Raw genomic sequence first — 72,089 nt, forward strand, 5'->3', positions numbered from 1 at the left:
AGAGTTTCAAGGGAAGCTCTATGAATAGTGCAGTCATGCCATGATGTTTTTTCTCTATCTGATTAAAATAAAAATATATATATATCCCACTAGGATCAAATGAATTATGCAAGTGTGAAGCCCCAGTGTGGGCAAAAAAGAAACAAGGAAAATATAGTACATTGTAGGTTTTCTATTAAAAAATAAATTATATCACATACTTGTTCTCATATCTAAAATAAATCACTATTCTATTCTTAATGAAAAAATAAATAGGTAAGTGAAATAAAATAAAAATAAATAAAGTACTAGGAGATAGTGTGACTTATTCCTAGAGAATCTGGACAGTGCACTTGGGAGTAGTATGAACTCAGAGTAGCTTGAGGTAGTATGTAATATGAAGCAGAAGGCCATTAGGGATTACCTGTGAAACAAGACCATCCTTAGCCTTAAACTCCCAATTCTAGAAACTAACATTTTTTAATCTTTTTTTTTAATTTATTGGATAGACACAGTTAGAAATTGAGAGGGAAGGTGGTTATAGAGAGGGAGAGAGACAGAGAAACACCTGCAGCACTGCTTCACCACTTGTGAGGCTTTCCCCCTGCAGGTGGGGATCGGGTACTCGAACCTGGCTCCTTGCACACTTAACATGTGCATTCAACCAGATGTGCCACCACCCAACCCCAGAACCTAACATTTTTAACTACCTTTAACAAGTTACATAAATTTTCTGTGTCTCAGTTCTTTCACACTAAACTGAGGATGCTAAAATACCTCATAGGGTTGTAGTAAATATTAAAGTGTGTATTACATGAGATAATATGTCAAAAGAACTTTAGAATATTATCTGGCACATTGCCAATGCTCTATAATTGCTGTCCTTTAATGTTAGATGAATAATTATTCACATATAGTTCTGGAAACTGAAAGTTCAAAATCATTATCAGTGGGCCAAAAGCATAGTGTTTAGCAGGCCATGATACCTAAAGAGAGTCTAAAAGAAAATTACTACTTGCCTTTTCTAGTTTCTAATAACTGCAGATATTTCTAGGATTGTGGAGGCATCATTTCAATCTCTGCTTTACATGAATAACTCTTCTGCTCTCTGTAACAAATATTTCTCTTCCAACTTTTTTCTGGCACTAAGGATATCCATGAGGCCCAGAATAATCTTGCCAACTCAATATAATGATTTTAATCATATCTTTAAAGATTATCTTCTAAATAAAGTAATATTTACAAAGGGCTAGAGATAAGAACCTCGTATCTTTAGAAGTAAATTATTTAGCCTCTTACACTAGTTAATACATAATACTATAAGATGTGGTTGAAGATATCATAAAATATCTAAATATAGCACCCTGGGAACCATAAACATTTAAAAAGGAAACAAAGAAAGAAGAGCCACTAGAGGGTAATGAGGAGAGAGAAACCGAAGAGATAATTAGGGTGGAGTAATATGTATGCTTCAGATTCCAATGACGTAGTAAGTTACACAAAGGACAGCATGTCAGAAACACTTTAGAGTGCCAACAGAAGAGATCATTCCATGTGGCAAATAGAAATAACATCCATACATTTAGCCAAAGTGGACTTATTGGCATGACTACTGGAGAGAATTCCAAGTCTTGATAGATTAAGGAAGGAGTCACATACATAACTGTGATATACTTTGTAAGCTGGCATAAAAGGAGAGGAAAACAGTGCCAATGCACATCTCAACAAGTCACACTTCTACTTCACTGTAAGTTGCATTTGCATTGAATTATTTATGGCTAAAGTTCATAAAAATCACTTTGCTTTGCAAGATGAATAAGGGCCATGATTAGAAGGAAAAATTATTGTCCTCTTCCCATATCAATATATTTACTCTCTAGTTTAAAAATGCTGAAGACAAAGATTTACTCATTCTTAAAATTTTTCAACCTTTTTCTACTTAAAGATGTTAATGTGTAGTTCAGTAGTGATGTTTTTAGTCATAATACTCTTTTGAAATAGCTTCCGAAGGAATATTTATTTTTAGTGTTAGAAGATATATTTTATTTATATCATATGAAGTAGAGAGTCTCACGTAAGATAAGGAGATGGAGAGAAAAGCCAGATCACCACTCTGGTATGTGATACATGCAGAATTTGGGTGAACTGGGAGCTTCAGGTATACAAATACCATTTTCTACCAATTGAGATATTCTCTGACTGGAAAAATGAACATTAAATAGTAAAATAAAATGTTTATTTTTTTCTATTATTAAATACTGTCTACTCATCTAATATTCATTGCAGATACAAATAATATACTAAGAATTATAGTACTATTCTGGTGAGACCTTTCTTAGCTCACAGGACTCCTCAATTCCATTTTGGGTGGTGCACTTCCTAACAAAGCCATAGAAGCTAGATATAGCCCAGGACCCATGAGACAGAGCACATAAGAGCATGTATTCATAAGTTAGGGGAAAAATTTATACCTTAATGTAAAAGTGCACAATAGTTTGCAGTGACTCAATAAGTGCAGCAAACAAGAAGACCTAAAAAGACACTTTTTAAAATTAAATATCAAGCACACAATCAAATAGTTTCTACTTAGTCATAGATACCTTCCTCACCTACTTCGTATTTCGCTTCCTTCAATCACTCCAAATCTAACCTTGTCAGACAAAGCAAAGACTACAAAAGCTGGATAACAGCAAGAGGCTGGCATACTTTAATGATGGTTCTTTTGTTCACTACCAAGCTACCCCATCACCTGCGGCCCTAATTGAGGAATCCTGGAATTCCCACAAAAACATGATGAGGCTTAGACCTCTAACAGATCCCTCTGGCCACTGTCACTGGTCGTCTCCATCAGGAAGAACATAATAGACCCCTTTGTGGGCCCCTAGGGGACCTTGCCCTCAATGTGGATCAACAATGGTAGGGATTGCTCCATTCTCCAAAGGGAGGTTAAGTCAACATACTTGGCCACTCGAGGAAGACAGGTCCTGCAATGAGTGCAGCCTAGAATGTTCCTGGCTCTATGATCACAGAATGCAGGCTCAGACATAGAGGGATGTAGAGGTTAAACAGGCTTCAGTGCTGAATACGGGCCCCAGATCAAATCGATGGGGTTTACAGTTAACAATATTTATATACTTTCCCTATATTTGGGAGCTATTCTCTTCCCTGATCCAGCTTTCTAGTCTTATTTCCAACTATGACACCATTTCCCCAGACAATATCTTTAGCCCACCGCATGTTAGCTATTGGACTTGGGCAAAGATTAATAAAGTCATGAGCCGCCCTTGGAATATACCTAAAATGGACCTACTAGCTTCTTCCAAAATGGAGACTCCAAATCTCAGCTGCTATATTCTGACCTTTAGAACATGGGCATTGGGGGCAGATGGTGGTGGCACACCTAGTTGAGCGCACGTTACAGTGCGCAAGGACCCAAGTTCGATCCCCTTCTTCCCACCTGCAAGGGGAAAGCTTCACAAGTGATGAAGCAGAGCTGCAGGTGTCTCTCTGTCTCTCTCCCTCCCTATCATCCCCTTCCCTCTTGATTTCTACCTGTCTCTATCCAAAAAATAAATAAAGATAACTAAAAGAAAATAAAAAAACATGGGTATTGGCAGGTCGATCCATACTCAGATTTGTTCTTACCACTATAGCATTTAAAAAAAAATGTACCAAATAATCAGACTTTTTAGTAGATGATCTAGTAAGGTCAAAGAACCTACATCTATGGCCTGTCTATCTGGACAGTAGTGGAACTGAATTGAAACATGGCCTCACTCAATCTGGTGTGATAGTCAGGTCCCAGTTGTTTCACCACCACAGTCTTTCTTTTCTTTCTTTCTTTCTTCCTTTCTTTCTTTCTTTCTTTCTTTTCTTTCTTTCTTTCTTTCTTTCTTTCTTTCTTTCTTTCTTTCTTTCTTCCTCCCTTTCTATCCTTCCTTCAATTCTTTCTTTCTTTTTATTTTCCAGCAAGGCCAGTTGATTGAAGAGTCCCCTGTCATCATTATACAGCAGGTAAGCCTTCCCCAACTTGCTACCACATCTCTTCTATACTGTCTATGGGGTCTCAAATGTCAGAATTAGAGACACATTCCTTTGAGTTTAGAAAACACTTCAGTCTTCAAGAGTTAAATTGTTAAATACAAATGTTCTTATGAATAATTTCAACATAAATATCAAGTATCCCAGGCCCTGGCCCTGGTCCAGTTTTTGGATACTTGATATTTATGTTGAAATTATTCATAGGAACATTTGTATTTAACAATAGGCCTACTAACTATCCAAAATGGAAACCCTCAAAGCTTCATCACTATTCCAGCCTGTAGGTTCATGATTAGTCAACAATTTGTTTGGCTTTATATATTAACTCTTTTTTTAGCCACCAGGTTCCAGATGCTAATGTGATGCCAACCAGATTTCCCTGGGCAGATGACCCCACCAATGTGTTCTGGATCCCTGATTCCCCAGAGCCCCACTCCACTAGGGAAAAAGAGAGACAGGCTGGGAGTATGGATCAACCTGTCAATGCTCATGTTCAGCAGGGAAGCAATTACAGAAGCCAGACCTTCCACCTTTTGTACCCCGTAATGATCCTGGGTCCATACTCCCAGAGGGATAAAGAATAAGAAAACTATCAAAGAAGTGATGGGATATGGAGTCCTGGTGGTGGGAACTGTGTGGAATTGTACTCCTGTTATCCTATATATATTTTTTACTAGTGTTTCCTTTATATAAATAATAAAAAAAAATCAAGTGTCTCTAAGTGCCAAGGCTTAGGAGATGTAGATGAAGATGATGATGACCTACTGCTGTACATATGCTATGTGACAGACCATAATTGTGCACTAGAATATTTGTTATCTCCAATTCTTTAAATAGGAGAAAAAACTGATGTTAAAGGGGTTAGAGTACAAAAAAGAGTTAAGTGAAAAATGGGGAGCAAGAGCTTTAAAATTTCAGGCATTTCACAATCCTGCCTTAGGCCAGCCCTGATCTTTATGGTTTTCCTCAACACCAGTAAAATGCTGATGACTACTTCTCCGAATCACATAGAGTAGGGTATAATGCACTCTCCATTATGAACAGTGTAAAAAATAACCCCCGGCAATGAAAGTATGTTCACCCAGGATAAGAAATGGAATTGGGATTAAAAGCCATATGACACCTGGATTTCAACAAAAGTAAATTACCAAGGGGGAAAAGAACAACAGAACTAGACAGTTAAACATTAGCTTTCAATGGTTTTGAAGTGTTTAAGTTTTGCAATTGGTCTGGTTTGGAAGCTCTCCAGAAAAAAAAAAAATTATTTTCTCTTAAGAAGAGAGCTCTGCAATATTTTCTTTGATGAAATAATGTGATCTTCAATGGCGTCTTATGTGACCCAAACTTTCAATGGACCCATTATTTTTAGATGACCTCATCCTTGCTAGGTTTTTACAGGTCAGCAAGGAGCTATCAATAGCTTCCTGATAGTTAATCCTACATATTTAAATAACTGTTAGTCTGTTAGTCTTATCTATGCTAAGAGGAAGCTTTTATATGTATCAGACTTCCTTAGTGCATAATAAAAGCTAGATTGAAATTCTGGGAAAGGTTCAGCAGCCTGAGCTTTAAGAATGAAGAATCAAATTGAAAATAATGATACCACACTGTCTTCAGTTTTTCGCTTGCTGAAATTCCATGATTCATCTGGCCTAAGAATGACTTGCAGTAGAAACAGTAGCACAACTAATCAAGTCAGGAGAGGGTTGCTGGGTGATTTTATCAAGCAGGTCAGGAGAACAGTGAGGATACTTGGGTCTTCTGACTTTAGAAGCAATGAGAAGGTAGCTAAGTAGCAACTCAACTAATTTCCACTAGAAGCTAATATTCTATGATTAGAGACTCTTTCTTTTTCTCTTGAAAAGCTTTAAGAGTTTTGTATTAGAGTCCTGAGTAGTAGTGGACTCAGAAGAATGCACACATTAGACTGAATAAGGACCCTGCTTCAAGTGTCCAGTTCTCAGTTTCAGGGAGGACATCTCATGAGCCATGAAGCAGGGCTGCAGATATTACTCTTTCTCTCTGCCTGTCTATAGGCCTCACCCCCATCCCTTTCAATTTCTTTCTTTGGAAAGAAACAAGAAACAAAGAGGGAAGGAGGAAGAAAGGTGGAAAAACAGAGCAGAATTCAGGAAAACAGCAAGGCCTGCAGGCAGGAGACTGGAATTCAGAAAAGCAGCAAAGCAGGCAGGCAGGCAGGCAGAAAGGAAGGAACAAAGGAAAGAAAGAAGGCAAGAAGGAATATTGACTGTAGGGAGCAGCAGATTCATAGTGCAGACACCAAGGTCCAGCGATAACCCTGGTGAAACAAAAAGCTTTGCCATTATAATATAATTATGATTGTTAGTTGCCCACCTACTCCAAAGCAAGACAAGTTTCTGATCAGAGGAAGAGAGAGGGGCATGTTTTGCAGCATATGCATAGGATCCTAAGAAGATGATGAAACAGTGAATTTACTTTCTCCACATGGCACGAGAAGTAGAGAGTTACTGCTGGTCTTATTTCACAATTTGTAAATGGGATGTTTGCACATATATGGGTCTTAACATGTTCATAGATTATAGGTGTATGTATATATGTGTAAAATAAAAATACTTCTTATTAGGTCAGCCTCCCATCAGTATAAAGTGAAGTTCCTCAGGTAAACGCATGATTTATTGATATAATTAAAGGATTTTCAGCATCTGCTAATTGTCTGTGACATGTATCCTTTATCTACAAGGAAAATTTATGAATTTCAGTGATGATTATAAATCTTATACTCAGCAAGTTAGAGACTTACCTAAAATAAAAGCTTAAGTTCAAATTCAAGTAAATACGGCTAAAGTTAATAGATCAATTTCTCTAATTTTCATGTACTTAATTAATTAAATAAGACATAAATATAAATATATTTATATTTAATTAAATAAGACATAAATATAAATATATTTGCCCAAGACACTGTGTCATTCACTGTGGTGATGATGCAAGTTTTTGAATAGTTAGTTATATGGTGGTGACTTTATACATTAAAGTGAATGAAGATCAGATTGAACTGTGAAGAAATTTAACAAAGGCTATCCCAGAAAACCAAATCATATTCTCTCAAATGGAATGAAGACTGAATAGATAAAACATTAATATTTCTTCCCCTGTATGCAACATTTCTGTAAATAACCTGAACTTGTTTGTGAACTCAGCTAGAGATCTATCAGTGACCCAGAAAAGTAATACCCAGCCAAACAGTGATAGATTGACTTACTGGTGACCTTAAGGCTATATAAAAGTTCTTTTTTAATATAGCATTCAAAAATAAATGGCTGATTATTTTCCTTTATTTTCTATGTAATTTTAAAATAATATTATATTTTACCATGTATACACTATTGTAAGCAATTTAAAAATAGGCAGGGTTCCAGGAAGTGTCACACCTGGTTAAGCATACACAGTACTATGTGCAAGGACCTAGGTTTAAGCCCCAGCTCCCCACTTGCAAGGGGGAAGCCTTATGAGCAGTAAAACACGTAATGTAGGTGTCTATCTTCCCCTTTCCTTTCAACTTCTCTCTGTCTTATCAAATAAAATAGAAAAGGAAAAAGGGTCACTGCGAGTGGTGGATTCATAGCATTAGCATCAAGCCTTAGAAATAAAAGGAAAAAAAAATACACAAGGTATAAACATAGGAAAATAATAAAGTGAAGTAAAATGTGTCAGAACTTTGTCTTTCTATGTGTCATTTATGAAGTGATCCCATCTTTATATTGATGTTTTCCTTCTCTGCCTCCACTATTACCACTATTACAAAATGACTACTTTGACCTTTATCCAGAACGATACATTCTCTATACTATATAATCTAGTACTTACATGTATGTATGTCTATGAATAAAAATGAAAGAAGTGTATAGGTGTTCATGTACTGTAGGTACTGCAGCCCCATCCTTCTGGTCTCTCATAATTCCTCAACAAATATTTGAGTAACTACTTTACTCCATAGCCCAAGCACCTATTCAGTTTGCCTTCACCCTGTCTTAACCTTGAACAGTTTACAACCGTTATTTCAAATGAAGAGTAGATTGCTTTTTAAAGTCATCACAGGTTCTCATAGAAAAAAATTGTAGCAAGGTCTAGAAAAATATGGGTTCCTGTATATGATCCCAGACCTCATTATTTATTATTTTTGTTATTAATATTGGGTTATAAGAGTGTATAGTCCCACATTCTACCCACTACCGAGGTCCTTATAAGAGTGTATAGTCCCACATTCTACCCACTACCGAGGTCCTGTATCCCCACTCCCTTACCTCCCATGATAACAGAATCTTATCATTAAATTACTTAATTTTAGAAGAATTAATTTAGTTACTCCTATGTCACTTACTGACTTTTCTCAAACCATGAATGTAAGGAATATTTGGCATTAACCAAGGTGGCCTTGTCATAATGTTAAAGGAACATGGGCAGCTGGTGTCTAGCACCTTGGAACCTTTAGAACAAACCTAATTTCTTCCTAGGCCTAGTTATTTTGTATTAAAATTTACCATCACAGGTTGAAACTTACAGTGTATAAAAGCTGGATATTACAGGTCTAGGGTTTGAGCTACTAGCTAAATCTTGATTGAACATTATGTGGGTTAGGGAGGTAGAATAAATGCCACGTGTTTGTAAGATCCCCAGTTTGATCATCAGCACTGCATATCATGGAGCAATGCTCTGTTCTTGCTCTTGTTCTCATGTAAAGAAGGGAGGAAAAAAAGAAAAAAAGGAAGGAGTTAATCAAGTTCAGAGAGAGTAACTATCTTCTTTTCTTTCTATAAGTAGTATTTGATTTTAATACATATATTTATTAACATATACATTAAATACAACAGATATGAAATATGGGAGGAACACTGGTAATTTTAATAACCACTACAGAGTTATATAAAGAGAATAAGAATGAAACATTAACAAAAATAGACTGTTCTATGTTTTCAGATAATATAACACAGATGCCAACTCACCTTAAGCTACAATGCTATCATACTTGATATCTTCTTAATTTGAATCAAAGTTAGGTTTCTAAGTGCAATTAAATATAGTAAAATATAGTTAAATTATATATTATTGGCTAAAATTTATTTTAAAGGTAAGCTAAAATAACACTGGCCCCAAATGAAAGTAAATTGAAGGATCTCAATGGATAGATATCAAGGGAAGGGATTAGATATGGAGCTCTGGGGATGGGAACTGTGTGGAAATGTACCCCTCTTATCTTATAGTCTTGTCAATATTTCCATTTTATAAATAAAATTAAAAAAAATAATGCTCCTAGGTATGATCACAGAGTTCAAGCTCAGACCTACAGGGACACAGATGTTACACAAGCTCATGCACAGATTACAGGCCCCAGATCAAATCAATGAAGTTTACAGTTAACGATATTGATGTACTTTTCCCATATTTGGGAGCTACTCTCTTCCCTGATACAGCTTTCTAATTCTATTTCCAAATCTGACACCATCTCCTCAGACAATACCTTTGGTCCACCTGCTATTGGGAGCAGGCAAAAATTAGTAAAATCAGAGGCCCCTTGGAATATACCTAAAATAGACTTACTAGCTTTTTCCAAAACAGAGACTCCAAATAAATCTCATCAGTTATATTCTTGCCATTAGGTTTCTGATAACCAAACAATTTGTTCTTCTTTACATCTAAACGCATTTTCAGAAACCAAGTTGCAGATGCTACCATGATGCTAACCTGAATTCCTCAACCTCAAAAACATACTCTGTAGCCCCACCTCTCCCGAGCCTTGCCCCACAAGGGAAACATAGAAACAGGTTGGGAGTATGGATCAACCTGCCAACACCCATGTTCAGCATAAAAGCAATTACAGAAGCCAGTGCTTTCACCTTCTACACCAGATAGTGATTCTGGGTCCATGCTCCCACAGAAACAAAGAATAGGAAAGCTTTCAAGAAAGGGGATGTGGTACGGAACTCTAGCAGTGGGAATAGTGTAGAATATGTACCCCTCTTATCCTATGGTCTTGTCGATATTTTTTTTATTTTATAAGTAAATTTTTAAAAATGATACAAAAACAGGAAGTTTAACCAGAAATCTGTTTAATACAATGTAAGTAAAACATCTATATAATAAGATTGTTTTTAGCTTTTTAGTCAAAATGGTTGCTCTCTTTAGACATAAACTGGATTGAGAATTAGTCATGCTAACTAAAATTGGTTTGATTTCAGAAGAAAGTATAACTCAAAATAATGATCTGTTTCAGGTGTGGGGTGTTGGTGCACCCGGGGAAGCATACATATTACCATGTGCAAGAACCCAGGTTGGAGCCCCGTCTCCCCACCTGCAGCAAAGGGGTGCTTTATCAACAGAAAAGTAGGTATCTATCTTTCTCTCTTCCTCTCTGTCACCCCTTCCTTCTCAATTTCTCTCTGTCTTGTCAAATAAAATAGAAAGAATAAAAAATGGTCACTAGGAGTAGTGCTGGCATCAAGCCACAGCGATAACCCTGGTGACAATAATAAATAAATACCTATTTAATATGTAAAGGGTAATTACTTTTTTTTTTCTTTTTTAAATTTTTATTTATAAAATGGAAATATTGACAAGGCCATAGGATAAAAGGGGTACAACTACACGCAATTCCCACCACCAGAACTCCGTATTCCATCCACTACAGATGAAGATTTAGGGTCTCTGTTTTGGAAAAAGCTAGTAGGTCTATTTTAGGTATCTTCCAAGGAACCTGTGACTTTACTTATTTTTGCCTGAGCCTGACATCTAATATGCAGGTGGACCCAGGTTATTTTCTGGGGAAATAGTGTCATTGTTGTAAAAAGGACTAGAAACCTAGATCAGGGAAGAGAGTAGCTCCCAAATAATGGGAAAATTACAAAAATATTGTTAACTGTAAACCCCATAAATTTGACCTGGGCCCTATATTCAGCGCAAGAGTCTATGTAACTTCTGCATCCCTGTAGATCTTAGCTCACATTCCAAAGTCATAGGTAGGAACATTCTAGGAACATTTTAAGACCCATCTTCTCAGGTAGTAGGTAGAGTGTTGTTAATCCAACCTCCCTTCGGAGAATGGAACAGTCCCGAACATTGTTGATCCAAATTGAGAGCAAGGTCCTATAAGGACCCACAAAGGGGTCCATTATGTTGTTCCTGATGAAAATGACCAGTGACAGTAGCTAGGGGTATCGGTTAGGGGTCTAGGCCCATCATGTCTATGTGAGAATCTCTGGATACCTTGACTAGGGCCCCAGGCAACAGGGTGGCCTGGTAGTGACTAAAGACTCATCATTAGTATATGCCAGTCTCTTGCACTTATTCAGCTTTTTTACCCCTTACTTTGTCTGACAAGATTAGCCTTGGAGTGATGGAGGGAAATGTAATAGGAGGTAGGTGAGGAGGGTATCTAGGTTTAAGTAGACACTATTTGATTAGGTAATTACTTTCATGTCAGAAATATTTTAGTCATCTCTGAATTTGGCCTAAAGTTGTAACATAAAGCATAATACATTGTTTATATTACATAAATATAATGCTATGCTGTAATAAAATTTAAAGTAAATTAATAACAATTCTTAGTGCCCTCTTATAAGTATTAATTAACATTATGGTCTGATGACTCTGAGCTTGGAATGGACTCACCTTCCATGCGTTTTCAGGGTTCACATGAGTATAAGATGTCCAAGTTATATCTGGATATGCTGACCTCCCCAATAGGTCCTAGAACTCAGAGAACATCAAAAATGTTCTAAGATATGTCGGGAATACAAGAGCAGAAGACACTAAACAAGGCAAAGCATTCATATTTATTTTATTTTATTTATTTATTTTTTAATTTTTTATTTAAGAAAGGATTAATGAACAAAAACATAAGGTAGGAGGGGTACAACTCCACACAATTCCCACCACCCAATCTCCATAACCCACCCCCTCCCCTGATAGCTTTCCCATTCTCTATCCCTCTGGGAGCATGGACCCAGGGTCGTTGAGAGTTGCAGAAGGTAGAAGGTCTGGCTTCTGTAATTGCTTCCCTGCTGAACATGGGCGTTGACTGGTCGGTCCATACTCCCAGTCTGCCTCTCTCTTTCCCTAGTAGGGTGTGTCTCTGGGGAAGCAGAGCTCCAAAAAGCCTAGACCAAGTAGATTAGAAGCATCCAATAGCACAGCTATATACAAGATACTGGATACTGTACAGCAAACCATAACAAAAGGACTTTTCAAAGTTAACCCAATTAACAAATAATGTGATAACATTAACTATCATATTTATTTTTAAAGATTTCATTTATTCATTTCTTGAGAAAGTGAGAAGGGAGAGAAAGAAAGAGGTAGGGGAGAGAGAGAAAAGAAGAGGAGGGGGGGAGGAGAAGGAAGAGGAGGAGGAGAAGGAGGAAGAGGGAAGAGAGAAGAGAGGAGAGAGGAATGGGTAGAGACCATAGATTGCTCAGCTATGGCATATGATGGTGCTAAAGACTGAATTTCAGACCTCTGAGGACTCAGATATGAGAGCCTTGTGTACTATATCCATATTGTCTTTATAACACAGGAAGCCTTTCTTTCTTTCTTTCTTTCTTTCTTTCTTTCTTTTTTTTTCTTTCTTTTTCTTTCTTTCTGCTTTAATAGGTTACAAGATTGTAAAAGTGTATCCACACCATCACCAAAGTTTTATATCCCCATTGTTCCATCTCTCTAATATAACCATTATAATCCTAAGTTTTAGAAACAGTTTGCTTGCTTCTGTTTTTTTTGTTTTAAGATAGATGTGTATCATATTCATAACCCAGATATGAACGAAACCATCTTGTAGCTGTCTTTCATCTCTTCACTTATTTATCTAAATGCAATCACTTCTAGTTCCATGCATTTTGTCCCAAAGGACAATATTATCTTTTTTGATTGCAGAGTAGTATTCCATGAAATATATATACCATTATGTCTTTAGCAAGTAATCAGTTGATGGGCATTTATGGTGCTTACACTCAGGCTATTGTGAATAATAATGCTGCTTGGATCACAAGATAATTCTATTTTTAATTTGTTTAAGGACTCTCCACAGTCTTCAGCAGGGCTGCAGCAGTTTGCATTCCCACTAGTGGTGTAGCAGAGTAATGTTCTAGTTTCACTTTTCTACATGTGGCTATCCAGTTTTCCCAGCACCAAGATTCTGTCCACTTTGTCATATATTAGGTGATTATTTCTGGGGTTTTTATTAGCTTTTTTTTTTTTGATAGAGACAGCCAGAAGTTTAGAGGGAAGGGGGAGATAGAGAGGGAGAGAGACAGAGAGACACCTGCAGCCCTACTTCACCATTCATGAAGCTTCCTCCCTGGAGCTGGGGAGCAGGGGGCTCAAACCTGGGTCCTTGTGCACTGTAATATGTGCACTCAACCAGGTGCACCACCACTTGTCCCCATTTCTGGGTTCTTAATTCTGCTCTATTAATTCAAGAGTCCATTTTTATTCCACTACCATGCTGTTTTAATTACTGTTGCTTTGTAGTATAAACTGAAATTGGGAAGTGTGATACCTCCATATATTTTCTTTTATTTTTATCAGAAATTCTTTGGCAAATCATAGCTTTTAGTTCCACACAAGTCTTTGGACAAGTTCTTCAATTTGCTTGACAATTGCCATTAATAGGGACTGCATTGAAGTTATAGATTGCTTTCAGTAGAATGGTCATTTTAATGATGTTTATTTTTCCAATCCAGGAAAAAGTTCTGTTCTTCCACTTTTGCATGTGCTTTTCTGTTTCTTTTAAGAATGTCCTGTTGTTTCCATTGTAAAGATCCTTTACCTCCTTTGTGAGGTTCACCCCAAGGTATTTTAGCTTTTAGGGTTCTATTGAAATGGGATTGAATATTTTATTTCCCTTTTCTCTGACTCCTTGTTTGTATACAGAAATGCCACCAATTAATGTATATTTATTTTGTATCTTGCAACTTTACTGAATTTATTAATCATTTCCAGTCATTTTTGGTGGAGTCATTTGGGTTTTCTAGGTATATTATCATATTATCAGAAAGTAGTGATAGTTTGATTTCTTCCTTTCCAATCTGTATATCTTTGATAGCTCTCTTTTGTCTGATTTCAATGGTAAGGATATTGAAGATTATATTCAAAATAGTAAAATTATTGGACATTCTTGACTAGTTTATGATTTTAGGGGGAAAACTTTCAGCATTTCCCATTGAAAATTATGTTAGTTGTGTGTTTGTCATAAGTAGTCTTCATTATGTTGATGAATTGTCCTTCTATTCTCTAATTTCTGGAGTGTCTTTATCATAAATGGGAATAGGATCTTGTCAAATGCCTTTTCAGCATCACATGATATGATCATATTTTTATCTTTCATATTCTTGATATGATGGATGACACTGACTGGCTTGTGGATGTTAAACCATCCCTGTTTTTCAGAGATGCCTAGAATTCTAGAAACTTTAAGAAAACTTTAAAATGTATATGTTGTTGCAGGTTCTTGGACCTTCTAATTTGCTTTTGGCATCCAACTATATTATATACTTGCTCCTAATATAAAAACAGCAATAATGTATTATTTTTCTTTCTCTTTATCTGGTAACATAATTTTGAGGTAAGATAATTTAATAGAATTTTTTTGTCATACTAGAGTTGCCCAAATCTAGGTGATATTTTTTTTGAAAATCAGATACAAGAGAGAAAGAGAGAGACATAGCGACTGAGACAGAGATTGAGGGAAAGAAGGAAAGATATCACAGCAAAAATGCCCCCCCCCAAGTGTGGTGGGAGATGGTCTCAAAATTGGATTATACTCACAACAAACTAGATACACAATTCAGGAGAGCTCTATTGCTGACCCAGGAGACTTAAAATAATTGTAGGAATAATATTTTAAAACAATTCTCTTAAATGAGGTATGAGTATTATTGAATGGATGTATAACTAATGCATGTGAGTATATTTGACCTTAACATAAATGTACATGCTTTTACATGGCATCTAAGCAATTTCTGAATTTAGTATATGAAAACAGTACTATGTACATTGGTCTATGCCATTTTAAAACATTCCTTTAAAATGTTGCAAGTGTAAATAAAACAAATCAAAAATGATCATTAAAGGTACAAGGTAATAATCAATTGGTCAGAAAGAACTAGACATACACATTTTTTCTTTAAATAAGGTATATACATATTTTGACCAAATTCCTTTTTAAAAGTGAACTAATTTATCATATTCATTCCTGTGCCTTCCTCAGAGTTTTAAAAGCACCTCAAGTAAACAAAATATTTTCTTAAGAGAAGATAAACATTCTCCCAGTACAAAATTTCAAAAGGAAAAAAAAATAATGCAACTATTACTTTAGGGCAACATAGTTTACTTATTCATATTGGATAGTTTTAAATAAATATATGTTCTTTCCAGCTCTACATTTTGCCAAATTAATGTAGCTTTTGAGTATTTCTTTTATTTGGAGTATAGAAAACAATCTAGTCCATGGAACTTGCAACATTGATTGAAATGGCAGATATTTCAAAAGAGATGTCAAAACAGGAAGAATGTCTGGCATAATCTGCACTGATAGTATCCTGAGAAAATACTGGCTAGTCTTTCTGACAAAAAGTTCAATTAAAGGGCAATCAATGAAACATTTTATTTATTTTTTTTATTATTGCCACTAGGGTTATTTATTTTATTATTGCCACTAGTGCTCAGTGCCTGCTCGAGGAATTCTCTACTCCTGTGACCTTTCTTCTTCGTTTTTTTTTCTTTTTCTTTTTATAAAACAGAGAAATTGAATGGGGAAGGGAAGAAAAGGAGAGAAAAAGAGAGATATCTGTAGTCTGGCTGTACTGCCAAGTGAAACTTCCCTTCTACAAGTGATGACCAATAGCTTGAACCCAGGTCCTTGCACATAGTAATGTGTGTACTCAACCTGGTGCTCCACCGTCTGACCCTGAAACATTGCATCTAAGAATGATGACGCAGTTAGGTCTATCTTATTTATTTTTTACTTTATACTACTAAGGAAAATTCTATATCCTTTGACTTTAAGAGGGATGACTTAGGTAACATTTACCTTACTTGCATAAACACTAAATTTCTGAAGTTACTGATCTGTGACTGTGAATAGAATCATTTTTATGATGTTCATATTATTCAAATGAAAACTCTCTCAAAGAGTACCATATGGAACTGCATTTATAATATGCCTAACAGTAAAGTAACGCTTCTATAAAATTTTACAGGTGAAGATATAATCCACACAAGTGAGTCTCTGTGTAGCAAGAAGATCTCTGCAAATGTATCCATGTGTTAATCTACCTTTATTTTTTCTAGGCTGGGCTTGGTAGAATACATATCACGAGGACCCACCCAGGTTGGAACCTCTGAACCACACAGGGTCATCATCATGGATAGCACGAAGAGGAAGTTCTCTGTGTTGTGGTAACTTTCCTTCTCTCTATATATATAGTTCTCCCTGTTTATCTGAAAAAAAAAGAGAGAGAGAAGAAAAAACTTAACTGAAAGCTGTAGAATCATGCAGATGAGGAACTTGGCACCAGAGTAAATAAAGGGCCAAGCCAGAGAAACAGTTCAGTAGGAGACATTAGAATATGAGGAAAGATTGGCCAGAGTGCTGTGAGAAAGAAGAGTAGGCAACTTTCTGGGTTCTTCTCCCTCATCTTTTAATAAGAATTAGGTGAATTAATGTCATAACTGTTTGTTCTTTGCACACTATTTGCTTCCTATCATCTAAAATCATTTTAGAAAAGATCTAAAATAGATGAAGGAAAAAAGAAGAATAACACCACTGCTTAGTAAACTTGGAGCAATCTCCAAACTTCATACTGTTTGCATACATGCTGAAAAGCTCAGATCCACACAGTTAGGCCATCATACATGCTACAGACTCCACAGGTGTTTCAGAATGTAACATCTTGGTTCTCAATGGTGTTGAGGATATGAATGTCCAGATTTTGCAAAGAAAGAAGCAGACTACAGTCCCGGTTCAGCTTTAAGTCTACAATAAAAATGAAGACAGGGAGAAAGCAGATTCACAAAACATAATGAGGAGTCGTATGCATGTGTCTGAATCAAGACTCAGGAAAAAATAAATCAACTCAAAGAACTACTAACATGCAGTCTAAGACAAAATACCCTAGACGTCCTAGTGCAGGAAGTGGTAGTGTCAGCTTAGGAAGAATTAGAATTGTGTATGTGGGCGTGGTGGCGGGGCAATAGTTTGGTTGGGAGGTGAAATATACTTTATGAAAAGGGCAAGAAAGGGTCAGTCACAAAGTGCTGGCAGCTCCAACAAGGGAACTTGCACTATTGCTGCCCAGTCTCATCTCCCTAGCACAGGGGTTGTTGAATGACTAGCAAGCCCTCTGAGTCTAGCTTCTGCTCTACTTTCATCTCTTGGAAAAGTAAATGGTAGTAGGTGGGCAGAACAGAGTAGCTCTTGCTTGATTGAAGGTTTCTAACTAAAGCACCAGGTATTAATGACTGTTGTCAGTACAGTGTTGAGTAGGATCGATTCCTTGGTTAAGCCTCATACATGAAACTTTCTAAAATGCAAATTCTTTTAGACCCATACAAAAAGGCTTGCATGGGGGAGGCAGGTGGTGCTACAGCCAGTTCAATGCACATCTTGCCATGTGCAAGGACCCAGGTTCGAGCCTTTGTTCCCTACCTGCAGGCGGGGACACCTCAAGGGTACTGAAGATCTTCAGGTGTCTAATTTTCTCTCTCCCCCTCTATTCGCCCCTCTCAATTTCTCTCTTTCCTGACAAATAAAATAGAAATGAAAAAAGGGAAGGGGAGATGGCTGCCAGGAACAGTAGATTCAAAGTGCTGGCACCTTGCCTCAGCAATAGCCCTGGAGGCAACAAAAATCAATTAATTGGTTAATTAATTAATTTGAAAAGGACTACACAGGTGCTCACTAGCCTGGTTACTATTTATTTCTCCACTTTTTCGGAGGAAGGATTAAAATAAAGTATAAAATAAGGTTAGAAGACTGTTCACTTTGCCAAGTCTTAATATTTGGGATCAAGCCCTGGCATAGCATGGACAGCATGAGGGGAAGAAGTTCTACAAAACGTAATGAGGTACTGTGGTTTCTCTTTTTGTTCTCTCTGATTTTTTAAAAAGTTTTTTTAAAAAATATTTATTTATTTTCCCTTTTGTTGTCCTTATTTTATTGTTGTAGTTTATTATTGTTGTTATTATTGATGTCGTCGTTGTTGGATAGTACAGAGAGAGATGGAAAGAGGAAGGGAAGACAGAGGGGGAGAGAAAGATAGACACCTGCAGACCTGCTTCACCACTTGTGAAGCGACTCCCCTGCAAGTGGGGAGCCAGGGGCTCCAACAGGAATCCTTACACCTGTCCTTGCTCCTAGCGCCACCTGCGCTTAACCTGCTGCGCTACCGCCCGACTCCTTGATTTTTTTTTTTTAATGTAGTTCTCTGGAAATAGTGAAATCACATATATGCAAGGCGCTGCACATTTTAATTTTAAAAGGCCCCTTAAAAATACTTTGCAGTGCAAAGCGCAAGGGCCGGTGTAAGGATCCCGGTTTGAGCCCCCAGCTCCCTACTTGCAAGGGAGTCGCTTCACAGGCGGTGAAGCAGGTCTGCAGGTGTCTATCTTTCTCTCCCCCTCTCTGTCTTCCCCATCTCTCTCCATTTCTCTCTGTCCTAACAGTTACATCAATAACAACGACAATAATAACTACAACAACAATAAAAAGACAACAAGGGCAACAAAAGGGAAAATAAATAAATAAAATTTAAAAAATACTTTGCTATGTATATTTATCATGCTTTCAGATGAAAAGGTACTAGTTAGCAAGTTACTGATATCAGGTTCCTGAAAATGATGGTTAAACAGCACTTACAGATAAATGGCTGATCCCATCACTTATTAGCTGTGACATTTGAGCAAATAGTTTTGTCTCTCAGTTCCTTTTTGCAAATCCCTATGAAACAGATTAGCTTCCTCTTGAAGATGAAAAGAGATTTTGTGTGTAAGGAGCTAAGCAGAATATAAACCAGAGGTCAGTAAAGTATCAGAATCTCCACATACCTTTTCCACTCGTTCTGGACAGGATCTGGGAGACAGCTAGCACCATTGATAGGGCTAAAGATTTTCATGACCGAGACCTCAAGAGGTCCCAGGCTCAATCCCCGGCACCACCATCTGACAGAACTGAGCAATACTTTGGTTGTCAATATATATACTGCCAACCTCATTAGTTATCTCTTCTTACTGTTGAGGTTTTGCATCCTTTCTTAAACATTCTCCAGTTCTCCTAGTCTTCCCTTTGCCAATGTTTTTGTAGCCCTCGCCCCCCGCCCCCGCACCACCCCACAAAAAGGAAAGTCGGCTCCAAGATCTCAGTTCAAAATCACAGCTTGGTGTCTCTCTCCCTAGTTTTCACATCCTCGTCAGACCACCCTCCTGAATTAGACGGCACATATTCCTCTCAAAACACACACACACACAGCTGAACTACAGTTATGGACTGGCTGGTCATGCCCACTGCGCTGTGTGCAGCAGGGCCGTTCAGTCCTCAGCGCTCACGGGGGTGGTGGAGAGAATGGATGAATCCTCCCCTGTCATGGCTGGACGCGTGGGAGGGAGAGCAGCATGGATGCATTTGGGGTGTGGGGGGTGTAGTGGGTCCCTGAGCTTTCTGTGGTCTTCCTCTCGTCCTTTCGGGGACCCTCTGTCCACCCAGGGTCTGCTCCCGGGGCTGGTGCGCTCCTCCGCCTTGGGACACGGCTCTACAGGGCAACGGCAGGGGGCGACGTCGTCTCGTGACGGGCTCTGCGGGGAACTGGGGTCCCCCCCCCACCCAGCCAGCACCCCGTTAAACCCGCCTCCGCCACCCCCGCAGCTGTGGCGACTGTGCCCGGGTGCTCCCAGCGCGGGGGCCCGGCTCCCTCCTCCCAGTCTGGGGACGAGGGGTGCCCACACCCGCACTCCGGCCACTCGCAGCTCGGGGTTGCTTTGGGGGGAAGCGACCAGCAGCCTGGAGTGATGGCTGCAAGGGGGCTGGAAGGAGAGGAGGAGCGAACTTTCTAGCAAAAAAAATATATAATATATATATATAATATAAAAAGTGCGGAGGAGGTGTGAGCACGCCTGGGGAGAAGTGCTACCAACTTAAGTTCCGCCCAAGCAACTGCACCGGAGGGACAGAAACTCTGGTTTCAACAAGTTATTTTTCACGCACCTACGACATGTTTGTCACTTAAAAAGCGCCACCCTTGGCGCAGCGTGACCGACGCCACTCGCCGCCTTAGCGGTTCCGCCCGGCCCTCGACAGAGGCTACTCCGGCGACTCCGCGGCCGCGCGCTCGTCCGGGTCCGGGTCGCGCTCCTGAGCTCCGCCGCGCCCGCCCAGTCCCCGGCCATTGGACGAGCGCCCGCCCGCCGGAGCGCCCGCTAGGTGACGCGTGCTGGCTCGCGCCGCGCTCCGCCGCTAGGTCGCTCGCGCGCAGGAGACAGAGACCCGCCCGCCGGCAACCCCGCCCCCGGGCTCGCCTCGAGCTCCCCAGACGCTTCCTGAGCTTGAGGGAAACGAAACCCAGGGATCCCGTGCGGAGATCGAACGCACGGAGAGTGGTTTGTGTGGGCAAGTGAAGTCTTTCCTGTAGCCCCTCCCCTCCCGAAGCCTGGGATTAGCTCTGAAGTAAACAAAAAATGGAGGCAGTGAAGAACCCCCAGAACCCCCTCCCTAATCTGTCCTGACTCGAGGTATCCGGCAAGGAAGTTTGCTTTTTTTTCTTTTTTTTAATTCGAGAAGTTTTCCTTTAGTTGTGCGACTTCATTCGCGATCAGGTTTTGAGAGCCACTGCAGACTCTTGAGGCCATGTTTTAAAAGCGTGTGCCTTCAGGAAAGGAAGGGGAAGGCGGCCCGGAGGAGAATCCAGACTAGGAGGATCAATAGACGTGCGCGGAGGGACTGGCGCGCGGCCGCCGCCTCCCGCCCGGCTCCGCCGGCTCCCTGCGCAGCAACTCCGCCCGCCAGGGTCCGCGCAGCGGCAGGGGGCGGGACCCTATGCAAATGAAGGGGTGTGGCCAGCGCGCGGTGCCTGGGTCCCGGAAGCTCCGGGAGGCCCGGTATAAAAAAAGTACTGAAGACACTTCCTCCGGCACAAGTGCTAAAGCTCCAGAGACAGGAGCGTGTGCAGCGGCGGCGACAGCGGCAGCCGCCACCTCCGGGACCACCTCAGCTGGGGCGGCGGCGCGGGCGGGGGCGCGGGGCGGGAGTGGCCTGCGCGGGCGACCGGTGTCTGGGAAGTCCTCGCCGCGGTCGGGAGCGCACTCGCAGCTCCGGAAAAGTGTTGCCGCCCCGCGCGCGGTTCCTCGCTCGCCCGCGCTCCTAGAAGGGGCGGGCGCCTCCAGGTGACCCAGACGGCGCTCCCGCTTGCGCTTTCCAGATGCATCAGAGATACTTTTGGTGCGGGGCTGCTCTGCGGGGCGCGACGGGCGGGCGCGGTGGGGAACCCAGTGGGGCCGAGAAAGGGGGGGGGGGGTCCTCCGAGGAGCCTCACAGCTTGGAAACTAACATGGGGGGGCGGTGTTCGCGGGCGCGCGCTCTCCTCCAAGGGCCCCCGGCCCTCCCGGCTCTCGGGTCGCACCTTCTCACCCCGCTCGTTCTCCCCACCACCGCCACCACCTCCGTTTTTTATTTTCTTTTTTTCTTTTTATTTTTCCCCCTCACAGGACTGACTGGGGCCAAGTGGCATTCGGCGGGCACTTCATGGCGGAGGGCGAAGGGTACTTTGTCATGGCCGAGGACGAGCTCGGCGGCGGCCCCTACATCCCCCTGGACGGCGACTTCGGCGGCGGCGGCGACTTCGGCGGCGGCGGCGGCGGCGGCGACCTGGGCGGCGGGCGCTGCCCGGACTATCGCGACCGCCCCACGGCGCACTGCAACGTGCTCACCTGGGAGCAAGTGCAGCGGCTGGACGGCCTCCTGAGCGAGACCATCCCGATCCACGGGCGCGGCAACTTCCCCACGCTCGAGCTGCAGCCGAGCCTCATCGTGAAGGTGGTGCGGCGGCGCCTGGCCGACAAGCGCATCGGCGTCCGCGACGTGCGGCTCAACGGCTCGGCCGCCAGCCACGTCCTGCACCAGGACAGCGGCCTGGGCTACAAGGACCTGGACCTCATCTTCTGCGCCGACCTGCGCGGGGAAGAGGAGTTTCAGACTGTCAAGGACGTCGTGCTCGACTGCCTGTTGGACTTCTTACCCGAGGGGGTGAACAAAGAGAAGATCACGCCGCTCACGCTCAAGGTACATCAGTTACCCTCCCGCCCGACGCGGGGACGCGGGGGGCCACGGGCGCCGGGCTGCGGGGTTGGTGCAAGGCGATGGGCGGGGGGGGGTGGGGGGGAGGGCGGCGGCGCTTGGGATGCACGGACGCCACCCTCCTCGGTGGCTGCCGAGGGTTTGGGCGCGCTTATATATTTATTTTTTTATCATTCTTGGGATTTTGTGAGCTGAGCTGCGTGAGTGCATGGGGGGGGGGTGTGGGGGTGGGGCGGGGGTGTTGAGTCCCTACAGTTTCCTGGATGCTAGAGCCGCCCGCAACTCTTCCTTCTTTCCCAGGCTTCCTCTGCCTTCCCTTCTCTTCCTCCTTCCCGTTGCTCGATTTCTTCTTTTAACTCTTGGCTTCCCCGGCTTGAGTCATCTACAGAGAAAATTCTGGTCTGTGGAACATTCAGTTGAGGCAGATGCATTTTTCTTAAGGGGAAAAAAAGAAAAAAAAAAACATCTCACGCTTCGATCTAGTGAGAAAATAGCAGCCAGAGGCAGGAGCGACATGATGGGCATATTGTGCTGGAAAATGTGAAGTGGTTTCCCAGCTGCTTTCAGCTGACTCCTTGTGTTGAGAAGATGAATTGCTACTCGGAGGCTCCTTCCCTTCCCCAGGATGGCTCTGGGGTTAAGGATAGAGTGCCCTCACTTTGCTTCAGTGTTCATCTGATAGAATCAGTTAATGTTGTCTAAGGAGGCGGCCTCCCAAACGTCCTAAGTCATTTCATAATTGATAAGAAGATAGAGTATTTTTTGGGGGGTGGGGGTGGGAGGCAACATCATAGGATCACGTATCTAGGGGAGACAAACTAGGTGACTAGGGTGAGAGGTAGACCGATTTTTCAGTCGTTTGAACATTAAATCAATATTGTACTTTTTATATGTACAATAAGACATGAGTCTAATTTTTATAAGGCATGAGTCTAATTTTAATAAAAACGTTCTGAATGTCAGACATGACAACAGAACCTCTTAGTCCTCTGCTATGTCTGCCCAAAGCCTCAAACTATTACTCCTAGTCTCTTTCCCAGACAGTGAAACCACTCGTTAATTTTGTGTGTGTGTGTGTGTGTGTGTGTGTGTTATTGTTGTTTTTTCCAGAAGACTGTTTAAACCTCTAGGTAGTGTTTTCTGAAACTTGACAAAACAGAGATGAGGGTACATTTATTTGTTACTTACAGGTTTACTTATTATCTTGCCTTGTCTTTTGAATTGTAGGAAGCTTATGTGCAGAAAATGGTTAAAGTGTGCAATGACTCCGACCGATGGAGTCTCATATCTCTGTCAAACAACAGTGGCAAAAATGTGGAACTGAAATTTGTGGATTCCCTCCGGAGGCAGTTTGAATTTAGTGTAGATTCTTTTCAAATCAAATTAGACTCTCTTCTCCTTTTTTACGAATGCTCAGAGAATCCAATGACTGAAACTTTTCATCCCACTATAATTGGTGAGAGTGTGTATGGTGATTTCCATGAAGCCTTTGATCACCTCTGTAACAAGATCATTGCCACCAGGAACCCAGAGGAAATCAGAGGGGGAGGCCTGCTAAAGTACTGCAACCTCTTAGTAAGGGGCTTTAGGCCTGCCTCTGAGGAGATCAAGACCCTTCAGAGGTATATGTGTTCCAGATTTTTTATTGACTTCTCAGACATTGGAGAACAGCAGAGAAAACTGGAATCCTATTTGCAGAACCACTTCGTGGGATTGGAAGACCGCAAGTATGACTATCTCATGACCCTTCATGGAGTGGTAAATGAGAGCACAGTGTGCCTGATGGGGCATGAAAGAAGACAGACTTTAAATCTTATCACAATGCTTGCTATTCGGGTGCTGGCTGACCAAAATGTCATCCCCAATGTGGCTAATGTCACTTGCTATTACCAGCCGGCCCCCTATGTAGCAGATGCCAACTTTAGCAATTACTACATTGCACAGGTCCAGCCAGTATTCACATGCCAGCAACAGACATACTCCACTTGGCTACCCTGCAATTAAAAATTATTTTAAAATGTCCTGTGGGGAAGCCGTTTCAGACAAGATAGGAAGAAACAAAAAGGTTGAGTAACCCAACCCTAATTAGAGTTGTATTTTGTGCAGTGATGATCTGCTCCTGATTTTATGTTTGGCAAAGTTTGTGAACCTTTTCACAGTCATGGGAATATAATTTCAAATGAGTACCCCTGCCCTAGCAAGTTCTCCACTTAATTCTACCCATTTGGATTCTGTCCTTAAATAGAAGAGACCTAAATACAACCAGGTTCTCCTAAAGTAATCAAGGTAAATAAAATAAAATTAAAATATATATATTTGATGACAATATGGGTTCGCAGTACCTGCTCCCGTAGCTTTGCCACAATGTGGGGGAGGTGCATTTTTTTTTATAAGCTGGAACTCATAAAAGGGCAAAATAAAGCAGAGAAAAAGGTTTTACCCCTATATAATTTATAATCATCAGATCAGGAGTTGAGTTAATGATGATAATGCAGGGAAGGGAAACTCCAGCATGGAGATTACTGCCGAGGCTTATAACAAGTGCTTTCTGTCTATCCTATAGAGGTAACAGAAACAGCTTGCTCTAGATAAACAGTAGTAGGTTGGTGCTGTTCTCATAACAAACAGCAGAATTTAGGATGACACAATCTATTATTCCCAGCTGCGTGCATAGCTCACATTTTTAAAATGTGAAAATGCAAACAAAAACAGCTGTAGCAAAGAAAGTACGCTCAAGGACCAAAGATTTAACAGATAAATAACCCAGTAAATGAGAACTAGTAGAATATATAAAGAGTTGCTATATTTGTTACACACCAATATACATCAAAAGTGCCTGTTGCTTTCTGAAAATTTGAAGTGGGAAAATTTTATGGTGTAATGATTATTTTATCAGGGACTCAAGAAGAAAACAAAACAACAATAAGCTTGTGAATTGTGGAGAAAATGCCCTATTTTTTCTTGGCAAACACTTGTATAAAGTTACTGTTGTTGGTATGATATTACCATAGATATATGTGTATGTGTGTGTATCTTCTGTGTGTATATACACATAGCATAAATATGTATATTTTATGCTATGTGTATATGCCCACGTACATTGACTATGGTCTAGATAATGTAGCAAATAGGAAATGTTTAAATATTGTGCACTTTTATGTTTTCAACAGGATGATATGAGATCTGGGCGTATTGCAGTGATGAATTAAAACCACATCGTAAAGTAAATGAAAGAGGAAAACATAATATATTTGATAGGAAGAGCAGATATAATACAGTTTTAATGGTTGTGTGTGTGTATGTGTGTGTGTGTGTGTGTACTATGTGTGTGTGCACGCACACATGCGTGTATGTGTGCCATAGAATTCCACAAATGGGAAAATACTTGGTAGAGCTTTTTTTTTTTTAAATATTAAACTGCCATTTTTGACAGTTTGAACCCTTTTATTTTTTGTGTACTTGCATGCATCCAAAGGATCTTGGATCAGTGATAGTCTGTTTAAATCCCTAACTGCTAAAAAGAAATTCTGGTGATCTGAACACTACTTATTAATATTTAAAGGATTTTTTTAATGAATGCATTCTGCATTCTAGGACCACTAGAACTTAGTAAATGTGAAATGACCCTTTTTAAAAGAGTATTTGCACAAATAAGTAAATTTATATATGAGATATATATTATATATGAAATTTTATAAATCCATGCAAATATGGAACATCTTTGATCTGGTTGTCACACTGCATTAAATGTTTAGTACTGTACTTTAAATTCAATCACTTTGTATTGGATCAAGTTCAACTTCATTTTCTTTTTCCCAAGAGACTGGTTCATACGTTGTGAAATGAACTAGCATTTACTATTTCAGTAAATGACAGCCAATCCTAACACCACCCCTTCTTCCAGCACTAATTTCTTTGGACACTGGTTGAAAATAAATTTGCCAAAAATAAAACTAACATATGAAAACCTTCCCTTTGTGTTGTAAAATAGTCACATAATCCCTACCAGCTTTAGTGGATGGCTGCTACATATGATAATCCTTTGAAGAAGAACTAAACAGACTTTTATCATCAGTTAAAGCAAGATTGGGGAAGAAAATAGCATCATTCAATTGACAGTGTAATTTTGTTTGTCTATTATCTGGGCAACACTCAGATGTTCAGTTCAAGGCTAATCCATCTGAATTACCTTTGGGCATATTTCTTTGAAGCCTTAACAGGAACTTGATGGGATTGTAGCAGCTTCCCTGTGAATTCTGTCTCAGCTATAATAGCTGTTGCACTGCCACTCACTGTTTCCTAAGGGACACTTCCTTCTCCCATGTTGGCTTAGTCTCCCCTCACTCCAGCCCTGGGTTTGAAATATTAAAATCGTGAATTTCCAGGAGATACTATCCCATAGGTATATAAGACTTGACAGCTCTCAGAAACCAGAGCTAGCCTGCTTACCGGTTTGGAAGTGTTCTAAAAACAATCAACCTAAAGAAACACTCAGGAACAAGAGGCAGTTGGTTATCTGTTTTCTTCCTTTCCATCTTTATTCTTGATAAATGAATTGTCCACTATTTTAAAAAAGAATCTGGGGATGGGGATCTGTGCCATAGCAACAACGTGCTATTAATTTATAATGCAGATTTCTGTTTGAAGCAACCTTATTTGAAGATATACTTTCCATTTAGGTTCTCAATTACATTCTTTCCTTACTTCCTCCAGGGTTGGTAGTATAAATGGAAATGCCAGTTATTGGCTTTCAGATAGGATATACTATACTCAAGACAATTTTCAACATTTACTTAAAGTCATAATTTATTTCTATGTACTATAGTCTTGTGCATATGTAGTTGAACAAACAGTGGGATATATGTCTCTATTTGTGGATATGTGGCCTAAAATTTCAGTGTCTGGTGAGAGAGACCCATATGTATAGGTCAGAGAAAAGAATTGCTCTCAGTTCCTGACTAGTGCCTGTAATTTGTTTGCTTTTGTGTTTATCTGGCTTAGTGTGCTATTACTTTAAAACAGGAAGAAGTTTCATCTTCTTGAGTCTTTTCTCACCTGTCCAGTCTAGCATGTCAGAGAGCACTTAACCTGTGACAATGTCCTTGACAAAAAGTTTGCTTCATTTGCAGTAAATTTAGTTGCCTCAAAAATTCCTACATCAAGATGAACTTTTCCTTTCCTTGAATGGGATCAAGTATCTGCCCATTTTATTAGTGGGTAGACTATTTTAATGTGACTTCAGAGATTGCAAGGATGGAAGGATATCTAAGTAAATCCAAGGAGGAAATGAAAAGTGAATATATTGTTTTTGCTGTTCCTTTATGTTTGTTTGTTATTGGTTGCTTTACTGTGCATAGTTATTTTTAATGCAGTGCTTGTCAAATAAATATTGTGAGTTATTTTGTAAATGAAATGTACTATGTTAAAAACTGTCAACAGTTCAAAAGAAGCTTTGTTTATTTGAAGATGATATGTGTTAGATGAAACCAAAAAAACATATATAGTAGCTATTTGAATATAATCTTTAAGCTTTCTTATAGCCTTTTCAATGCTGAGAAAGAGTCTTTATGTAATATTTTGTTATAACAATGACTTGTTAACAAAGCAAATGGTAAAAGTACAAAGTTGGAAGAAATCAAGGCAACTTGGCAAGACTTGCTGCAGAACTTTACAGAATGGAGTAGACCCTGCCCACTGGCTGTCTCTCTCTCCAACCTCTCTACATCCATTGCCTGCTCTGAGATGTCCTATTGCAGCAAACTGCATCTTGGATCATTATTTTGGGATACTTTGACTTTAGACTGTGTCACAGGTAGAAAAGGAGTTGATGGAGAATGGACTTTTAAAAGCTGACATGTTTTAATCAGTGCTAGAGGAAACAGATTGTGAATTTTGTTTACAGCATCCAATATTTGGATTTTTTTTTTTTTGTAAATAAAAGAAGTTATTTTTTTCTATTGATTTGCGTCTGTTGTCTTTACTGGGTAAAGACAGTATCCTCTGACTTCCAGCTTCTGTGCAAAGGAAGACAAGACAGTCACTGGGGACCAGCTTTCAGCAACTTTCTGATTATAATACGATAAATTAAAATAGGGCTCGTAAAATACCTCTCATGGATAACGTGCTGCTTTGCAATGTTAGTGCCCAGGATTAAACCCAGCCCTCACCACATTGAAGGAAACTCTGATGCTGTGGTATCATTCAGACTTTATGTATTTAAAAAATAAGTGTGTAAATACATAAACCTACCTGTCAATGCATTTATATATAAATGACATATATTTATATAGAGAGAATATAACTAATGGACATATACATATATATATATATATATACATATATATATATATGTATGTATGCCGCGTTGAATGAATAGAAGTCGACACAATTTTCTAGTATCAATAGGAACTCATGACTTTAGACTGGAGAGTCCAGAGGTCTTAAGCTGGACTTGTTTTTTCTTTTTTTTTTTTTTATAAATAGTCTGTTCTTCAGTTCACTCGTGTGTGTGTGTGTGTGTGTGTGTGTGTGTGTGTAATTTCAGGTTCTAGACTAACTCTTGAGCATTTACCATGTTATTCTGAGTGCTTACCATTAAAGGGAAATACATTGGAAGCCAGTAACTGGAATAAAAAAGTAGTCCTAGGATATAGTGTGTGTGTGTGTGTGTTACAAAGAAATTGTCCTTCGAGCTAGTATTCAATTCAGTCTTGCCTGTTTCGGGGGTGGGGGGGACACAACTTTATTATCTTGTTATTTACATTTTTTTGTCTAAATCTGGAGACTTTCTTACTAGTAAGTATGAGAATTCAGTTAACCTAAGACATTTCAGTACACACGATTTTTTTTCAGTCATTTAAATCTTCTGTGGGTATAATGCTCCCAGATACATCATTAAAATTCAAGGTGGTTATTTGGTTTGATAGTCCTCCACTTTCTCCTCCACCTCCTCCCATTTAATTTTTTTTTTCATTGTTGTTGCAGCCTCTTTATCCTTCTACAACCAGTCCCTCACATGTCTGGGGACATCACATAATTCTTTTTAAACAAGGGTTGAATAAGGACAGTATATATTAAGCTTCTTTTGGGCTTAGATACACCCTGCTATTTCTAGCTGAATTACCAGGCTGCACCTAGCTAAGCCTGGAAAAAAGTAACCCACCCTTCCTTTCCCTTAATCTCTAAACATTCAATTCTTTTCAAGAGGGAAAACAAAGATAAAAAATACCTGTAAAGAAAAAAAAAGCCTTTAAATATAGAATAAGAACTCGGAATATCACCAAAAACTTTAAAAAATGAACTAATTTCTCAAATAAATATAAAATATATCACAAATTCCCTTTAATCTGGTAGCAAACAGGGTTGTTGGAAAAGTATGACAAATTTTGCACAGAAAACTTTCATGATTTTTCTGACAACTGAACATATTTAGAAAATGGGAATGATAAATGGCTTTTAAATGATTATAATTTTCTCCTGACTAGGTTTAGATCTTGATTCCTAATGGCATTCTCCCCTTCTCTCCAAAAAGAAAAATCCAGTACTCCATTGAGAAGGAACCAAATCTAGAACTAAGGTAAGATCTACATATATGTATAATATTGCATGTGCCAGAGGAACCTGGGATATCCTGTAGTTCTAGAGAAAACAATGTGTTTAAAAAAAGGATATGGAATAGCATTAAAGTATTAAATCATTACCAAAAGAATAAAATGCTCATAAATCCATAGAAATAGATTTTAGTTGAGTGGACAAATGCATAGGGCCAGAAGAACTAATATCTTATGAAAAGCTTAATCTGTGTAGACACTGCCCCCTGAAGGAGATGGAACTTAACTTCCTTCCTCTTAAGTGTGTGCTGTGCAAAGTTAAGTTTCTTTCCAAAGTGTGCACCACAGAAAAATTAAAAAAAAAAAAATATCTGCAATGGTAAAGAAACTTGACAAGCCACAAGATCATTTCAACATCAGCAGTAATAAATCATGATGGCGGTAAGTACTGTTGTTATGGTGTGATTAGCATGGCATTTAATCTCGATTTTTCCTAACCCATAAGCCTTTTATTTTTAATAGTTTTTTTTTTTTTTTTTTAGAGATCTTATTGATTGAGATCTCAGTACATATACTGCTGGAGATTTTTTTTTAAAGATTTTATGTATTTATTAATGAGAAAGGAGGAGAGAGAAAGAACCAGACATCACTCTGGTACATGTGCTGCCAGGGATTGAACTCAGGACCTCATGCTTAAAAAGTCCAATGCTTTATCCACTATGCCATCTCCTGGACCACAAGCCTGTCTTTTCAAGAGGGAAATATTAGATACATCTACATGAAAGGGCATTCCATAAAGCACCCCATCATCGAAGCTAATAAAATTTGATAACTGGGGAGTCGGGCTGTAGCACAGCGGGTTAAGCGCAGGTGGCGCAAAGCACAAGGACTGGCATAAGGATCCCGGTTCGAACCCGGCTCCCCACCTGCAGGGGAGTTGCTTCACACCCGGTGAAGCAGGTCTGCAGGTGTCTATCTTTCTCTCCTCCTCTCTGTCTTCCCCTCCTCTCTCCATTTCTTTCTGTCCTATCCAACAACGACAACAACAATAATAACTACAACAATAAAACAACAAGGGCAACAAAAGGGAATAAATAAATAAAATAAATATTTTAAAAAATTGATAACTGCCATAGCTAAAAGGGGACTAACAAGAGATAACTATTCAATAGTTGTGGTATCCTAGATAGAATTCTTGAACATAATAGGACACTAGGTGAAACCCAATTAAGTATAGATAAACTATTACTGAAATAATTATAGGGAGTTGGGTGGTAGCGCAGCGGGTTAAGCGCATGTGGTTTCACAAGGACCAGCTTAAGGACCCGGGTTCTAGTCCCCTGCTCCCCACCTGCAGGAGAGTCGCTTTGCAGGCAGTGAAGCAGGTCTTCAGGTGTCTCTTTTTTTTTAATATTAGGGAAGTATACTCTTTAGTGAAGTGAATTGCTGTGCAATATAAATGACCTTACTGTGGTGTTTTACTTGCTAACCTAAGTTAATTTAATGTATCAGGCTTTTTTTTGTTGTTGCCGCCACTAGAGTTATCACTAGAGCTGAATATCTGCACAACTGCACTTTTCCCAGTGGTCATTTTTCTTTCTTTTTGATAGAGGATGATATAATATAGAGAGGGGGGAGGTGGGAGAGGGAGAGAGAGGATGGGTGGTAGCACAATGGGTTAAGCTCACATGGTGCAAAGTGCAAGGACCGGCATAAGGATCCCGGGTTCAAGACCTTGGCTCCCCACCTGCAGGAGGGTCGCTTCACCACTTGTGAAGCAGGTCTGCAGGTGTCTATCTTTTTCTTCCCTCTCTGTCTTCCCCTCCTTTCGTGATTTCTCTCTGTCCAATCCAACAACAACCATAGTGATAGCAGCAATAACAATAATAACAAGAGCAACAAAAAAGGGGAAAAAAAAGCCTCCAGAAGCAGTGGATTCGTAGTGTAGGCACCAAACCCCAGTGATAACCCTAGAGGGAAATAAATAGATAAATAAAATAATGAAAAATGATACTAAAAAAAGGAAAAAGACTGAGGCAGCACTGTTTCACCACCCATCAAACTTCCCCCTCAATATGGGGGGACAAGGGTATTGAACCAGGTTCCTGGTACATAATATTAACATGCTCAAATAACTGAGCTACCACTCAGCTATATCAGGATTTTTTTTTAAGTGAAGGGGCAACAGTGTTTATATTTATGTTTATGTTTATATTTTCAACCACTGGCATGTGTAGAAGTTTAAAAATATAGTTCTTAAGTAGATACCCTTAGTAATTTTTAAAAGCAAAAGTTTAACAGTTTATGAAATGAGGACAGTTACTATGCTTTCTTGCCTAGGGACATCAAGCACCCTGAATTGCAGGAATTTATGAGTATGGGGCAAAGTTATTTCTAACCTCAATAATGGAAAGTTCCTTTCAGGATTCCCTTCAGAAACTTGATTTTCCAGCACAGTGTGTACTTATCAGTAATGCCAAGATTTTGTGGCATCATCTGGTCATGTCATTAGAAGACGGTTGAAACTCTATTCTTGTATTTTTTTTCTTCTTCTTTCAGCAAAATTCAACATAGTACACTACACTAAACACTATAGATAATGACACATTATCCATTAATCCCAAAGTACTCATGCTCTTGCATTTCTTCCTCTGTGGCTCTTCTAGTAAAATCATGGCTCATATGTTTTTATTTTAATTAAAAAACATTAAAACTTAAAGTTTCTACATTTCAAATTTTCATTATGAAAAGAAAATGGAGCAGTGAGGAACAATATATCTAATGAAAAAAGAAAGGAAGAGAGAAAGAAAACTGAGAAATGATAAACATAACAACTGTATTTACTGTAAATCATTGATATCAATTTAAAAAATTGTCTTATGGCTATAGCACAGCAGTTTAAATGCACAGTGTGAAGTTCAAGGACCAGCTCAAGGAACCAGGTTCAAACCCCCAGCTCCCCACCTGCAGGAGGGGGTCCTTTGCAAGTGGTCAAAACAAGTCTGCAGGTGTCTATCTTTTTCTCCCCTTCTCTGTCTTTCTTTCCTCTCTCAATTTCTCTCTGTCCTCTCCAACAATAACAGCAGCAGCAGTAGCAGCAGCAACATCAACAATAATAATAACAACAATAAAAACATTAGGAAAAAGATGGCGGCAAAGAGCAGTGGATTCATAGCAGGCAGCACTGGAGGCAAAAATAAAAGAATAAAAGTGTTGTACACACACACACACACACACACACACACACTCATACACAAACACAAAAACAGTAAGCTTTACTTCCATATATTATTTAAGAAAAAAAAATCCCCTGGGATGCTATCCAACAAATCCTGGGGAGATCCCTGTCTAAGAAGTATTAAGAATCTTCCAGATCCAGCAGGGCCTTACCACTCTGGTTGAGGGTGGGGGGATCCTTGTGTCCTAGGGAGTATGGGGCTTCTGTTCTACAGATTTCTGGGTATCCCAGGAGACCCTGGGTAGTGGGAAAACAGATCCACTGCAATTAGTGGCCTAAATAAATAAATAAATAATAAGAATGAGACAGATTGCCTAGGTTCAAAGTCCATTTCACCACATATTAGTAGTATCATCCTTTGACAAATTTCTAAACTACTTAGTGTTTAAAATAACTTCTTTAGGGAAACAAATTAAAACAAGTTCAATTCTGAAAGGTTGAATCAGAGTTGTCAGTTTGATAATAACAAATGAAAATATAATATGCCTGGTTTAATTTGAATTTCAGCTAAGCAGCAAAGTTTTTTTTTTAAGTATATCCAATGCTATGCTATTTTGGATATACTTATTATAAATTGTATTTGTCTTATGTTTAACTGAGGGGAGGCATGTATTCTAACAACCTGTATAGGACAACAAAATTAGGCTCAAAAAAATCCTACTACAGTTTGAGTCAAGATTGTATAATTTGTTAATATCTAACTTTAGGTGTCATTAGCATTGTATTTACACACAGTACCCATAGCAGCAGACCTTCTGAAACATGGTTCCTTCATTAAATATTTGCTAAATGTTGTTGTGTGCTTAGTGTTGTGCTAGGTTCTTAAATAGGTCTCAAAGAAGTGACAGTCCTAGTCTGTTGCCCTTCAGAAGCCGAGGTTCTACTTGCAAGTAGAACTTTCTTACTGAAAATTAATTTTTCAGCTACCCTGGGGTTAATTACTCATGAGATTTCACTCTGCATGGGGCACCATAAAGAGTCCTGTGGAATAATGGAGACCTAGATGAGGGTAATAGCCCTTGAAATATGCCTTCTTAGGAGCTTTCAAAGGCATAGCTCCCCACAGGTATCCCATATAGACAGACATTGGCCATTTGCTTCTTTTGCAGCAAAGCATAAGGGTAGAGCTCTTGCAGTTTTTGCTGAGGGAAGCAAAACTTTTCTCCAAGTTTCTGGACACTTGCATTCTCGTTTCAAAACCACTGCAAAAAAAAAAAAAAAAAACTTTAGGACTTAACTAGAATGTACCTTGAAATTTTATCGCCCTATAATCCTGTTTGCTGCAGCACATTAAAATTCCCTTGAACGTTTCTTATGTAACCACTTCTGGTTAACAGTCATCTTGAAGTTATTATAATTGAATCTTTGCTGCTTTTCCCAGAGCTGTGAAAGTCCCTTTCTCAGAAATGTACCACCACTTCAAATGGACCACCCACCTCAGACCTAAGCCCCTCTAAATTTATGTCAGTTATGTTGTATTGTCAGACTGTGTTCATCTGCTTGGGATAAAGATTTTAGTTAGATTAAATGATTGCCACTGGTTCTTTATGCATTACTTCTACTTCACAATATAGGAGAAAGCCACATTGCTTACCATCATTTAAATATTTTAAGCAGCGCTAACCTTTTCATGACCTTGACTTAAACTCTGATGATTTGAAGAGAGTTATACAAATCTGGATTATTTTCACCACACAATTTAAATGGAAAGTAACATAGGGCTATCAATAAACAAACAAAACACAAAATTAATAAGAAGTTAGACAAAATATGAGTGGCCAAGTTTTTTGCCAATTAAGAGCATTTGCTGGTCACTCCGTTTCCTTAGGAAACTCTTGTTCCAGGTTTTTATAGCTCGTGATTGCTCACATTGTTGTCATTATTATCATAATTATCACCATCATTATTACTGATTATTGTAATTGAACCATTGCTTTCCTGGAGAATTTTTCCTCAACTTCCCATATACAAGAATTGTTCACTAACTTTTACAAGCTTACTTTCCAAGCCTTTATCTTGAGTCTAGATGTCTATTATCATTATATTTGCCATTACTTGAACTGTACTATGGATTGATTTGCTTCTTTGTTTTTACATTATTTACCACCATAGAATCAAGTTCCACAAAGACAAGACTACTATATAATTTACTTTTGCATTCTTAGTGTCTTCTACATAGAAGACACTTGTTGAATTTTAGTGAATATCAGTAAGTATATAGTTTACACCAATAAGATTGGAAACGTGTACTAGTGAGGGTTGAGATACAAAGAAACTCAGGTACACTGAAAATAGAAGTCAGTGCATCCTCTCTGGAAAATTTTATAGAGTCATTAAGAAAATAAAATTGGAAATACTGGGAGTCCGGTGGTAGTGCAGTGGGTTAAGCACATGTTGCGCAAAGCACAAGGACCTGAGTAAGGATCCTGGTTGGAGCTCCTGGCTCCCCACCTGCAGGGCAGTCACTTCACAGGAGGTGAAGCAGGTCTGCAGCTTCTCCTCTCTGTCTTCCCCTCCTCTCTCCAGTTTTCTCTGTCCTATCCAACAACAATAATAACTACAACCATAAATAAATAAAATTTTTAAAAAATGGAAATGCTTTTGGTTCAGCAATACCAATTCTGTGCACATACCCAAAGGATACCCACGCACAGCCACCACCACCACCACCACCACCAACAACAACAACCAATTAAAACGACACTATTCACAGTATTCCAAATATAGTTCACAATGCATGTCCAATGACTGGATAAGGAAAATATGAGATATATGGTTAGTATAATTTGGTTATTGAAAAATATGACATATCATTTGGAATGAAGCGGATGGAACTGAAGGTAGTTATGCTTAGTGAAGTAAGCATAGAGGTGAAAGATACCACTTAGTGACACTCATGGAATATGTATGATAATTTAAGCAGATGAATTTGTAAAAGAACAATACTAACAGCCACACTATCCCTTAGATTGTGAAAGCTATGGTGGTTATAAGAGGAAATATGCGTGAAAGGGGGCATGAATGGGTAGGCGAAAAGGTGCAGGAACTTTGGCTGCTGTGAGCTGTCCACCTACACACAAACACGTACATTATGTACATGCACATATCTGTGTGTAAGTGTGTGAACCTATCCTCTTTAACTTTTATATTTATTTATTTTACCTCCAGAGTTATTGCTGGGGCTCGGTGCCTGTACTATGAATCCACTGTTCATGGAGGCTATTTTCCTCCTTTTTTGTTGCCCTTGTTGTTATTATTATTATTATTATTGTTGTTGTTGTCATTGTTGTTGGATAGGACAGAGAGAAATCAAGAAAGGAACAGAGAGGGGGAGAGAAGGATAGACACCTACAGACCTGCTTCACTGCTTGTGAAGCAACCCCCTTGCAGGTGGGGAGAGAGGGGTTCGAACTTGGATTCTTACACCAGTCCTTGCTCTTAGTGCCACGTGCGCTTAACTCACTGTGCCACCACCCAGCCCCCTGAACCTATCCTCTTTATTTTTGTAACCCATTGTTCAAAGAAAACACATTATTTAAATATAGTTCAGTGTTATATGTGCATGTATAAAGAATTACCAATTTTTTATGATATAGGAACTTTGGTGGTGAATATTGAGTTGCGAACAGAGGTATAGCTGTTGTTGTAGAACTATACTACTAAGATGTTAAGAGTATTTTACATCCAATATTAAATCAATAAAAACAAATAAAATTTGGTAAGTGAATGAAGGAATCCCTTTTGGTTTAAGCTGAGAAGTCACATATCTCATTGGGAAAGAGATGATATAGCTGCCAAGTGATATCTCATAGGTTAGAGCACCTGCCATCCTGTTCATGAAGCCCAGGTTTGAATTCTGGCAACACTTTGTGTAGTGTGATGCCTGAAGAAGTTTTTCTGTCTCTGTCTTTTTATTTAAATAAATAAATAAATAAATATTTATTTATTCCCTTTTGTTGCCTTGTTGCTTTATTGTTGTAGTTGTTATTGATGTTGTCATTGTTGAATAGGACAGAGAGAAATGGAGAGAGGAGGGGAGAGAAGGATAGACACCTGCAGACCTGCTTCACCACTTGTGAAGAGACTCCCCTGCAGGTGGGGAGCCGGGGGGGCTTGAACCGGGATCCTTATGCACCAAGTGCACTTAACCCGCTGCGCTACCACCCGACTCCCTGTCTCTGTTTTTTTTTTTTTTCTTTATGTCTTTCTATCAGAGTGGAAATTGCCCCAGGAGTGATAAAATTGTACATACAGGAAGAAAGAAAGAGAGAGAGAGTTGAAAGAGAGAGAAAGAGAAAGAAAGAAAGAAAGAAAGAAGAAAGAAAGAAGGAATGAAAGGAAAGAAAGAAAGAAAAGAAAGGAAGAAAAGAAAGGAAGAAAAGAAGCATTGTTAGTATACCAAAAAGATTTCAGAGATTGGCCTGAATGTTCAGAGATTGAAAGAACACAGGGAAGAAATGCCAGTCCTGAAGCAAATATGAGCACTAACCAATAATAGATAGCTTCAGTGGGGATGTTTAGAGGGAAGGTATTCAAACATCTTGTTTTCTTTGCTTGACCAGTTAAGAACAATGGCCAGCTTGTGCTGATAGTGCTTGCGTGGTACTGTGCTCAGGAACAAGCATAACAGGAAGCACATCTTCTAACACCCGTTGTGTTTTGTTGTTATTGTTGTTGTTCCAAACCAAACTTTGGAAACCTGGTAAATTGAGGCTCTTAACTGTATTAGTGACTGAAGTCTCTTTCTCATTACCTGCTTTGTCTCTCAGAACCGGAGATTTTCAGAAGGAAATTTTTAGGGCAATGATCACAATGACTGTGGTCTATCTGATATTTATTGGTAAAGGACCATTAGGTAAGAAACGGGTTCTATTATTTGAGGGAGGCAAATATATCAAGAGCAATCTATTCATCAGTCTTTTCTAAAAAACAAAACAGAAAACAATCAGCATTTCCAGTGGCACACTTTGCTGGTTAAATCTCAAGAAAGAACAGTCTTGACCTAGAGCATTATAGCTATTATTACCATTTCTTTTTGAATTTTCAGGAGTGTCCTGATTTCAAAATGCTGTCCTGTTATCAGACTCCATACCTGTCATGTATCATTTCAGTAGGCTTATGAGTTCTAGGTGTCTTCTCTGTATGTAATAAACAACTATTTTAATGTTTAGTTCAATTTCAAAAGACTTTAATTGTGATAAAATTATACTTTTTGTTTAATCATCACAGTAATTCTAAGAATTGGATTTAAAAAAGGTATTGTGATGATCTCACTTTTAAGAACAATGATACCCAGAAACTGAGTTTGTAAGTAAATCAGTAAGTTTTTTAAAGAATATATCCAATGATTACACAAAGTGAGTCTAATTCTTCCTGACATACACAAAGCCAATCTGTCTCCAGTTTCTTCTAGAACACTCTCCTATTAACCATGTTGAGGAGGCAGGTGCATCATAAGAACAGAACAGGTAAAGTGTTCAGGAAGAGAATCCCATCATTTCTCCCAGGATGAGATCATGTAAATTGCCTATTGTGAGTGGATTACCTTATGAAAAATAAGCATGATTTACATTTTCAGTTGGCAGTTGAGATTCAGTAAGCTATTTCAGTGCTCTCAAAGCCATTTTCTCTATGTTCTGTTATGGAAAATGGGCCACTTAATCTTTAAAATGTGATCAATTAGCCTGGTTTACATCACTTCATACCAACAATGTGTGCTACCAGCTGGCTGCTTTTATGTTTTATTTTTAATTTCTTATTTTGAAAAAAATGCATCTGAAAGAATAGGTAAAGAGGGTAATGAGATAGGCTAACCTCTTACAAAACTCTGAATAAATTTCTATTGCTCCTGAAATGTTCATTAGTCTCCTTGTGCTGTAGGCTTCTAACACCTGTTTAGTAGTCCATACAGACAGTGTTCCTGAACATTTGACTTCTTGTTTGTAATGTATGCTTAATGATACCATAAGATTTTCTTAATATGCATGTCAACAAAAGTCTTTTCATTTTGTAAATAGTTTAGGGTCACTAGTGTCATGATCGGATCTGTGGATAATCTAGTTCTATACTAGTAGTTATCAGTGTATTTCTAAATCTGTACTTAAGGAAACACATTCATTTCCAAGTTTAACCACTAGTAATTTTCATTTAGTTTGTTTCAAGTAAGACAAAAATCCTCTACAGTTTTTATGAAGAGTTTCTGAAGTACAACTCTGTGGAGAAGCCTTGCTTTATAGATGTTAATAATACCAAATCTATGTCACTTGTCTAGGTTCTTTAAAAGCAAAATCAGGAGCATTGACGGTGATTTTAATGGTTTATTTTGTCATGTACTATAAAAAGATGTGGAGGGGGAGTTGGGCAGTAGTGCAGTGGGTTAAGCGCAGGTAGCATAAAGCTCAAGGACTGGCGTAAGGACCCCGGTTCGAGCCCCTGGCTCCCCACCTGCAAGGAAGTCGCTTCACAGGCAGTGAAGCAGGTCTGCAGGTGTCTATCTTTCTGTCCCCCTCTCTGTCTTCCCTTCCTCTCTCCATTTCTCTGTCCTATCTAACAATGATAACAACAATAATAGCTACAACAATAAAACAATAGGGGTAACAAAAGGGAATAACTAAATATAAAAAAGATTTTTTAAAAAAAGAATGTAGAGGTAAGGGAAAAGTGCAGTTTATTTCAACAATCTGTCAATTGTTTTGGTTATTCTACCAGAGGATGATATAAAGCAATAAAAACAGTTAACAGACTTGTTCATTCAGCAGGACATAAATTTTCAGATTTGTAAGAAGACACTGTACCTTGAAGTCCTACACATGAGAAAATAAAGGGAATTTATCTGCCTGGTTTCTCCCAGTCTTCCTCCTCCCACCTGTCAAGGTTCATGCACTGAAGAACTACCTCTTTAATGTTTGCAATTGCCTCATCTTGCTCCTGTCTGGTCATGTCTCTCAGTTCTGAGAGACAAAGCAGGTAATGAGAGATTTTAGTCATTATCTAATACAGCTAGAAGCCTGGACTTAGCAGGTTTCCAAGTTTGGTCGTTCAGGAGAATAGGTCTCATGTTCTGAAGGGTGCTGCTTCATTCAGCTCCAAAAGTGACTATATTTAACAACAGATAGAATGCTGATTATGAATGGAAGACTATTAAGATTTGTTTTATACAATACAATATTATCATTAGAGGTAAGGAAGAAATCACTAAAGGGTTCGTTCAGAATGTTAAGAAAGAAGAGTTAGATTTAGAGCAGATAAAGAATATTGAGTGGCACAGAAGGTACTGACAAGTGAGAAAAAAAATGGTGTTGACTAATGCTGATTGGCACTTTACTTCTTTTTACACCTTTATTTATTCTCTTCATCTCTGGAGTTAAAAGACAAAGAAATAGGGGTTGGGTGGTGGCACACTTGGTTGAACACACACATTACAATGTGCAAGAACGACCCAGGATGGAGCCCCTATCCCCCACCTTCGGGGAAAACTTTTGCAATTGCTGAGTGCTTTGCTGTAGGTCTCTCTCCTCTCTCTCTCTCTCTCTCTTTCTCCATCTCCCTCTATCCTCTTGATTTCTGGCTGTCTCTATACAATAAATAAAGATAATAAAAGTTTTTAAAATATGTTAAAAACAAAGCTTTAAAATAGAGTGGACTCCCTTTACCAGACTCTTTTGCAGCTACAGTTCTAACTGCAATTTATTTTTTAGTAAATGCAGTCTTTTGCATGAGAAGTAGCAGAATGACTTTTGTAGCATGTGATGCAGCCAAGCAATTTCCTATAGATCTATGATTGATGACAGTAATGGCTTTTTGACCATAAGATTGCGACTAGAGCAGTCTAAATTTAAAACCAAGAGTAATTAGGTCATATGACTCTCCTTTCTCTAGAATTTCTATTGATTTTATGAAAACTCTCAAGGAGATATGATTAAAAGGTAGTAAACTTCTGTTTCCTGTAATGCAATATTTTTACATGGATTTTTTTTACTTCCAATTCTGATTTCTTTTTTTAAGTTTACTTATTTATTTATTGTTGATATTTATTTATCTCCTTTTGTTGCCCTTGTTTTTGCTATTGTAGTTATTACTATTGTTGTTGATGTCATTGTTGGATAGGACAGAGAGAAATGGAGAGAGGAAGGGAAAACAGTGAGAAGGAGAGAAAAATAGACACCTGCAGACCTGCTTCACCGCCTGTGAAGCGACGCCCCTGCAGGTGGGGAGCCAGGCTCGAACCGGGATCCTAAAGCCGGTCCTTGCGCTTTGCACCATGTGCGCTTAATCCTCTGCTCTACCGCCTGACTCCCCAATTCTAATTTCTTTATATTTTCCTTTTTTATTGGGAGGGCTAATAGTTTACAGAAAATACAGTGTATAAATATTGGTATTAAACAAATTAGACCTACAATGAGGAATGAGTGTTCTTAAGTCAGGGAGATATTCAATGTTAGAGTACAGAAGTTACATACCTGAGACCACAGAAGGTCTAGGTTCAACTTCCAGAACCTTCATCTGCCAGAACCTAGTGGTGTTGTGCCCCACTCTCTTTCCTTTATTCCTTATCTCTCATAAAGCAAACAAATGAATAAAGAAATAGAATATTTAAAAAATGTGACATTCAACATTTCTATCTTACATTTGTGTCACAAGCAATTTATGTACTATAAAAAAGAAATCTCTCATAAGCTACTGTTTTTAAATTTGTTTTATGAAAAATCATTTGCATAGTTGATTCCAGAGTTGAGAAAATATTACTGAGCATTATTAAAGCTTTTTTTTTTTTCTATTTTAAATGTTTTTGTTGTTCCCTGAAGTAACTTTAAAAATAAGATTATTGGGAGTTGGGTGGTAGCGTAGCGAGTTCAGCCCATATGGTACAAATCACAAGGACCAGTGTAAGGATCCCAATTTGAGCCCTCTGGCTCCCCACATGCAGGGGAGTCACTTCACAAGAGGTGAAGTAGTATCTGCAAGTATCTATCATTCTCTCCCACACTCTGACTTCCCCTCCCCTCTCCATTTCTATCTGCCCTATCCAACAACAATTACATCAATAACAACAACAATAAATGCTATAACAACAACAAAGAATGAGGGCAAGAAAAGGGAATAAATAAATAAATATTTAAAAAATAAGATTATTGAGGGTGAGGGTGGATGTTCAGCTTCGTTGGGGGTGTAGGGGGCAGGATGGGATGGGATATATTCTTTTGGTAGTGGGAATGGTGTTTATGTACACTCCTATTAAATTTTAGTCATATAAATCACTACTTAATTAATATGAGAGGGGAAAACTTTTATTGAATGTCTCTAACTTTTCAATACACAGACCATAGGCTAAGTCTTTGAAATGTTGACTCTCCTAAAAGCTTAGACCTGGAGAGCAGAAGCAACTGGTGGCATTACTTTATAAAACACACACACACACACACACACACACACACACACACACACACACACACACACACACGACATTAAAGGACAAATTATGGTGAGGTTATGTATGATACAGCAAATCCCAACAATGAGATTTTCAAAGTCAACCTAATAACCAAATAATTTGATTACAGCAATAACTATCTATTGCCTTCTTAAACCCTAAGACAGCAGGAACTTGCCGATTCCTCTACAAAGCCCAAATTTTCCCCAGTCCTGGAACCCCTAGGGTGGGGCTCACTTTCCTGCATGCTTCTCTCAATTCATAGAAAATGATATTGCATCTGCTGATCTCAACCTAATCAACGCAGCAAGTACTACCTCAGCGTGCTTCATTTCAGACTGTGTACAGAGACATCAGGCATGGAATATCAACCCTTCAGCCTCATTACTCCTGTGAAACCTTTTTTTCATAGGATTCTCTCCATTTCAGGTGGTTTACTTCTTAACAAAGTCCCAAAACCTAGATATAGACTGGATCCCATGAGATAAGGAATGTGTTCACATGTATCCATAAATTAGGGCAAAATATATACCTGAAAGCAAAAATGCACAATAGTCTGCAGTGAGTCAGTATATGCAGCAAGCAAGTAGAAAAACCTAAAAAGACACCATAAAGTTCCTAATGAAATAGCGTCTACTCAGAAGTAGATAACCTCCTCACTTACCTCCTATTACACTTGCCTCGGTCACTCCAAAGCTAACCTTATCAAAGCAAGGACTGCAAAAGCTGAATAAGGACAAGAGACTAGCATACTTTAATGATGACTCTTTAGTCACTATCAGGCCACCCTATCAGCTGGGGCCCTAGTCAGGGAGTCCTGAGATTCTCAGACAAACAAGATGGACCTAGATATAGAATAGATCCCTCTCTCCATTGTTACCTGTCATTTCTATCAGGAACAACAGAACAGACCCCTTTGTGGGCCCCCATAGGACCTTGCCCTCAAGTAGATCAACAATGGTAGAGAATGTTGCATCCTCTGAAGGGAGGCTGAACAACATACTCTATGTTCCACCTTGGAAGATGGGTCCTGAAATTGGGGCAGGTTGGAACTTTCATACTCATGGGAAAGAGATGGGATACAGAGTTCTGGTGGTAGGAATTATATGGAGTTATACTCCTCTGATCCCATGTTTTTGGTCAGTGTTTCCTTTTTATCAATAAAAATTAAAAAATAAGATTATATAAATAACAGGATTCCTCAAATATCTGTATTTTTTATCTATTTGACTAGTGATCTATATAATCATGAGGAACTTTAAATAATTCAAAAACTGGCCCTGGAAGTTTTCAAAATTGGGTGAGCAGAATAATATTTTTGGAAAAGTAGAAAATAGTAGAGTTTCTATTTTTAGCTAATTCTTTTGAAAGTTCATATTTTTGTATGATACAAAAAATGATTAGTGTAGTCATTTCTGTCTTAAATCAATGAATAAACAAGCAAATTTTATCATGGTCATGTAATTAGGTTAAGATGGACCTAGGCTAGGGGTAAAAGTGTTTTTCAAAAAACAGATTTTACACATATACCAACAACTGCATTTACTCTAAGCTACTAATCCTCCAATAAAAATAATAGTATAAAATGTTTAAAAACTACACATTTATTCATGTTTTTTTTTCTGCATGGCCTTTGTGGGTAGAGATATGGTCTGTATATTTTTTATCTATTGGTATAAATAAACTACCCACAAAACTGGTACATTTGTAGTTTAAAATAATATTGACATTTTTTTTTTCTTTCTACAAAGCTGAACTTTAGATTGTGCTTAGCAGGAATAACTTTTTTTCTTACTCTATTATGATGGTTTCAAAACCAAGCCTTTCACTTACAAGTATAGTAGTTAATGCTAGGGTCCTCTGGCAAGGCTAGAATACTTGAGTCAAAAGTAGCTGGAGTCCCTCTATCTTTCTGTTTTTATCACATAATCTTTACAATATGACAGCATTAGCCTAACTGGACTTATTACATTGAAGCTCATGGCTCACAGAGTATTCATGCTATGGAAAAGACCAAGGTAGAGACTCAATGACTTTTTCTAATCTAGGCTCAGAAGTCATTTCTACTGTCCATTCTTATTTATAAATAAACCACTTTGAGAATCTTCCATTTTATTTCTCATTGGCAGGGTGCCAAGCAATTTGTGAACACATAGTAATATTGTCATACTTTTCTTAGCTTCAGCTGGGGCCGTGAAAAGTCCATGATGTGACTGGGTGCCATCAAACTAAAACTAGACCTTTCGTCTGGATGTAAACCAGAAGGTCTCATTTTGCCTGGACAGGTCTCCAGATATGGTGGACTGAATTTACCTATCTTCTTTCCATTCCATACCAAGTTCCTCATGTGTTTAAAAACCCTTCTAACTTGGTCATTGAGTATTTGGATGGGCATTTGAAAAATAAGAATGGAGAAAATATTAAAGAAGAGACAACATGATATTCCACTGAAGGGGGAGAGACAGTTGAATTCCATTATCTAGTCAAGTAAACATGCAGGGAAAGGACTTAGGACTTTCCACAAAGATTTTCATTATGTCAAGATGTCACAATAGATAGTGGATGTTAGTAAAAAGAACATTTTTAAATTCAAAAGGCTATGTCAATAATATATGTGTGTTCTAATAAAAATAGGCAATTGTAGCTATAAGGATTTTACTACACACAAGTTATGAGGTGTTCCTAAAACAAAAAGTTTATTCAGTATTTGTTTAGTGCCACTTTATGCTTTGCTGCTTACCCCTACTGCAGATAAATGAGGGAGATTAATTACATGCATTTGAGAAAAAGCTCTTTTTCTTTTCGTGAATTACTAGTAAAAGAGTTACTTCTTAGTAACCTATTTCACTGAGGTGGTAGAGTGAAATGTTTTGATTTATGCAGTTTTAAGTTAAATCATGATTTCTAAAATTGTATCTATTCCTGGATTTACTCTAAATTCTGACCTAAAGACTAATAACAACTTCCTTTGACATTGAATCAAGCAACTTAAAAGTAAGATAAGTAAGAACATTTGGAAAATTTTCTGAGGAAAGCCTCAAAGATGATTAAAGAGTTGAGAAATGAGATCAAAGAAAGGGTAATTCATTAAGATTATTCAAATTTTTTAGGGTGGAGTTTGAAGAAATGACTTATTTCATCTTTTCTTGACCAAAACTCTTCCCTATGTCAAATGATTCCTTTAGTGGGAATTCTGGAATGTGATATTTCTAAAATGGTATTAGTGTTATATTTTTATTTTTCTACCAAGTTTACATTTCGTTAAGTACAATCTTATTTCTTTCTAATTCTTTGTGATAGATACTCCACTGGCCCTCGGTCTCAGACAAAAATCAGAAAAATGGAAATTTCATGTTCTAGACTCAAACAAGAAAGTATCTTGCTGCTGTTCATTTTTATCTAGTTTAATCGGGAGCTTCATTTTAATAACAAAAATGATTAAAGTCTATAAGAGCCAAAGTTCATAATTTTAGTAGAATTTCAAGATTGGTGATATATAATTTCTCATAGTAATTGCTGGTAATGTTTTCTTTAATATTCTTTTTAAATTTTTTTATATTTATTTATTTTCCCTTTTGTTGCCCTTGTTGTTTTTTATTTATTTATTTATTTATTTTTGCTTCCAGGGTTATTGCAGGATATCTTTCCATTTCTTGGTATCATTTTCTATTTCCTTGAATAGTGACTCATAGTTTTCACTATACAAGTCTATCACTTCTTTGGTCAGCTTTATTCCTAGGTACTTTATTGATTTTGCTGCAGTAGTGAATGGAAATGATTTCTGGATGTCTTCTTCAGATTTAGTGTTTGCATAAAGGCTTCCCTATTCTTTATCCCTCTGGCAATATGGACCAATGGTCTTTATGGGGGCGTACTAGGTGGGAGGTCTGGCTTCTGTAATTGCTTCTCTGCTGGACATGTGTGTTGACAGGTTGACACATACCCCCAATATTCTATTAATTTTATTTTTTCTGTTCAATATTTTTATCATTTGTGTTAAGGATTTTAGATGTTCTAATATTATAAATTACTTATTTGAAAGTTTAGAGATTTCCTATAAATTTTCTACAACTCATACATGGTTTAAATCTGTAAAAGATAAAGATAGTACATATTTATGTTTCCTAGTTACATTAAGACACACTCTTTTTGAAAATTTATTTCTACAATCAGTTATGCAAGTGTCTATTTTGAAAACATAATTATTATAGAACTGCTTAGTATAAGTTGTGTGATATACCATCTTTCCCCAGACGATTTTTTGTGACCTCAGTATTTGTGGTAAAACAGTACACATAGAGATTATTTAGATTTTACTACTAGCAAAAGCAAATCAGTTCACTTTTGTGGGTTTCTAGTTGTGATCTTGTCATAATGATTTGTCAGTAAAATGAATTTTTAATTGTATTTCAAAAGAACATCCCATCTAGTTGTGGTAGAGAGATAGTTAAGCTTTCTTGAGTATATTTTATAGGGCACAGATTTCCAATTGTTAGAGTTATCGAGTCTCATTAATCTGATATCTTCATGAATCTGTAAATGCTTTGCAAGTGAGGGCTATACTCAGCAAAATGTTGAATGTTTGTATTTGCTTCACTGGAGTATACTTAAATGGACATATGCCAGGTTGTAACCAGGCAGATTATCACTTTACAAGCTACTGGGGAGAAATGTGGCAATAATAAACTATGACACATATCACATTCTTGGAATATTCAACAAAAATATATTTCCCTTTGATAATACTTTAGGAACTGATTTTAGTTGACTGCTGTAACTCAAGTTTCTGTTCATTTTAGTTCTTAAAATTTAAAGTTATTTGGATTGAATTATTTAGTGTCTAATCTGTTTTATATAGCATGCAGTTCTCTTATGCTGTCATGTCCCCAGGCAATTATCTTGTACACTTTGGTATTATTTATTTATTTATTTATTTATTTATTTATTTATTATTGGATAGAGACTGAGAGAAATTGATAGAGGAGACAAAAAAGAGAGGGAGAGACACAGACACCTGCAGCATTGCTTCACCATTCATGAAGCTTTCCCCCTGCAGGTGGGGACCAGGAGCTTGAACCTGGGTCTTTGTGCATGTAATATGTGCAGTTAGGGGGTCCGGCGTGGCGGGTAGAGCACACATGGGGCAAAACACAGGGACCAACGTAAGGATCCCGGTTGGAGCCCCCAGCTCCCCACCTGCAGGGGAGTCGCTTCACAGGCAGTGAAGTAGGTATGCAGGTGTCTATCTTTCTCTCCTCCTCTCTGTCTTCCGCTCCTCTCTCCATTTCTCTCTGTCCCATCCAACAACAAAGACATCAACATCAACAACAATGATAATAACCACAATGGGTCTACAACAACAAGGGCAACAAAAGGGGGAAAAAGGGTGGCCTCCAGGAGCAATGTATTCATGGTGCGGGCACTGAGCCCCAGCAATAACCCTGGAGACAAAAAATATGCATTTAACCAGGTGTGCCACCATCTGGCCCCAGTTTGGGTATTCTTAATAAAATTTGAGTGGGCCTTGTGGGGGCACACCCATTTAAGCATAAACCACTGGGACTATATCAAATTGAAAAGCTTCTGTACACCAAAATAAATAACCACCCCAAGCAAAGATACTCCTTACAGAATGGGAGAAGTTCTTCATATATAAAGATATGAAGAGCTCACCAAACTCAGCAACAACAAATGAACACTTTCAGCAATGGGGAGAGCATATGAACAGAATAGTGACCATAGAAGAGATCCTAAAGGTCAACAGACATACGAAAAAAAAAAAAGAACTCCAAGTCATTGATTGTCAGATAAATTCAGATAAAGACGACAATGAGATACCACTTCACCCTTGTGAGAATGTCATGGATCAGAAACAATAGCAACAACAAATGCTGGAGAACTAACAAAAAAAAAGAACCCTCCTGTGAAGAAGTCTGGAGAACTCTCATAAGGTTAAAAATACATCTACCCTTTGTCCTAGCAATTCCTTTCCTGGAGATATATCCTAAGGAACCAAACACATACATACAAAAAGATCTGTGTATACCTATGTTGATAGCTGCACAATTTGTAAAAGCCAAAACCTGGAAGCAACCTTGGTGTCCTACAACAGAAGAGTGGCTGAGAAAGTTGTGGTAAATATACACAATGAATACTACTCAGTTATTAGAAATGATGAATTCACCTTCTTTACCTCATGTTGGCTGGAGCTTGAAGGAGTCGGGTTAAATGAGGTAAGTTAGAGAAGGATGAATATGGGATGACTGTACTCACAGATAATATTTGAGAAATAAGAACATAAGGGTAAAGAGAAAGTAGAATATGGACTAGATTTGGTGTATTGCACCAAAGTAAAGGATTCTAAATGGGGGTACAAGGTCCAGGTCCTGAATTCAATCTATTTATCCTCCCCAATAACAAAAATAAATAAAAATGGTACCAAGAAATCTATCATTGAACAAAGTAACATCTGTATTTGCTTTTGTTTTTTTTTTGAGATGAGTATGGTAGATGATCACAGACCATCTTTGATAGGGTTCCTTGCATTTATAACTATCTTTCTCTCAATTTCTTTGGGCATCAAGTTCAAAATTTGTAAAATAGATATATTCATTCATGTCTGATAGACTAGTCAGAATAATTAGAAGCACTGATAAAGCATTTTAGAAATAAGGTTTTATATATAGCGTTTTAGAAATACATATTTCTAGACTTATGTTTCAGATTGACATTTATATTATTGTTTTAAAATGCTACTATAATATTATTTAAAATATATAAAGAGAATGTCAGAAGGGGAAACACAAAGCAGAGCTTGGACTGGATTTGCAATATTGCATGAAAGTAAAAGTCTATGGGGGATAGTGGATTTTTACGACCACCTTAGGGAAATAGGGAAATGGGACATAGATCACTGGTTGTGGGAATGGTGTTCAATTATACTCCCACAAAGTTGTAATCCTATAGATTACTAATTATTCAATGTCAGGAGAAAAATAGATTGAATGTCTTAAGTTATTTTTTTATATTTTATTTGTTTATGAGAAAGATAAGTGGAAAGAGAGAGTATGAACCAGACACTCTGGTACATGTGCTGCTGGGGATCGAACTCAGGACCTCATGCCTGAGAGTCCATTGCTTTATCCACTGTGCCATCTCCCCAACCACTCTCAAGTTCTTTAACTGCCTATATTTCAGTTCCTTTAGTCTTTGTGAAATAAAATATTCCCCAGCTCCATGAAGGACAGGCAGGCAGGTCTGCTGTTCCTGCATTTCAGTAAGCCTAGGGGACAAGAAATATAACCAATTGGGTTGAATCTTTGCACTAACTAAATTGTGTGCCCTTGTATCTTGGCAGTTGGGAATGGGTGTGGAATATGGCCAATCCACCTCATCTTTTGTCTTACCTGATTGGTGGACCTTGTAACCAATCAAAATGTATCTTTTCCAAAACTACCCTGTAACCAATCAACTGAGCACCTGGCTTAAAGGGTACATAAGTGGCTTTCTTTTCTTTTTTTTTTCCTTTTTTAAAAAATATTTTATTTATTTATTCACTTTTTTTTGCCCTTGTTTTATTGTTGTTGTCATTGTTGGATAGGACAGAGAGAAATGGAGAGAGGAGGGGAAGACAGAGAGGGGGAGAGAAAGACAGACACCTGCAGACCTGCTTCACCGCCTATGAAGCGACTTCCCTGCTGGTGGGGAGCCCGGGCTCAAAACGGGATCCTTACTCTAGTCCTTGCGCTTTGCGCCACAGTTCTGACACTGGACTTAATTGTTAATGGATTTCTAAAAATAACTTTTTAAAAAATACTAAATTATTTGTCATTAGATGACATAAATTATTCTGAGATCAAGTATGGTGGTTAAATCCTAACCATGAATTTTCAAATTAAAGCTCTCAAGTAACTTGGTTATAATAATAATTATATACTACTTTCTTAAACTCTTAGAATGCAAAGAAACTTATCCATTCTCCTTAAAATTTCCATTTCTCCCAGTCCTGGATCCTGTGGGGCTTTGCTTGTATTTCTTGATGCCTCTCCAACTGATCCCTTACCCTATTATATTGCCTCTTCTGACGTCAACTAAATAAATGCAACTGGTACCACCATGCCACATTATGCTGTCAATATTTTTTTGCTTCTGATTGTATGCAGAGACAGCAAGCCTAAGATATCACTGTTCCAACTCCAATAATCTGGTGAGAAATTTTCTAACACATAGTTCCATTTTGAATGACACACTAATGAAATTACCTAGATATAAGCTAGGTCATAGGAGACTGGGAACATGTATACATATATCTATAATTTAGGGCCGAATATATACCTCAAAGGAAAAGTGCCTAGTAGTTCTCTGTGATTAGATTTAGACTTAATAAGGTCAGCAAGCATGTATAAAGACCCAAAGAAGGCACCACAAACTGCTAATCAAAAATTTACTACTGAGGCTGGGTGGTGGTGTACCTGGTTTAGTTCACACATTACAATGCACAAGGACCCAGGTTCAAGTCCCTGGTCTCCACCTGCAGGAGAAAAGCTTCACAAGTAGTGAAGCAGTGCTACAGGTATCTCTATCCCTTTCTATCTCCCCCTCCCCCTATATTTCTGACTGTCTCTATCCAATAAATAAAGATAATACAAATTTTAAAAAGAAGGAAAAAATGTACTCCTTTGCCCTAAACTTGGATCCACAATGGTAGAGAATGTTCCATTTTCTGAAGGGAGGCTGGACAACACACTTCATGCTACACCTGAAGAAGATGGGTCAATATTGGGGCAGCTTGGAACACTCTGACTTATGACCACAGAATGTGAGTTCATGCTGGGAAATTATGCCGATGCAGTCACATCTGCCATGTTGTCTCCTCAGGCTACTGCTAGTTCCCACGAGAGTTGGGACATTCTCAGAGGCCTGTTCCACCATGTTATGCCCTCAGGGCGTTGTCTATATCCCCGCGATATCGGAGTGCTTTGGTTACTCCTCCCCCTCCCATTCTCACAAGAGTTATCATCCTATCCTGGAGTGCTATGGTTACTCCTCCCCCTTCCCATTCTCGCAAAAGTTGCTCCTATAAAAGCCTTTCTTCTTCCGCACCTCTCTCTCTTGCCAGCGCTTCACTCCGGTGTTCAGACGCAGGAAAGGTTACTGCGTGAGGCGGCCATTTTCACTACCTCCACGTGGCCCAACCTGCTTCTCTAGCACCCAACTCTGAGGTACCAGTGCAAATAAAGATTAGTGTTTCCTCTTTGCTCTGGACCCCCTCTCTCTTCTCCACGGCCCACGCACAACAACAAGTTCATATTTACAGGGATGCAGAGGTCACATAGGCTCCTAAGCATAACATGGGCCCCAGACAAAATCAAATCAATGGGGTTTACAGTAAAAATATTTATACCCCTTTCCCATATTTGGGAGCTATTCTCTTCCCTTATCCAGCTTTCTGGTCCTTCTGCCAACCATGACACCACCTCCCCAGACAATAATTAGGATCCACCTGCATATCACATTTCAATCTCAGGCAAAAAAAATAAATAAATAAAAACAAAACAAAAAAACCAACAAAAAACACTAGTATAGCCACAGGTCCTTTGGAATATAACTAAAATATGACTACTAGCTACCTACAAAATACCAACTCCTCATCTGCACTATTCCAGCCTCTAGGTCCACGATTGGTCAACAATTTGTTTGGCTTTGTATGTTAACTCTCTTTTCAACCACCAGGTTCCATATGCTAGCATGATGCCAACCAGACTTCCCTGGACAGACAACCCCACCAGTGTGTCCTGGAGCTCCGCTTCCCCAGAGCCCTTCCCCACTAGGGAAAGAGAGAGACAGGCTGGGAGTATGGATCGGATCTATCACCACCCATGTTCAGTGGGGAAGCAATTACAGAATCCAGACCTTCCACCTCTGTATCCCACAATGACCTTGGGTACATACTCCCAGAGGGATAAAGAATAGGAAAGCTATCAGGGGAGGGGAGGGGATACAGAGTTCTGGTGGTGGGAATTGTGTGGAGTTGTACCTATCTTATCCTATGGTTTAGTCAATGTTTCTTTTTTATAAATAAAAAAATTAAATAAAAAGTAGAATCATAAATAAATAAAAATAATAAAAAATTACTACTTAAGCCTAGATACCCTTCTCTCATATACTCCCCTTCCCTCAGTCACACTGGCTACTCAACTAGCTCCACAAAAGAATGTAGTAAGACATATCTCCTAATCCTGACAGCATCAGCATTATTGTCAGTCCTTGATAATCTTTAGAAGAAACATTTTATACAATTGACCAAGACATAAACTGGCAAAAATTTATACATATCAACTAAAAGACAATTATTGCTCCTGTCACAACCTTTATTAGAATCATCAAACAAGTAAATGCAGTAAGACTTAAGGTGAACTTAACACCCCACTAAAACTCTAGGTCTATCCGCTCTAAATTGAGAGTCTAGTGCTTTATCCACTGTGCAACCTCCCAGAACACTCTCTCTAAATTGAGAATAGGCCCCATAAACCTAATACTGGTTTGGATACAACAAATAACACTCAGCACTTTAACAACTGGAAGTGTAACCTTGTCAGATAAAGAAAGGGCTACAATTGTTGGATATAGAAAGAGACTGGCTGACTTAATGATAACCTTTTTGTTAATACCCCACCATCTGTGGGCCTAGTTAGGGAATCCTTGGATTCCCTCATACAGAATATGGGTCAAAAGAAATGCAAAAAAGTTAGTGGTTTCAAGCCTTAACCAATGGGAATTATTCTCTAGTTTGTGTTATCAACTAGATCACTGTATTGATCTAGGTCAAGATAGGGTGTTTTCTGTTTGTTATGAGTCAGGTAATAAGTATTGCTCATCTCCAATGAACTCTGCTTATTTTCTCTGGAATTTCATCTGGAAGCATGGACCTGACTGATTCTAGTTCACATGATTTCTCATGATTCATTTGGAGGTACATATTCTACAAGGTTTGTGTTCATTTGGGTGAGTTAAAGGTGTGGAACAAAGTGGTAGAAAGCAAATTCTCTTCTTTTATTAATTGTTTTTTGTAATCATCAAGACTTCGTTGCTCCAAGCACATAGAGATAAAGAGACACAAGGAAAATGAGAGAGAATTCACAGCACCTATTTCCTCCAGTGTTCCATGGTTCAAACTCTAATCTGAGTTGTACCTGGTGGTTCAGGGTCACCTTTTGGTTAGTTAGCTATTTTGAAAGTCCAGTCTCTTGATTCTTGGTCTTGGATATAATGCAGCACTATTTCCACTGGATTACGTTGGCTAAAGGGTGATCACACCAGTCTGTCATTAAGGACAGGAGGAATAGACTAACTCTATGAGAGGAATTTCAATGGACATAGATATAAGGATGAGTCAGTTCCTATTTTCCTAGTGCAACACACTTAGGAATCATTTCCATTGGTAAGTGAGAGAAATGAGATTAAATGCCACAAGGCTGTCTAGGTTGAAAATGTTCAAGTCAGAATCCAGACACATAGTCTAACTCTGGAATCCATACTCTTAACTGATATGCTATATGTTTATTTTTCATGTATTTCCTAGACATTATTGATGCCATTAGTCAGGGGTCATGGAAAGCCATGCTTACTGCCTTCTTCCTTATAAAGGATCTTCAAATCCCATGACACCACTTATTCTACCATGTCCCACCAAAAGTTTGGAATAAAAATCATGTCTTCAGTCAATGCCCATGTTCAGTGGGGAAGCAATTACAGAAGCCAGACCTTCTACCTTCTGCAACCCTCAATGACCCTGGGTCCATGCTCCCAGAAGGATAGAGAATGGGAAAGCTATCAGGGGAGGGGGTGGGATATGGAGATTGGGTGGTGGGAATTGTGTGGAGTTGTACCCCTCCTACCCTATGGTTTTGTTAATTAATCCTTTATTAAATAAAAAAAAATTTTTTTTTAAATCATGTCTTTCTCCTCTAGCTTTATCACAAATTGAAAAAAAAGAAATATTACAAAGTTTGTTTTTTCTTTGTGCTTATAGTGTATGGAATATAAATAAGTAGATGAAGGTTGAAACTTTTTACATTTTATTTATTTGGCAAATTTAAAAAGTGTTAAAATTCCAAAATGAGCTCTTTCCTTTACTAGTATGTACATTACAATAAGATAGGGACATAAACTCCACATTGCAGTTGTTTGCCTAGAAATTTCAAGTAGCTGGGGGCTGGGCAGTAGCGCAATGGGTTAAGTGCACATGGCACAAAGCACAAGGGCTGGCACAAGGATCCCAGTTCGAGCCCCAGGATCTCAGTTCGAGCCCCCGGCTCCCCACCTGCAGTGAGATCGCTTCACAAGGAGTGAAGCAGGTCTGCAGGTGTCTATCTTTCCTTCCTCCTCTCTGTCATCCTTTCCTCTCTCCATTTCTCTCTGTCCTATCCCACAATAGCTATAACAACAATAACAATAACAACAACAACAAGGGCAACAACAAGGGCAACAACAAGGGCAACAAAAATGGGAAAAATAGCCCCAGGAGTAATGAATTCATAGTTCTGGCACCGAACCCCAGTGATAATGCTGGAAACAAAATAATTAATAATAATAATAATAATAATAAATTGCAACTGGGACAAATAAAGTGGAAGAATGAAGTAAAAATAACAACGGCTGTTATATAAAATATTTGCAACCCTTTATTTTATCAAGTTGGTTCTACTAATGTAAAACTCATTTGCCTGTTTTTTTTTAACTAGTGATTTAATACTGATTTACAAAATTATGAGCTAACAGATAATTTTGAGCTAATAATTTCACACTGTTCCCACCACCAAAATTTTCTGCTCCTATTCCCTCCATTGGAAACTGTAGTAGTTCTCCCAAGTCTCAGATGTAGGTTGACTATTACTTATATAACTATCTGTCTATATCTATATATACTTGCTCACTTTTAGTGGGGTCCTGCCTTCTCTTTCTTTCTAAGTCACACCTACATCTATCAAGCTCCAAATGTTACTTTTATTTTCCTTTTCTCTCTGATGGAAACGGAGTTCAGAACTCTCTGATAACCTTCCTCAAACCTGCTCCTCCCATCCCCCTAGGAGTATGGGCCAAAATTCTTTATGCGATGCAGAAGGTGGGAGTTCTAGATTCTGTAATTGCTTCTCCACTGGGCATGGACATTGTCAGGCCAATCTGGATCTCCAGTCTGTTTCTATATTTCCATTGTGAGCTCCTGGGAGATGAGGTTCCAGGACACATTGGTGAGGTTGTCTGCCCAGGGAAGTCAGGATGGAATTATGATAGTATCTGCAACTTAACGGATGAAGGTGGTAAGATATAAAGCAGGTTTTGGCCCAGTTTTCCAGAACCATTTATTGAAGAGAGCCTCATTCCTCCATTTAATACTTTGGGCCCCCTTATCAAAGATTAGATGTCCATAGGTGTGGGGGTTTAGTTCTGGGCTTTCAATTCTGTTGCCTATTTTTATTCCAGTACCAGCCTGTTTTGATGATGATGGCCTTATAATATAGTTTGATATCTGGGAATGTGATGCCTCCATTTAAGTTTCTTTTCCTCAAGATTGTTTTGGCAATTCTAGGTGTTTTCTGGTTCCAGATACATGATTGCAGTTTATGTTCTATTCTCTTAAAGTAGCTTGGTGGAACTTTGAAGGGTATTGCATTAAAACAGAGCCTATATTTCCCCCTGTCCTGGAACCTCTAGGGTAGGGTGCACTTTCCTGCATGCTTCTCTCAATTCATACCAAATAATATTGCATTTTCCAATCCCAACCTAATCAACGAAATGAGTACCACCTCAGCATGCTTCACTTCAGACTGTGTCCAGAGACTTCAGGTATGGAATAACAAACCTTCAGCTTCATTATTCTGGTGAGACCTTTCCTTTCATAGTATTCTCTAATTCCATTCCAGGTGGTTCACTTCCTAACAAAGTCCCAAAACCTAGACATAGGCCAGGTCTCGTCAGCTGGGGCCCTAGTCAGGGAGTCCAGAGATTCCCAAACAGACATGATGGGCCTAGACCTCAAATAAATCCCTCTCTCCATTGCTACCAGTCATCTCTATCAGGAACAACAAAATAGACCCCTTTTTGGGCCCCCATAGGACCTTGCCCTCAACTTGGACCAACAATGGTAGAGTAAGTTCCATCTTCTGAAGGCAGGATAGACAACATACTGTATGCTACACCTGAGGAAGATGGGTTGATATTGGGGCAGCTTGGAATGTTCCTACTCTTGACCACAGAATGTGAGCTCAGATCTACAGGCATGCAGAGGTCACATAGGCTCCTAAGGAAACCAAATCAAATCAAATCGATGGGGCTTATAGTAAAGAATATTTATATTCCTTTGCCATATTAGGGAGCTACTCTCTTCCCTGATCCAACTTTCTGGTTCTTTTACCAGCCATGACATCATCTCCCCAGACAATAGCTTGGATCCACCTGTATATCAGATTTCAGGCTCAGGAAAACAAACAAACAAATAAAAGCCGCTAGTATAACCACATGCCCTTTGGAATGTAACTAAAATATGCCTACTAGCTATCAACAAAACTAAAGAACACGCCTCCCCCAACACTTCATCTGCACTCTTCCAGCCTTTAGGTCCATGGTTGTTCAACAATTTGTTTGGCTTTGTATGTTAACACTCTTTTCAACCACCAGGTTCCAGATTCTAGCATGATGCCGACCAGACTTCACTGGACAGAGACCCAACCAATGTGTCCTGGAGCTGACTTCCCCAGAGCCCCACCTTACTAGGGAAAGAGAGAGGCAGACTGGGAATATGGATCGACCTCTCAACGCCCATGTTCAGTGGGGAAGCAATTACAGAAGCCAGACCTTCCACCTTCTGCATCCCACAATAACCTTGGGTCTATACTCCCAGAGGGATAAAGAATAAGAAAGCAATGAGGGGAGGGGATGGGATACGGAGAGCTGGTGGTGGGAATTGTGTGGAATTGTACCCCTATTATCCTATAGTTTTGTTAATGTCTCCTTTTTATAAATAAATAAATAAAATTCTGTAGAAGAAACCAAGAAAAAAAGATATAAAGCAGGACAAAGTGTTTAATAACCAAGAACCAAAAAAAGTAGAAATAGATTAGACAAATTAGGAATATGAGGATGGAAAGAAACTAGGAGGACTATTTTAGGTATGTTTCAAGGGACCCATGACTTTGGCAATTTATTTATTTATTTTTATTTTTATTTATTTATTTATTTATTTATTTATTTATTTTTTATTTAAGAAAGGACTATTAAACAAAACCATAGGGTAGGAGCAGTACAATTCCACACAATTCCCACCACCCAATATCCATTTCCCACCCACTCCCCTGATAGCGTTTCCATTCTCTATCCCTCTGGGAGCATGGACCCAGGGTCATTGTGGGTTGCAGAAGGTAGAAGGTCTGGCTTCTGTAATTGCTTCCCTGCTGAACATGGCTGTTGACTGATCAGTCCATACTCCCAGTCTGCCTCTCTCTTTCCCTAGTAGGGTGGGTCTCTGGGGAAGTGGAGCTCCACACACATTGGTGGGGTCTTCAGTCTAGGGAAGCCTGGCCGGCATCCTGATGACATCTGGAACCTGGTGACTGAAAAGAGAGTTAACATACGAAGCCAAACAAATTGTTGAGCAATCATGGACCCAAAGCTTGGAATAGTGGAGAGGAAATGTTAGGGGGGTACTCACTGCAAACTCTAGTGCACTTCTGCTTTCAGGCATATATTTTGCAGTAGTTTACGGATACGTGTGAACATATGCTCTCTCTCACAGAAACTGGTGTATATCTAGGTTTTTGGACTTTGTTAGAAGGTGAACCACCTGCGATGAAATTAGAGTATACTATGAAAGGAAAGGTCTCACCCAAGTAATGAAGTTGAAGGTTTATCATTCCATACGTGAAGTCTCTGGACACAGTCTGAAGTGAAGCATGTTGAGGTGGCAATCGTTGTGTTGGTTAGGTTGTGATCGGCAGATGCAATATCATTTGATATGGATTGGGAGAGGCATACGGGAAAGTGGGCCCTATCCAAGGGTTCCAGGACTAGGGGAAGTAGAGGCTCTATAGTGGAGATGTGAGGTTCCTGCTGTCTTAGGGTTCAAAAAGACAATTGATAGTTAATGTTATCATCACATTATCTGGGTTAACTTTGAAAAGTCCTTTTATTAGGGTTTGCTGTACAGTACCCAGTATCTTGTATATAGCTGTGGTATTGGTTGCTTCTGATCTACTTGGTCATGGCTTTTGAGAGAGACCGCATATCAATTACACAGCCTATATATTGAAAAGATTCAGTTTGTGTTTTGAAAAACTTTGAGACATACAATTAATTTTCCCCCTCTTGTATTAATTAACTAGTGATTTATATGAGTACATTTTACTAGGAGTGTACATAAACACCATTTCCACCACCAAAAGACTGTGACCCATCTCTCCCACCCACTCCCACCCCCGACTGGCCCAGGAAGCTGCATGTCTACTTCTCACCACAGGGTTTTACTTTGGTGCCGTACTTACAATTTGGTCAGGTCCTATTTTTAGTTTCCCTTTCAGATCTTCTTACTCAACTTCTGTTGATGAATGGGATCATTCTATACTCATCTTTATCTTTCTGACTTAGCTCACTTAACATAATTCCTTCTAGATCTGTCCAAGATGGGTCAGCGAAGGAGGGTTCATTGTTCTTGATAGCTGCATAGTATTCCATTGTGTATATATACCACAGCTTTCTCAGCCACTCATCTGGTGTTGGGCACCTGGGTTGCTTCCAGGTTTTAGCTATTATGAATTGTGCTGCTATGAACATAGGAGTATAGATCTCTTTTTGGTTGGGTGTTATGGATTCCTTGGGGTATAACCCCAGGAGAAGAATTACTGGATCATATGGAAGGTCCATGTCTAGACTTCTGAGAGTTTTCCAGACTGCTCTCCACAGATGTTGGACCAATTTACATTCCCACCAGCAATGTAAAAGGGTTCCTCTGTCCCCACAACCTCTCCAGCATTTGTTGCTGCTGTCCTTTTTGATGTATGTCATTCTTACAGGAGTGAGGTGGTATCTTAGTGTTGTCTTAATTTGCATTTCTCTGACAATCAGTGACCTAGAGCAGTTTTTCATATGTTTGTTAGCCTTTTGGATCTCCTCTGTAGTAAATGTTTTGTTCATATCCTCTGCCCATTTTTGGATGGGGTCATTTGCTTTTTTGGTGCTAAGTTTACTGAGCTCTTTATATATTTTGGTGATTAGTTTCTTGTCTGATGTCTGGCATGTGAAGATCTTCTCCCATTCTGTGAGGGGTCTCTCTGTTTGTTTAATAGTTTCTTTGGATGTGCAGAAGCTTTTCAATTGGATGTAGTCCCATTAGTTTGTTTCTGCTTTAGTCTTCCTTGCAATTGGGTTTGATTCATCAAAGATATCCTTGTGGTGTAGGTGGGAAAGTGTTTTACCAATGTTTTCCTCTAAGTATTTGATTGTTTCTGGTCTGACATTCCAGGTCTTTGATCCATTTGGAGTTGATTTTTGTTTCTGATGAGATAAATTGGTTCAATTTCATTCTTCTGCATGTTACAACCCAGTTTTCCCAGCACCATTTATTAAAGAGAGTGCCCTTTTTCCATTTAATACTTTGGGCCCCCTTATCAAAGATTAGATGTCCATAGGTGTGTGGATTTATTTCTGGGCTTTCAATTCTGTTCCACTGGTCTGTGTGGACTTTGGCAATTTTTATCTGAGCTTTCTAGCTAATATGTAGGTGGATTAAAAATATTACCTGGAAAGATAATGTCAGAGTTGAAAGTAGGACTAGAAAGCTAGATTAGGGCAGAGAGTAGTTCCCAAACCTGAAGAAGTATATAAATATAACTGTTTCCCACCCATCTGACTCAAGACTCCTATATATTTACATTTAGCACAGGAGCCTTTGTAACCTCTGAGTAGGGGTCAGTCTGAGCAGTGTCTGTGGTCACAGCTAGAAATTCTAGGCTGTACTCATTACAAGACCAGCCTTCCTTGAGTGGTAAAGTAGGATGACCTAGCCTCCCTTTGAGAATGGGGCAGTTCTTGCTGTTCTTACTTTAAAGTTGGGGTAAGGCCCTTGAGAGGCCCACAAGAGGTTTTGTGATAACTTTCCTTAAGGAAGTGACCAGTGATGGTAGAGAAAGTGATCTATTAGAAGTCTTGGCCCATATTGTCTATGGGGGAATCTAAGAATTCCCTGACTAGGGCCGCAGATGATGGGATAGCATGGTATTGACAAAAAGGCCATCATTAATGTTATCATCACATTATTTGATAATTGGGTTAACTTTGAAAAGTCCTTTTGTTAGGGTTTGCTGTACAGTACCCAGTATCTTGTATATAGCTGTGCTATTGGTTGCTTCTGATCTACTTGGTCTAGGCTTTTGAGAGAGTCTGCATATCAATTACACAGCCTATATATTGAAAAGATTCAGTTTGTATTTTGAAAAACTTCGAGACATACAATTAATTAACTATCGATTGTCTTTTTGAACCCTAAGACAGCAGGAACCTCACATCTCCACTATAGAGCCTCTACTTGCCCCAGTCCTGGAACCCTTGGATAGGGCCCACTTTCCCGTATGCCTCTCCCAATCCATATCAAATGATATTGCATCTGCCGATCACAACCTAACCAACACAACAATTGCCACCTCAATATGCTTCACTTCAGACTGTGTCCTGAGACTTCATGTGTGGAATGACAACCCTTCAACTTCATTACTCGGGTGAGACCTTTCCTTTCATAGTATACTCTAATTTCATCGCAGGTGGTTCACTTTCTAACAAAGTCCCACAACCTAGATATACACCAGTTTCTGTGAGATAGAGCATATATTCACATGTATCCATAAACTACTGCAAAATATATGCCTGAAAGCAGAAGTACACTAGAGTTTGCAGTGAGTACCCCCCTAACATTTCCTCTCCACTATTCCAAGCTTTGGGTCCATGATTGCTCAACAATTTGTTTGGCTTCGTATGTTAACTCTCTTTTCAGTCACCAGGTTCCAGATGTCATCAGGATGCCGGCCAGGCTTCCCTAGACTGAAGACCCCACCAATGTGTCTGGAGCTCCACTTCCCCAGAGACCCACCCTACTAGGGAAAGAGAGAGGCAGACTGGCAGTATAGACCGACCAGTCAACGCCCATGTTCAGCGGGGAAGCAATTACAGAAGCCAGACCTCTACCTTCTGCAACCCACAATGACCCTGGGTCCATGCTCCCAGAGGGATAGAGAATGGAAAAGCTATCAGGGGAGTGGGTGGGAAATGGAGATTGGGTGGTGGGAATTGTGTGGAATTCTACCCCTCCTATCCTATGGTTTTGTTAATCCTTTCTTAAATGGAAAAAAAAAAAAAGCCATCATTAAATGAACCAGTCTCTTGCCCTTATCCAGCTTTTATAGCTCTTTCTTTATCTGACAAGATTGTCTCCCACTTCTTGCACCCCATAAAGAATTTTGGTATAAGGTTTATGGGGTTTGTTCTCAATTTAGGAAGAAAACAGACCTAGAGATGTAGTGGGGTGTAAGTTAGCCTTAAATTCTACAACATTTGCTTGTTTAATGGTTCTAATAAAGGTTGTGATATGGGCAACAATTGTCCTTTAGTTGATATATATACATTTTTGCCAGTTTGTGTCTTGGCCAGTTGTTTACAATGTTTATTCTAAAAATGATCAAGTGATGACAACAATGCTGATGCTATCAGGAGAGATTAGGAGATATTTCTTACTACTTTCTTTTGTGTAGCTACTTGAGTAGCCAGAGTGATTAAGAGAAGTGATGTAGGGAGTATGAGAAGAGTACATCTAGGCTTAAGTAGTAAATATTTGATTAACAGTTTATGGTGCCTTTTTCGGGCCTTATTAGGTCTAACTCTAATCACAGAGAACTACTAACACTTTTCCTTTGAGGTATATAGTTGCCCCTAATTTATAGATACCTGTATACATGTTCCCAGTCTCCTATACCTTAGTTTATATCTAGGGTCTGTAACTTTGTTAGACAATGTATCATTTGAAATGGAACTAGGTAGTCCCATGTGTTTGGAGAGAGAGCTCTCACCAGATTACTGAAATTGAAAGATTGACATCTCAGGCTTGTCGTCTCTGGAAACAATCAGAAGCAAAGAGAGTGGCAGCATAGTGGGGCATGATAGCACTGGTTGACCCCTTTGTTTTTTCAAAATAATTTTTTTTGTATTTTTCTTTAATCAATATTATTTTCTTTTTTCCTTATCTTGGCTACACTTTCTGTAGAGATGTGTATGTCATTAGTCTATAATCAGGTTTTAAAGAATTTCTTTGCATATTATGACTCCTTGTATATCTAGATACATAGTAGATTATAGGGTTTTTAGTGTTTATTTCAAAACTTTCTAGACTAAGAAAGTTTTTAACTCACATAAATCTTTTCAAAGACTTCACAGCCTAGTTCTACTATTGTTATCAAGAAACCTAATACTTGTGTTCAGTCTAGTGATATGCATTAATTAGAAACTATGTAAATACAAGTGTTGGGAAGTCCTTGAAGTTTTTTATTGGTAACTCTACTCAGTTACCTAATTGAATTGTCTGAGATGCTTTTCTTGCTTTACCAATGGGAACTGAAACATAAACTAGGTAGATGGCTTCTCAAATACAAAATAAAGGTCAAAGGATTGAATCTCTAAGATAAGAACAGAAGGAATCTCATTTTAAACCTCATTTTTCAAATGACTACGAAATGTACTTTGTAAGGAATGCATAATACAGAGAACAAATGCCACCTCCCTTGATCATAAAAGGGTGTGTGTGTTTGTGTGTGATGATTCTTGATAAAACATATTAGAAGTTTGCTATGTGATTTGTTTATGGGATCAACTGTGAATCCCCATGATTTTCAATAGAAGAAACGCTTCATGATTATTATAATTAGTGTGTGTGATTGTTATCCAGAGACAGATCTTATGCTTAAAACACAACAACCAAGATGAATTTAAATTGATTTTCTCCTCTAGCGATTAGTGCACAAATCATTAGAATATAATAAAATCATATGAGAATGTAGTTTAACAATGAGTTATTCCTTTGTGAAAAGTCCCAATTTTTACCTCAGACTCTACATAGTCAGCTACTTGTCTCAGAATATTTTCCATGGGTATCTATTATTACAGTGACATTTCTAGTCAGTAGAGATTCTCAAGATTTATCAGACAAAAATAAAACAAAAAAACAAAACAGCATTTACTGCTCAGTTTCATCAATTAAAAATTCCATAATTTTTGTGAGACTTCAAATTGCTTTCTTTTTCAAAATTTTTAAAATTATTTAAGTATTTATTATCAGAGCATGGCTCAGCTCTGGCTTATGGTGGTGTGGGGGACGAAACCTGGGACTTGGAGCCTCAGGCATTCCATTATGCTATCTCCTCCCACTTATTTATTTTTCATGAAGGAGAGATACATGCATGTGTGCACGTACACACACACACACACACACACACACACACACACACGTGTGCGTGCGCACACAAACACACATCTACCTCTAACTTTATCTCTGTTTCTATTTGTGACACTAGGGTTCTTGTTCATGTGTGAGACCAGTGTATGTGAATTCTGTTGCAAAATTTTCTTTTCTTTTCTTTTATTTAAGAAAGGATAAATTAACAGAACCATAGGATAGGAGGGGTACAACTCCACACAATTCCCACCACAGAGAGACACAGAAAGGAAGAGAGTTACAAGAAGAGATATCACATCACTGTTTTATTATCCATGGATCTTCCCCAGGTGCCAGTGCCATGGTGTCCCCATGACATGCCAAAGCTTCAAGCATGGTAATAAGTATGTAAGTCATTTTATATAATTACAACTTAGAATAATTATTAACATGCATTCACATAGGGACTTCTGTATTTGGATAATTTCTTTGTCTCCTCAGGAAAGGCGCTGCTTCAATATGAGTTACAATTCTGGAATCATCCTTTTTCTGGCTAATCCATCATTTGTAGGTTAGGGCTAGAAGTGGCTTAGATGGACAAGGGCAAGGTATGTACCCAGAGAAGGTGAGAACAGGCACTTTTGATATAAGGAGCTTCTGCTAATTCATAATCTTTTTCTTCCTTTAAAAAAGATTTATTTGGAGGCTGGATGGTGCTGCACCTGGTTGAGTGCACATGTTATAATGCTCAAGGACCTGGGTTCAAGCCCCCTTCCTCTCAATTTCTGGCTGTCTCTATCCAATATAAAGATAATAAAATTTTTAAAAAGATTTATTTTTATTAATGTGTGCATGAAAGAAAGGAAAGAATCCAAATATTATCTAACATATATGATGTGGGGGATAGACCCCAGGACCCTATGCTTTCAAGTCCAGTGGTCTAGCCATTGTCAGTCTCATGGGACATTTTATTTCTTTTCAATTATAATCACTTGTGTCGAATGAGAAAAAAGACTATGCTCAAAGAAGTAGCTGACTGGGAAACAACAAAATAAATGAACTTCAAATATAGTACTGTATACACATATCTGTGACAGTTTATTGTGTAGCACAAAACATGTAATAAAGGCATTAATTTGATTAGTAGGGAAGAATGCAGTAAGAAACACTCTATAAACCAACAGTTCTCATTTATAGTTTGTATTTATCAAACTGCCTGACAGAGAGGCAGGATAATGAGTGTAGTCTTTCTTAAGCTTATAAAAAGAATTGCCTGGAGCCATTTTAAACACACACACACACACACACACACACACACACACACACACACACACACACACACACATTTTCAACACCACCCAGATCTTGATGAATGAGAATCTTCTGGAAAGTGCCTGAAAATTAATATTTTAATAAATTTGAAGATGATTTGTATTGGCTGATTGTACAGAAGAATAAAACACTGACCTCCACTGTGTTGAAATGAAGTCACCCAGTGTATCTATTCCTTTGCTCATCATCAAAATCTGAGTGATTATAGGACCTCCCTTTTGGTGCTATTGCCAGCACCATATAACAATGTGTAATTTATTTATTAAGGTGTTTTCACATACTCTGAATATGCATTAGCTGTTTCTGTCATTACTGTCACTTTATCTGATGAATTCTGATGCTATGAGTTCACCTAGTGGGAAGAAATAATGCACGGAAACTATATGTGAAATCTTTCATGGAAAAGTAAATTACGGGAAAAATAACTATGATGAGGTAAGAGCTGAGATATTCTGGGTTAGAAGCAATGGAGAGAATGGTCTTAGATAGTATTCCTGGGCAACCTAGGGCATACAGTTCTGGTAATATCTGTATTTCCTGTATTTGCTTTCTCTTACCTCAACTGAGAGGGAGTCAGCTCCATGGTTAGTTCTCCTTGATATGAAACTTTTTGGAATTGGACATCAAAGATCTCTGGTCATCTTCTTCTCCTAACATTTCTCCCCCTCTGTGAGTATGGGCTTTTTTTTTTTTTTTCCCAGCAGGGTTATCACTGTGGCTCAGTGTCTACACTACAAATCCACTGCTCCAGTGGCTTTTTCTTTCTTTTTTCCTTCTTCAATTTTTTTAGGTAGGACAGAGAGAAATTGAGAGTGGAGGGGGGAGATATATAGATAGAAAGATAGACACTGACAGATCTACTTCACCACTTGAGAAGCAATCCCCCCGCCTCCAGCAGGTGGGGGGCCAGGGACTCACACTGTGATCCTTGAGCAGGTCCTTGCACTACCCACTATGTGTGCTTAGCCTGGTGGTCTACTGCTCACCTGCACCCACCCCCCAAATTCTCTATGTGGTACAGAAGACAGGCTTCTATAATTGCTTCCCCATGGACCTGGGCATTGGCAGGTTGATTCATACCCCCAGCCTATTTATATTTTTTCCTAGTGGGGTAAGGATCTGGAGAGGTGGGGTTTCAGGAAACATTGGTGGGGTTGTCTGCCCAGGGAAGTCAGGAGAGAATGATAGTAGTATTTGAAACTTGGTGGCTAAAAGTAATAAAATATAAAGGAGAACAAAGTGTTTACTAACCAAGAACCAAAAAGTAGGAATAGAGTGGAATATTAAGATGGAATGAAGCTAGGAAGTCTATTTTAGGTATGTTCCGAGGAACCCATGACTTTACTAATTTTTGCCTAAGCTTGTAGTTAATATGCAGGTGGACTAAAAATAATCTGGGAAGATGGTGTCAGTGTAGAGAATACGGCTAGAAATCTGGATTAGGGCAGAGAGTAAGTAGCTCCCAAACTTGAGGAAAGTATATCAATACAATTAACTTTTTACCCCATCCATCCGGCCTAGGGCCTATATATATTTATATTTAGCACAGGAGCCAGTGTAACCTCTGAGTCCCCAATCAATCTGAGCTCACAGTCCATGGCCACAGATAGGATCATTCTAGGATACACTCACTTCAGGACCAGTCTTCTCAAGTGGCAGAGTAGGCTGACCCAGCCTCCCTTTTGAGAGTGGGTCAGTTCCTACTATTGCTGCTTCATAGTGAGGGCAAGGTCCTGGAGAGACCCACAAGAGATCTTATGATGACATTCCTGATGGAAGTGACCAGTGATGATGGAGAGAGGTGTCTTTTAGAAGTCTAGGACACATCTTTTTGAGGGAATCCAAGGATTCTCTAGGGCCACAGATGATGAGATAACCTATTGTTGCCCCCAAAGGTCATTATCCAAATTTTTGGAACCCTTTGTTTATCTTACAATGCTAGACTTTCTGCCAGTTATTAAAACATTTAGGGTCATTTGTTATATCAAACTGGTATTAGGTTTATGAGGTCTGATCTCAAGTTAGAGAAGGAATAGACCTATAATTAGTCTTAAGTTTTACTGCATTTACTTGTTTGATGATTCTAATAGTTTGTGATAGGGACAATAATTGCCCCTTAGATGATATATAAATTTTTGCAAGTATATCTCTTGCCTAGTTGTATATAGTGTTTTTTCTAAAGATTATCAAGGGTTGATTCTTAATATTATCAGTAATGCTGATGCTATTAGAAGAGATTAGGAGATAGGTCTTACTACTTTCTTTTGTGAATTAGTGAGTAGCCAGAGTGATTCTGGGAAGTGAAGTAGAGGGTATGAGAGAAGAGTGTTTAGGCCTAAGTAGGGAACATGTGATTAGACACTTGATGGTGCCTTCTTTAGGTCTTTCTACTTGTTATTGAGCTTATTAGATTTAAGTTTAATCACAGAGGACTATTAAACACTTTTCCTTTGAGGTATATAGTTGCCCCTAACTTATGGATACCTGCATACATATTCCCAGTCCTCTATACCCTAGCCTATATCTAGCTTCTGTAATTAAATAAAGGACATTTTTTTTAAAAAAAATATTTGTTTATTTCCTTTTGTTGCCCTTGTTTTGGTGTTGTAGTTATTATTGTTGTTGTTATTTATGTCATTGTATAGGACAGAGAGAAATGGAGAGAAGAAGAGAAGACAGAGAGGGGGAGAGAAAGATAGACACCTGCAGACCTGCTTCACTGCTTGTGAAGCAACTCCCCTGCGGATGGGGAGCCAGGGACTCACTTTGCACCACATGCACTTATCCCGCTGTGCTACCGCCTTACTCCCAGAAGGGCATTCTTAAGTAATAGTAGGTGTAGGTGTGACTTAGAGAGAGAGAGAGGAGGTAAGACCATAATGGGAAAATATATATAAATATAGCTGTAGAATCTGGGGGTATGGATCTACCTGCTTAACTCCATATACAGTGGTGAAGCAATTACAGAAGCCAGACCATCCATCTTCTGCACCGCATAAAGAATTTTAGTCCATATTCCTAGAGGAATAAAGAATAGTGAAGTTTCCAATGGGGGGGGATGAGAAATGGAACTCTGGTTATGGAAACAGTATGAAAATAAACCCCTGTTATTTTACAATCTTTTTAATCATTATTAAGTCACTAGTAAAACTTTTAAAAAAGAAATAATTGTCAACCTATACCTGTGAACTTGGGAGAACTATTGTAATTTCCAATGGAGGAAATTGGGAAAAGGAACTCTGGTGGTGGAAACAGTATAAAATTATACTCCTGTTATCTCATAATTTTGTTTATCAATATTAAATCACTAATAAAATAAAATTAAGCTTTTTGGAGAAATTAAGATGTTTTACAGTTTAATTATTCAATAATACTGCTTTGATTTTATTAAATTTTCATTTGGGCTGACAAAAGATGTATTATACTTTGCACATCAGGTCTTTCATATACAGAAATATGTATACTTTTCTCAATATTAAATTAATTATTTATTCATCAATACCTGTTGAGCACTTGCTGTGCTTAGACTCTGTTTTAAGTGAAAAGACTGTGTCAGTTAATAGAACAGCTTAATAATATTATCTTCAGAGTATGCTTTTGTGCATAATGGAAGGGAATAGAATAGATACTAAACAAAATAAAATGTAAAGTCACAAAGTTTAGTCCTCACAATTAAAGGACAATATCTTTTCAGACAGATGAATGATGGACTCTGCTAAATGTTAGGTCTAAAATTAATATTTGAATTCAACACTGGGTTTAGCAAAGTGACACTCATTGATAATTTTCATACAAGAAATTAAAGTGAAGTAGTGAATATTCATGGAATGATGGAGGAATGAGAATAGAGGAATTATAGAGAGAAAACTGGTGCATCTAGGAATGGAGAAACTTGGCTTTAAAGGGTAATGTAGAAATGGGCACTAGCTGGGGTAGGAGGTCAAAGAATTGTTTTAAGATAAGAGAAGCAATAGTGTGTTTGTAAACAGAGGGAAGAGATTTAGAGGGTTGGAAAATAATGACACAGGAGAGCAAGGTTCTCAAAAGTACTGTCTTATTCCTCATACTTAACACATACAAAAATACTGATGTTCTCCCAATTTTATTTCTATATCACAGGCACCAAAGCAATACTCCAAGCTGTAAGACAGTCTAGAACACTTAAGGCTCTCTAAAATGTTCATGAACCTCAATACATCTAATTTCATACAAAATTTTGTTTAGGGGGACATACAGATGGCTAATCAGGCAAGATATCTGCCTTGCTATGCACTTGGCCTAGATTCAGTTAAGTCCTGGCAACATATGGGAGTGCCAAAACAAGATCTGTGTTTTTTTTTTTTTCACTGCCCTACCCTGTTGCCCCCACACACACACATTCTTTTATTATCTTTTTGAGTAAATGAATGAAAAAGTTAACCTAGGAGTAGTTAAATTATGCATGAACAAAGCCCTGGACTCCACATACAAACACAAATTTGTTTTGCTTTTAAATCAAGTTTTTTCAAAGATGCTTAACTCTTACACAAATGGTGGGAATGTAAATTTGTTCAGTCATTATGGAAGACAGTCTGGAGATACCTCAGAACTCAAGAATGGAGCCACTCTAAGACCTGACAATCTCTTTCCTGGAATCTATCAAAAAAAAAAAAAAATGCCCTAGGGTTATCTGGATGCATGGGAGCAGAGTTTCATTCTTGTCTCAAGGCTGAAGAATAAATTTTACCACACCAGTAATCCAGTAATAGAGAAAAGAGGTTTTTTTTAAATTGATTTAATTATAAATGACAAGTCTGTTGGATAATAGGCGCACAATTCCACATAATCCCTGCCACCAGAGAGGGTTTTTAAAAAATATTTATTTATTTATTCCCTTTTGTTGCCCTTGTTTTTTTATTGTTGTCATCAGACCCCTGCAAGCGTCAACCCGGCTTTGACCTAGCATGTTATGATTGGGCCCTCCTCAATCGTTATCGAACAGGCCATGGCCGGTATGCTGCTATGTTCCATCGCTGGGGAGCCAGAGACGACCCGAACTGCCCCTGTGGCTACAGACAGACTATGACCCACATAGTCAACGTCTGCCACCTCTCCAGATTCAAAGGAGGTCTCGAAACTTTACGTCAGGCTCAACCTGACGCTGTTGACTCGCTACGGAAGAAGGGCAAACACTAGAAGAAGAAGAAGTTGGAAAGGACAGAGAGAAATGGAGAAAGGAGGGGAAGACAGAGAGGAGGAGAGAAAGATAGACACTTGCAGACCTGCTTCACTGTCTGTGAAGTGATTCCCCTGCAGGTGGGGAGCTGGGGGCTCGAACCGGGATTCTTAGGTGGGTCCTTACACTTTGTACCACCTGCACTTAACCTGCTGCACTACCGCCTGACTCCCAGAGAGAGGTTTTATTGAATATCTCCCAGGCAGGCACCATTAAGTTCTTGTGAAATGTCTCTTGCTTGTTTGTTTCCTAATTTCCTGCCTATGTTCTTAGTCTACCAGGCAAAAGTTACTAAAGTCATGGGTCCCTTGGAACATATCTAAAATAGACTTCCTAGCTTATTATCACACAAAGACCCCTAATTTCATCTGCTCTGTTCCTACCTTTGGGTTCCTGTTTATTAAATAATTTGTCCTCCTTTATATCTTACTGTCTTTTATCCAGTAAGTTGTAGATGCTACTATGATGCTATCCTGACTTCCTTGTGCAGATGTCCTCACCAGTGTGTCCAGAAGTCTCACCTCTCCAGAATCCTACCCCACTAGGGAAAGATAGAAACAGGCTGGGGGTATGGGTCAACCTGCCAATGTCTGTGTCCAGTGGAGGAGTCAGACATTCCGCCTTCTGCAATCCATAAAGAATTTTGGTCTATACTCTCAGAGAGGGATAAAGAATAGGGAAGTTTCCGATGGAGAGGGTGGGACAGGGAACTTTGAGTGGTAACTGTATATAATTGTAACCTTGTTATTTTACAATCTTGTTAATCATTATTAAATTACTAATAAATTTTTTAAAAAAAATCTCCTGCCTGTGTTTGCCTCCTAAATCTCCAATCTCTGGGACACTGTCCCTTTTTATATTGGGTAAGTGTGCATACAACTATGCAAAGTATAAATATTTTTATAGATATATACAAAACATCTTGGAGGCATGCACAATTGAATGATGTTTTATAATATGTAGACCACTCTATATTATCATGATTGTTATCTTCAATTCTAGTGATTATATCAGATTCTATGTTTGCTCTGAAAACCCTGATTTTATCCCAAGGATGTAGGCATAATTCAGGAATAACAGACAAGACAGGCCTTATGAGTCTAATGGCCTGTTTGCCACTATCTGTATTTACCTTGATATGGCAAAATACCTTTGGTGGCTTGCATCAGATAGTAAAGATAACAGTCTCTGACAAGTCTGATATACTGTGTAGCAGTTAGTAATTAAGAAAAAATGGTTAAGCAGGTATTGTAATTCAGAGATCTATCAAGAAATCAGGGATTCTCCAACAGAAATATGTCAGAAATCTAAGTGGTCCTACATTTATAGCAGCACAGTTTATAATAACACAAACACAGAAGTAACCCAATGACAGGTTAGTAAAGTTGGGGTATTACATACACAATGGCATATTACTAAATGATTCAAAATGGTGAAATTGTGTTCTTTGTCTCATCTGTGATAAAACTTGAAGGAATCATGCTGAGAACAATCAGAAGCAGAGGGATGAATATTAGATAATCTC

General features: G+C 38.7%; 1 protein-coding gene and 1 long non-coding RNA gene across 4 annotated transcripts; one reads left to right on the top strand and one right to left on the bottom strand.

The window, feature by feature from the left end:
* Positions 1-8,577: 8,577 nt before the first annotated feature.
* Positions 8,578-20,439, bottom strand: LOC132536517 (uncharacterized). Of its 2 annotated transcripts, none has more exons than XR_009548067.1 (3): positions 20,252-20,439; positions 11,668-11,745; positions 8,578-8,732 (listed from the first exon to the last, which is right to left on the bottom strand). It is a non-coding gene; the product is annotated as an uncharacterized LOC132536517 (long non-coding RNA). The 2 variants fall into 2 exon arrangements; XR_009548066.1 differs by lacking the exon at positions 20,252-20,439 and adding an exon at positions 19,099-19,343.
* A 207-nt stretch (positions 20,440-20,646) lies between these two features.
* TENT5A (terminal nucleotidyltransferase 5A) lies at positions 20,647-28,297 on the top strand. Of its 2 annotated transcripts, none has more exons than XM_007530474.2 (3): positions 20,647-21,426; positions 21,748-22,321; positions 23,564-28,297. In XM_007530474.2, the coding sequence occupies exons 1-3, from the start codon at positions 21,080-21,082 to the stop codon at positions 24,338-24,340; spliced, it is 1,698 nt and encodes a 565-aa protein (XP_007530536.2). In that variant the 5' UTR covers positions 20,647-21,079; the 3' UTR covers positions 24,341-28,297. The 2 variants fall into 2 exon arrangements, with proteins under 2 accessions (XP_007530536.2, XP_007530535.1); XM_007530473.2 differs by having other exon boundaries at positions 21,192-21,481.
* The last annotated feature ends 43,792 nt before the right edge of the window (positions 28,298-72,089 follow it).

Source organism: Erinaceus europaeus, unplaced genomic scaffold, assembly GCF_950295315.1.
Source record: "Erinaceus europaeus unplaced genomic scaffold, mEriEur2.1 scaffold_432, whole genome shotgun sequence".
Taxonomy (NCBI): Eukaryota; Metazoa; Chordata; class Mammalia; order Eulipotyphla; family Erinaceidae; genus Erinaceus; species Erinaceus europaeus.

What these genes read in the sequence shown, in the direction of transcription:
- TENT5A (XM_007530474.2), top strand. Translation starts at nt 21,080, where the DNA reads ATGCAAATGAAGGGGTGTGGCCAGCGCGCGGTGCCTGGGTCCCGGAAG. An exon ending in GAAGGGGCGGGCGCCTCCAG is followed by an intron (nt 21,427 to 21,747) that starts GTGACCCAGACG and finishes TCCCCCTCACAG; the next exon opens with GACTGACTGGGGCCAAGTGG. An exon ending in TCACGCCGCTCACGCTCAAG is followed by an intron (nt 22,322 to 23,563) that starts GTACATCAGTTA and finishes TTTGAATTGTAG; the next exon opens with GAAGCTTATGTGCAGAAAAT.